This window comes from Onychomys torridus, chromosome 10, assembly GCF_903995425.1.
Source record: "Onychomys torridus chromosome 10, mOncTor1.1, whole genome shotgun sequence".
Taxonomy (NCBI): domain Eukaryota; kingdom Metazoa; phylum Chordata; class Mammalia; order Rodentia; family Cricetidae; genus Onychomys; species Onychomys torridus.
Window position 1 is genome coordinate 89,713,384 of NC_050452.1, and position 72,089 is coordinate 89,785,472.

The 72,089-nt window shown below is 38.3% G+C and overlaps 1 protein-coding gene across 1 annotated transcript; it reads left to right on the forward strand.

Annotated features, from left to right (window-relative positions):
- The first annotated feature begins 12,843 nt into the window (after positions 1-12,843).
- Positions 12,844-52,236, forward strand: Tmprss11a (transmembrane serine protease 11A). The gene is made up of 9 exons (XM_036200375.1): positions 12,844-12,922; positions 13,082-13,234; positions 14,972-15,048; positions 28,211-28,278; positions 31,488-31,645; positions 39,439-39,610; positions 41,923-42,182; positions 49,312-49,454; positions 52,075-52,236. The coding sequence occupies exons 1-9, from the start codon at positions 12,844-12,846 to the stop codon at positions 52,234-52,236; spliced, it is 1,272 nt and encodes a 423-aa protein (XP_036056268.1).
- The last annotated feature ends 19,853 nt before the right edge of the window (positions 52,237-72,089 follow it).

Consider the following 72,089-nt stretch of genomic DNA (forward strand, 5'->3'; position numbering starts at 1 on the left):
CTATGTTTCCAGCAGTCATGGTGCTTATAATGTGCATTCTACTCCTGTTAGCCCATGTAATCCTCACACAACTGTGACTTAGCTCCTGTTAGCAACTCTATAGGTGTTCTATAGGTGGAGGAAGCACCGGGCCCAACATGACAAATGAGTGAGAAGAAAAGCTAGGACTTGGATGTGGAGGCAAAGTCCAAGATTAATGGAAAGGGTGTTGTCCTGCTTTTCCTCTCTTTAACAGTTTTTTGGACTATAATATTTTGTGGTTCCTAACTCTCAGTTTTTGTGAAGTACCCACAGTCTCATTACTCTCCAGGTCTCTCTATGCTTAGTGGACTGAAGGGAATATTTGTGTCCTGAGATTTGTAAATCACTGTCTTCGTTGTGCTCTCATTTACTAATTATCAGGAATATAGGGAATAATATTTCTAATAAAAGAGGAAGACTGAAGATACATGTATATTATACTTAGGAGTCAAGATTGTAGGAATTTATTATCAGAGCAGTCCATAATTCCACATTGGGTAGTAATTTATTTGTACTTATTATAATAGGGGCTTTTCCTTATTGCCTGTTTGTTAAAGATGCACCAGTTTGAATCACAGTATTTGTTAGTTGATTTATTAATTACAATCCTGGTTTACAAAAGGGGGGGAACACTCCTCCACTTTTGGTGGGAAAGCAAACTTCTACAGCCACTTTGGAAATCAGTAGAGTGTTTTCTCAGACAATTGAGAATCAATCTACCTCAAGACCCAGCTATACCACTCTTGGCATATACTCAAGGAATGCTCAATCATACCACAAGGTCACTTGCTCAACTATGTTCATAAGAGCATTATTTGTAATAGCCAGAACCTGGAAACAACCTAGATGCCCCTCAATTGAAGAATGGATAAAGAAAATGTGGTACATATACACAATGGAGTACTACTCAGCAAAGAAAAACAATGACATAAAAGTGAGATAACCCAGATTCAGAAAGACAAACATGGTATGTACTCACTTATAAGTCAATACTAGATGCAAATCAAGGGATAGTCAGACTACAACCCACAGCTCCAGAGAAGTTAGCTAACAAGAAGGACCCTAAAAAGGATGGATGGATCACCCTTTGAAGGTGAAATAGATGAGACTTCCTGAGTAAACTAGGGTGAGGAGGGCAATAGAAGGTAGAGAACATAAGGGAATAGGATGGTCGAGATGGAACAGGGACAGAGTGGGAGAGCAGTGAAAGAGATATCTTGTTAGAGGGAGATATCATGAGACTAGAGAGAAACCTAGTACTAGGGAAGTTCCCAGGAATCTACAAGGATCACCCCAGCCTTGACTACTAGCAATAGTGGAGAGGGTACCTGGACTAGCCCACCCCAGTAATCATATTGGTAAATATCTAAACTGCTGTCCTAGTGCCTTCATCCAGTAATTGATGAAAGCAGATGCAGAGATCCACAGCCAGGCACCAGGCTAAGCTTCAAGAGTTCAGTCAAAGAGAAGTAAGAGGGATTATATGAGCAAGGGGCATCAAGATCACAATTGGGAAACCTACAGAAACAACCAACCAAACTAATGGGAACTCATGAACTGTGAACCAATAGCTATGGAGCCTACATGGGACTAGACTAGGCCCTCTACATAAGCAAGACAGTTATGTAGCTTGGTCTGTTTATGGGGTCCCTGGCAGTGGGATCAGGATCTACCCTGGTACATGAGCTGGCCTTTAGGAGCCCATTACCAATTGTGGGACAACTTGCACAGCCTTAATGCAGAGGGAGGGCCTTGGACCTGTCTCAACTGAATGTTCCAGGCTTTGCTGACTCTCCATGGGAGGACTTATTTACCTTTTCAGAGGAGGGGATGTGGGTGAATTGGGGGGCAAGGCTGGTACGGAGCAGGAGGAGGGATGAGAGGAGGATCTCTGGTTGGTATGTAAAATGAATAAAACATTTCTTAATAAAGTAAAAAATGAAGGAAGGAGGGAAGGAAGGAAAGAGAGAGAAAAAGAATGAAAAGAGAAAGAAAGGAAGGAAGGAAGAAAGGAAGGAAGGAAGGAAGGAAGGAAGGAAGGAAGGAAGGAAGGAAGAAAGAAAGAAAGAAAGAAAGAAAGGAAGAAAGAAAGAACAAATGAAAACTTAGCCAAGAAGGGTAAGGGTTAATAACTGTGCTGTCATTTAATACCTGCTGGGAGAAGGAAAATCAGTTTTCTCCAATGGAGTGACACTGAGTACATCAACCACTCCAGTGAAGGCCTCATGTTCAGGAGTACTTGAGTAACATAAAATAAATTCCACAATTTTTTTGTGTGTGCTTTAAAACAAAACAAAACAAAACAAACAAACAAACAAACAAAAACCCTCTGCAATCACAGTTTACATGAGAAGAAAATATTGCCCTAGATCACAATTACTCCATCTGACACACTCCTTAACATGTCTGAAAATCCTGGGCAGTGGCAGAAGTGGACCCACTAACAGTACATCCAGTAAGCAAACCTTGAATACTATTCTATCTTGGGCTTTCCCATTTGGTACCAAGGTGATATGGCTGCAAACAGGCAGCTTTGAAGCTGCGCAGACAAGGTCTTTCCTTCCCTTAATTCCAACTTTACTGGTGAAATGGTAGCACTAAGGCATCAAATATATGATACCAACTCTATCAGTGGTTTTCAACCTTCCTAATGCTGAGACCCTTGAATACAGTTCCTCATGTTGTGGTGACCCCCAACCATAAAATTACTTTCCTTGCTACCTCATAACTGTAATTTTCTTCAGTTATGAATCATAATGTAAATATCTGATATGCAGGATGTCTGATACATGACCCTTGTGAAAAGGTTGTTCCACCCCAAAAAGATTGAGACCCTAAATGAAAACTCCAGACCAGAATAGGACTCAGTATATGCTAGAGGCCTTCATTTGCTCACTCTGTGTCTTCCCACCTGTGGGTAAGGTTTATTATCGCCACTTAACCCAGGGTAAGGGAACTGAAGTTGACAAGGTTGTGGAAACCTCAAAATACAAGTCACACCACACATTGAAAGCAAGCATTTCTTTTTGTATAAATATTTTTATTTTATAATTAATTTAATTTTACATATCAGTCACGGATTCCCCTGTCCTCCCTCTTCCCACCCCCAGTCTTCCCCCAAACTCACCCCCCATTCCCACCTCCTCCAGGGCAAGATTTCCCCTGAGGAGTCAACCCAGTCTGGTAGATTCAGTTGAGGCATGTCCAGTTCCCTCCTCCCTACACCAAGGCTGAGCAAAGTGTCTCAGCATAGGTCGTAGGTTCCAAAAAGCTAGCTTAGGCACCAAGGACAGGTCCCGGTTCCACTGCCTGAGGGCCTCCTGAACAGTTCAAGCTCATCGACTGTCTCACTTATCCAGAGGGCCAGGGTTACCCTAAACAGTAAGTCAATATTTCCATATAAAATGTTTGGGCTATACCACACAGAGGGAGAACCAGAGAACATTTCTAAGAATTAGAGAACTTTCATATTTGTTAATGCAATGAAATTTTTTGCTAGTTTAATTATTTACAGAAAAAAGTTTGCAGTACTATATATTTTTAATCTCATAGGTCTTAAAAGTTGTACCATGAAGCTGTGTGCAGTGGCATATTCCTATAATGTCAGCACCTAGAAAACTGAGGCAGGAAGAATGTATATGTTTACAGTCAGCCTGGGCAACACAAGAGACTTTGTCTCAACAGTCACAGAAAGGGCTGTAACACTGATTCCTTGAACTTAGAACCTAGGTCATAGTCATCCTTACTCTCCCAAACTCAGCATGGTGTTTAAAATACAATGAAAGTCTCAAGAAAAACTTGCAGAAAATAGATACAAGTGGATAAGTGGATGTATAACTGAGTGAGAAAGGTAATAGATAAATAAAAACCCCAAAGTGAAGACTAGAATATATTGCTATGGCTGGTTAAATTCTTTTCTCTCTCTCTCTTTTTTTTTTTTTTTTTTTTTTTGAGCTGAGGTCCGAACCCAGGGCCTCGTGCTTGCTAGGCAAGCACTCTACCACTGAGCTAAATTCCCAACCTGGCTGGTTAAATTCTTAGAGGTAATTTTTAGGATAGATTTGTGTTGAAGGATGCCGTGACACAGGCACTCACATAAATAGAAATCATTCTTAGTAGATGGATGATCATTCCAGCCTGAATCTCAACCTCCAATCCAACAAACTCATTTCATACTTTAATGGAAAAAAACTGAAAGATTTGTCAAGACTAAATGCTCACATGCATACACATAAACACACACACACACACACACACACACACACACACACACACACATATACATAGGAACATTAAGTACTATCTATCTTCTTTTGGGGAACATAGAACATTGAATAATAAACTTTGTTTAGCCTGTTTATTTAATCCTTTATTGTCCTATTAATACTACACATTTTAAATAATACCAAGATTTTATTGTGTCAATTGAACCTCAGTAGAAAGTTTTCCTATCATTGATTAGTTCCTAGGTTCTTTCTGATGTCTACTTGTATAAACTGCTTTGGTGCAACTCCAGGATGATTAAAAACCCCAAATGCTTGTGGTACCAAAATTCCTTGCAATATCTTCATAATAAAATGTTCTTTTTCTCAGAATGGCTGATTTCTATCGTGTGTGATTATAATAACAACAAATTGGCTGATAATGGCCACATCTGTATGTTACTTACTGAATGGAGGACACTATTGGGGTGGAGAAAAGTTGTTCTCAGCAGCCTTCAGCTCACATCCTCCTCTGACAATGTCAAGCTTCTCACAGTTAATCCCCCTTAAAAGCTGGTTTTCTGGTCTGCATCCCTAGGACCAGTGCAAACAGCTAAGGTGCTGGGCTCTCCCGCATTTCCAATTTCCTTCTCAGTTCCCTGAACTCAGCTCAGCCTGAATTCCATTGTCCTTCCCCAAGGAAAATGTCCTTTGTTCTCATCACACACTGATGTTTTACCGAGTTTTCTCCTTCTTGCCTTGCCCTCCTGGCCACCGGCTCTGGGAGGGAGATAAGACAGAAATACAAGAAGATAGGTCTCTCGGTTTCTCTTGTCGTGGAAGATGCCTCACACTGGTTAGAACACATGCACAACCATGTCTTCTGCTCCCTCAGAGAAATGAGAGGATCCAAGAAAGCGGAACAGATGCTGATGAGAAGTAGGCACGGAAAATTTTCACTTCTAGTAAGTGGTGTGTGATGCACTGTGAGTGTGACAATAGCCAGGTCATGTAGAAAATTGTGGACATGCTTCTCATTTTTACTCTCTTCATTGAAACCACTAAAAGCTCAGAAAAAAAAAGATCCTGTTCAAAATTTTCTAAATTGTTTTTATTTTCATTACCAAATAGTATTTGATTATGAGAAGCATCCCCTCTTCTTCCTACTTGGGAACATGCTTAAGAAATGTCCCAGTGTTGTGCATGAGTTATTTACTGCCCTCGTGATCTTTCAATTTTGGAGAAGAAAAATGTCTACATAAGCTATGAGAAATTAAACTGTGAGCTGTGAACACTTGCATCACAAGCATGAGGATGTAAGTCAAAATCCTCAGAACTCATGAAAAAACAAAAACAAAAAAACTAGGTATAGTCATGCTTACCTGTTACCCAGCATGGGAGGATGCAGTGGAGACAGGAGGATTCCAGGGGCTTGCCACCAGCCTAGCTCAAGGTTCATTGCAAGGTTTGGACTCAAAGTTATAAGACATATAGTAGCAGAGAACACCCAATTCCTGGCTTCTGCACCTGGACATGAGCATGCACATGCGCATGCATGTGCACGCACACACTCATGCACAAGAATTAAAATCTGAAGGTATTACTTGGCTGCATAGAAAAGTGTGTGTTCATTGCATTTCCCTTTGCATCCTTCCTCTTAGCCTCCCGCCTCGCAAATCATCACTGCCATTATTACAAAATCTCTTTGAAGTGGGGGCTGAAGGGAATAATTACTTTTGGAAAGTACACACACACACACACACACACACACACACATGCGCACACACATACACACACACACACACACACACACACACACACACACACTTGAGGCCAATAGAAAGAGTGAAGGTGCAAAGTCAGATTCAAATTCGAGATGCCAGCACAGCAAAGACTGATAAAGATTTCTCCAGTAAAACAGTTCCTACCTCATTTCAGGAAAGCCTTTATTTCCACACTGCCCAAAGCTCATGAATCATCCATTTGTGCCATCCAGAAAACTTTCTTAACAAGTAAAAACCAGCCTCTTAAAGAACAATTTGCTTTCCCAAAAGAAGTGTTCTGGCTCATAGAAGCCAAAGGCGGGGAGAACACCTAATAGATATCATTACACAATTGCATAGAAGGAATCACTTCTAATATTCTATTGCTAGTAAAACAATTAAGGGTAATAATTAATTGAGTATTCCAAAAAATGCTTAATGGAGGAGATTTTGAAAATCCCTAGCAAAAAGAAATGATAAACACTTCGTGATAGATATGCAGCAACCTTGATTTGTTCATTGCCCATTGTATACATATATTGAAATATCACAACATAGGCCTTGCACAACACAACTGTGCACCATCCATTAGAAACTGGAATATATGTTTCTAAAATAAATGCGGTCCTAGCTGGAGACTCAAGGTATATGAACTGAGTAAATTGATTCTTTCCAGAGTACAGCACAAAAGTACTACAAGTAATTCTAGTGACAAGAGTGATTTTTAGGTCACACGTGGTAATATAGTAACCCTATAAAGTATAATTTCAAGTAATAGCTGGTAGATCTGTAATTTTTGGATTAAATGGTGATTCTAAAATATTTAAAGATTAATCAGTAGACAGTGCTATGTAAAAGTCACCACAAAATGTTCCTTACTCTTTCGCTGTAGTGAGTGGCTGAGGACTCCTTGTAGCAAATGCTCAAAGGGAAATATTTAGATTCTGTAAGAATTTTCCATCAATGAAGGTTCCCAGGCAAGGGAAAGGGGAGAGGGGCCTATAGAAGTCATGAGTGAGCTGGATTCCCTGGAACTGGGGTTATGGGTTGCTGTGAGTCACCATGTGGGTGCTGGGAGCTGAACCCAGCTCCTCTGAATGACCACTAAGCATTCCAAACCACCAAACTATCTCCTCGGTCCCTGGTGTTGTGTTGGCTCCTTAAAAATATATTTATTACCTTTGTTTTCTTACATTAGTAAGTAGACTTGTGGACTGAGAAACTGGGCAAAATCTCTTTTTACATCAGATGGTGTAAAATGAAGTTAAAAAAAAAAAGTGGTTTCATGAAAATCTGTAGGGACACAACCAAGGTGTAAATGAACAGTTGCATGGCAATCTTTTGTATACATATTTTGTGCTGGCTAGCTTTATGTCAGCTTGAGTCTTCTGAGAGGAGGGAGCCTCAGCTGAGAAAATGTCTCCGTCAGATTGGGCTATAGGCAAGCCTGAGGGGCATTTTCTCAGTTAGTGATTGATGGGGAGGGGGGCCCAGACCATTGTAGGTGGTGCCACCCATGGGCTGGTTGTCTTGATTTCTATAAGAAGCAGGGTCAGCAAGCCATGAGGAGCAAGCCAGTAAACTGTGACTCCTTCACGGCCTCTGCATCAGCTCCGGCCTCCAGGTTCCTGCCTTGTCTGGGTTCCTGTCCTGAATTCCTTCTGTGATGAACAGTGATACAGAAGTGAAAGCCAAATAAACTCTTTCCTCTCCAACTAGCTTTTGGTCATGGTGTTTCACCATAGCAATAGTAACCCTAAGACATTTGCATAGCAATAACATGCACCTTCTTAGGGAAAGCAGGAAAAATAATTCCAAAGGATGAAAACTCTTGGGCCTACAGACAAAACAATAAAGGACATAAAGTTGAAGGTGGAGCAACTGGACAGGCTGCCTGCCAGGGAAGGTCTTCCTAGGGGAAAGAAGATCCCTATGGGACATAAAGCTCAGCATGTCCTTTTACTTAAGTAATCTTTGAATTCACACATATGAAGATACCAAGGAACTGCATACTCTAGCTCTCTGTGCTTTTCAACCTGCAAGATTTAGAAGCAAAGTCACATTATTGAATTAGTACCATATTTCTTTGACAGCATTTTAAAAAGGAAAACAAGCCATGAACATACCCCTCTCAAAACTGACTAATGAAGGTAATAGATGTGACGAACTGGGTTTCATGGAGATTATAGGTTGTGCAGTTCAGAATAAGGATCATTTATACTTTTCTGGTCCTCAAAGGAATGCAAAGTGCCAATTATGGCATGACCGGGGATTAGTTCTCACTCTTTCCTCATTTTAATTTCTAAGAGTTCACTCTGTATGTCTAAAAGCATTACTGGAATTCCCCCTGTTCTTTTTTTTCTATACCCATCTTAGAATCCCCTTCTCACTGAGCAGTTCTCCAAGACCAATCTTACAGTTTAGTTCACACATGCTTCCCTCGGATGGCCAACATACTCATTCTCATTAAAGTCACAATATTTTTAGTTGTAGTGCAGCCAAATCCCAAAATGACTAGCAACATCCCCACCCTCTCTTGTACATGTTCCTTCTCCAGGAGAAGGAATATGAATCAAACACCTATCTAGATGCAGTGAGGAGATTTTACCAATGTAATGATGTCCCCAGGAAATTGGTTTTTTAAAATGGGATATTATTCTTGGAAGTCTAATGCAATAATACCTTAAGAAAAAACTGGGCTTTACTTTGACCTCAGTTTAGCAGCAAGAAATTGAGCGCTGCTACTCCAGTGAACTTGGAAATGGGTCAAAAACAACAGACAATGAAAGCAGCCCCAACCGGAACCTCCATCTCAGTCATAAGAGACCATAAGAGGGTTTTCCAGGGCCAAATGGTCAGCCCTGAAAACATATCTATAATATACAGACTAAACTTGTTATGTTTAGGAATACATGCATATAGCTCTATGTATAGGCATGCAATAATAATTAGTGAAAAAAGAGGCCAGAAATTTAAAGGAAAGAGGGGAGGGGCATACGGGAGGGTTTGGAGGGAGGAAAGGGGAGAAAAAATTTAATTAAAATATAATCTCAAAAATTACAACAAAAATAAACAACTGAAATACATTATATTTAAGTTGAGAGAGAAAGAGAGAGAGAATATGAGCAGAGAAACCAGTCATGCCACATAGAGCACTAGGTATTGCTTTGAGCTGCTAATTTGTGGTCATTAATTACTCCAGGATAGAAAATGAATACACCTGTTTGTTTTGACAGCACAAGGGAAACAATCTATAACAAAATGGTGCACCCGCTTACAGACAGGCTAGAGTCCAAACAGGTTTACTAAGTGTTTCTTTGCTAATCTGACGTGATCTTAAGTAGATGACTAATCGAGCCTGTACAGAATGGGAAGGTAATGGTGTGCTTTTGGCCTTCATGCGTTGCATGTTTATATCCATAATAGTTGGTCTTAAATGAAGTGTTTGTTTACGTAAGATTAAGTAGCAGTAGATATAACTTAGGGCTTGCTTTGTAGCTTGTGCTACTCAAAGCTGTACGGGGACTATGGTCCCCGAAGCATCTCTAAAACACATAACATTCCATTTTATTATGCTTGGGTGTGTTAATGTGAGTGTAAGTGCACATGGAGGCCAGATGTGTTGGATCCCTGTGGAGTTGGAGTTACAGGCAGCTGTGTTCTTCCAGGCGTGGGTGCTGGCCACTGAATTCAGGTCCTCTGCAAGAGCGGCACGCACTTTTAACCATCCAGTCACCTCCAGTATACCCCCAAATATAACACTTCCAACAAAAGTTCTCACTGTAGTTTGTTGTTACCTATTCTCCCCCAGATGCCCACAGGTCCTCGGTGGGATTTGACGATGCCACTCATATAGCACTTCAGTAGCTGAACCACTCCCCGTGTGTGAGCCCATGCTGTAAATACCTGAGCAGTAGGGTGGGGTTTTTCACCATTGCCTTCCTGTCTTTGTTCTATTCAGAGGAACTGTTGTAGGATAAGGAAATGGATAGATTTGAGAGCTTGTACATATTCTTTTTGTTGTTGTTGTTGTTTTTCGAGACAGGGTTTCTCTGTGTAGCTTTGGAGCCTGTCCTGGAACTCACTCTGTTGACCAGACTGGACTTGAACTCACAGAGATCCGCCTGACTCTGCATCCCAAGTGCTGGGATTAAAGGAGTGGGCCGCCACCACCACCACCTGGCATTTTGTACATATTCTTAAGTTAAACCTCTCTTTCTTTGGACAGCTTTTGTTTGGGCACATTAACAAGAGTCCGTGAAGAGCCCAAATGAGACAGAACACAGTCTTAGGAAGCTGACCCAAAGTCCCATTTTCTTGGCCAGTAAACTCTTCCAAGGCAGCCATAGAGAAGCTACCTCATATATAAGTAAATAGATAAACACATAAGCTATCAGCACATTTAAGAATTCAAAATGTTACTAACTGAAAGAGACTCTGCAACCAGGAAATTGTGTTCTAAAAGGCAAAAGACCTTAGTTTGAGAAGTCATCAACTTCTGTTTTGTGAGAGAAATCACTTGATATCTCTGAATACAGGTGTCTTCTTTTGGAGTGTGGCTAAATTACACTAAGATTTCATTCATTTTGAATTTAAGCATCAGGGCAGTTAGAAGGTGAAACAGATTTCATCTGGTGGAGCATCTGCTTACTATTAATTGAGTGTGTTAGATTAAATCCAGTCAGAGAACATACAGCATTTCTTCAGCCAACTCTGGGTTATTTTTAACCAACCATCGTCCACATAGTCTGTATTCTCTATACACAGAATTTATGCCTCTCGGGCTTCTAGGATAAATGTATTCTTTTAAACTTTGAGACTGTAGTGTAATTACAACTTTACTCCCTTCCATTTTCCCCTCCATACCCTTCCATGTACTCCTCCTCATCTCCTGCACATTCATAGCCTCTTCTTTCATTTATTCTTATTGCATGCATATATGCATGTGTATGCATTTATTCATGTATATTCCTAAATACAACCTGCTTGTTTCATGTAATGTTATGTATATGTATGCTTTCAGAGTTGACTCTTTGGCATTGGACAATCTGTTGGTATGCCCTGCCCTTCCCTAGGGAGTACACACTCTCCTACTTCTAGCTTTTCTCAGTTGCCTATAGTTCTTTGTGTAAGTTGAGACCTTGTGTGCTTTTCCCACCTACACTGGCAAATCCATCTGAAATCTGTCATTGTATTTATTATTTAGACCTCAACTATTATACTTTTCACCTTAACATTAACATACAAAAATTGTTTTATATTCCAAAAAATATAATCACTATATGCTGAAACTTCACTTTGAATAAAGCATTTCAGTCTATTCTGTGAAGAAAATATGAAGAATATATTTTGCTCCAGAGGGAATATTGTCATCATTATATAAACATGAAATGATAAACTAACAAAGCTGGCAAACATGACTAGTATAGTGGAGAACTGTTGATACAGATCACTAGAGTTAGAGGGCCTGATGACCTGTCACTAGGCTCTTGTAATTCATATGCAAGCTTGGTTTAACCTGCTTATGGCTTATAGATCTATAAAATTTTATTCTGTACCAGGCTCCTCGTCAGGTTTTAGTGGTAAAAAATGACCTAACCTGGTAGATTCAGTACAGGCAGGTCCAGTCCCCTCCTCTCAGGCTGAGCAAAGTGTCCCTGTGTAAGCCCAAGGTTTCATACAGCCAGGGAAGTTTTGACCCTGGAGGAGATGGGAATGGAGGGGAGGGGCTGGGAGGAAGGTGGGGATGGGGACGGGAGGGGGAGGACAGGGGAAACCATGGCTGATGTGTAAAATTAAAACACAAATATAATAAATAACAAAAAAAATGACCTAACCTAGTGCAGCCCATTGAGGAGTTCCACACTCAGTAATTGCTTGATAAAATATAATGAACATATTTGCTCATCAAAAGTTATTAGAAGAAAGGCAGCTTTTCATCCAAAACTGTGACAATTTTCTCTACTCTTATTTAATGAAATTTAAAGCACACATTATCATACGTAAAGTATTTGTGTAAAATTAATTTATCCCAAACCTAATTAAGGCTTTACAATGTAAATCATTTTTAAAAGGAAGTTAGAAAAGCAGGCTGACTGATACCTCAAGGAAGCATCAGACAAGAACAGAAGGCAGAACTTTTTAAAGACTTTTAGTTTGATCTCTTCGACAATGGCATCCAAACTGCAAAGGAAGCATGGTTGTTTTTGACAAAACGAAACTTAAAAGTCATAGTTACCATGAACTCTGCATGGACCTGTATAAAGCAGGATTATACCTGTCCTGTGTAAAACAACTGTAAATACTATGAAGATAAAAAGTTATTTGAGGGTCAACTGACTATTAGAAGATATTAGAGCAATATTAATGTTAGGAGGGCTAATGTGATATTGGAAATAGCCTGATTATAGCAGTGGTTTGGTGAAAGGTCATAATGTCTTAATTCACATTATTAATGCTGAGGTAAAATGAATGAGCGACAAGAATGTGAGAGATAAAATTATAAGATGAACAGATTTTTTACACTTTTCTAATTTTCCTTGTTTAAAATTTCACCCTAGTTAAAAAGGTGAATAAAAGAGTATATCTCAAGTTAGTTTGTGAAACGTAGGGGCTGGAGAGACGGCTCAGTGGTTAAGAGTACTCACTGCTCCTCCAGAGGACCCAGATTCAATTCCCAGTACCCACATGGCAGCTCACAACTGTCTGTAACTCCAGTTCCAGGGGATCTGACCCTCACACAGACGTACATGTAGGCCAAACACCCATGCACATACAAATAAATAAATTTTAAAAACTGTGAAACTTGGACTGGTAAGACACACAAGTGCACCGGAAGCGGGTAGGCTTTTGCCAGCATGTGGGACACTGGAACCTCTGCTGACAACAGTTTGCTCACACTGGTTCCACCAAATGGCATTGGAAGCAGAAACCAGGGCAAGGACAGGATTCCAAGGTCTAATCTTTTTAGTAGCTCCTCCCAGGATGAAGATAACTTTAACCAAAATTGAAAAAAAAAAGTTCTCTTGCTGTAAGGAAGCATGAAGCCATGTGAAATTATCCAAGCACAACCAGAAAACTTGTAACTACTCCCAGGTAAGAATAATGATGGCTTTCTTTTGTGCAGAGTGGCAGGATGTGGCACCCACAGCAGAGATCTGAAACCATGGATAACTGCCCTTCTCACGGTGCTCTCCCTGATGATGCTGGCAGTGACCATTGGACTTCTGGCTCACGTCTTAGTCTCTGGTAGGAAGAACTGGTAATTTCACTTTCTCACATAGGACAGCATGATTTGTATATCTGTAAAGGAGATTCATACTTTCACCTGGGACTGTCCCCACTCAGAATATTTTAAGGCTTATTCTGTCATTTCATCAATAAATTATTATTGTACCACTATTAACACAAATACTTTTCTTGGTGCTTATGACACAGTGTTCATCAAAGTATACAAGCTTCTCACTTGATGAGGTACAATATTTTTTTTTAGAATCTATATATATAATACCAAAAATAGTCACTTTCTGTGGGCTACTAACAGTCAGACTAAGTAAATCTTACTATTTGCTGCATATCAAGATGAAAGACTATAATAAATGTGCTACCAAAATTGGTTCTTTTACTTTTAGCCATTTCTCTCTGCCCAGTAGAATTTCTAGAAAAAAAAAAAAAAAACATGTCTAATGAAATAATGAATATTAAAACTGCAGATAAAGTATGACTCAATATTATCACTTACTCCTAAAAAAATTACTCTTTCCAAAACTGTTTTTAATATTTTGTGTTTATTGTCTAATATGTTTATATTAATGCAAGTAATACATTTTAAAATTCTCTCTGAGTTACATCTTTCTTGGCTAAGTATAAACCATTTACATTTTTGACAAGTCTCCACAATGGCACACTCAGATGATGAATGTGTGCAATAATCATAAATAGCTAAAGCTGCTTACTTGAATGGTTTTATCTGATGTCATCTTTAAACACTTGGTAAGGGGTGAAACCTCTTTTTGGAGATGAAAATGGCATCCTACTGTATTTTTGAGTCTCATACTGAAACCCCAATAGCAGTTTATACAAATGACAAAAGATCCACCCACGAGTCAGCCCATTTAACTGTAGAAAAGCATCTTTAACTATGGTATGGTAGTACTGTTTGATAACAGGCTCTGATCCTTTCTATTTTCATTCCTGATGACCAGATAATGAGCTGACTGACACCTCCGTTACAAACTGTTGCAATCTCTGACAGCTTTTCTTCTTGTGATTTCCTTCACTGTACTTGTATGTGAGAATGCCTATTAGACACCCACATCAGCATCATCTTGTGGCTTTCTAGCCCTCCACCTCAGACCTGTTTATCCTATATTTCATGGAATATATAGGTACAGTTGAGGTGACAAAATGTACCTGTCTAACAAATGGGGATTTTGACTCAACTATCTCCTTTAAGACAAAGGATTGTATACAAAGGTTACAATATCCTAATTGTTTTTCTAATACACTTAGCTGTACTCATGAATGGTTTACACCTAACAAAGCACAGGAAAACAACAATGAGTATCCAAGTTCTTGAGCCACATAGTTAGACTGAAACTTTCAGAAAGACTACCTAATAGCTGTACAGCAAACATCAAGGTATTTAATGCTACTGTGTCTTACCTTCCGCCTTTATGAAATGGAAGTGATGTCAATCTCAAGAAACTGGAATTATGATCAAATGTTACATGTAAACAGCATTCTGCACATAGTAAAATTTCAACAAATGTCAGCTACTATTATTAATATAAAACTCTATTAATTTATTATATTTTTGTTAAATTCAACTAGAAAGAAGCTAGGTGACATATTTAAGACTTCATTTCAGGCCCATTATAGTTAGATCTTGGATCCTGAACTCTTCATAAATCATGTATTTTCTACTTTTCGTTACCATCACAGGACAGAGAATGGAATATTATCAAGGGACCATTACAATTTCAGATATTCAAGCCATTAGCAATTCAGGACAAAAGAGCTCAAATCAACTGAAGGACTTACAGGATATGAATAAAAATTTGGTAAGTCAGATAAATTTGAATTTTGTAGGCCATTTATTTTATTTCCAAAAATCATAATTTTCAGACCACCCGCATCAGCATCATCTTGTGGCTTTCTAGCCCTCCACCTCAGACCTGTTTATCCTATATTTCATGGAATATATAGGTAGAGTTGAGGTGACAAAATGTACCTGTCTAACAAATGGGGATTTTGACTCAACTATCTCCTTTAAGACAAAGGATTGTATACAAAGGTTACAATACCCTAATTGTTTTTCTAACTTCTCTGGGTTTCCCTAATAGAAAAAAGTCTAACCATGCTGGAGCTAGTTTTTGCTGACAACATACTTTCTTGTAAGGCCATATTACACAGTTTTTAAAATAGATGCAAAAAGATAACAAAAATATCAATCTTACCTTGTAAGTATGTTATTAAAGCAAGAGCCCAGATTTACTATATAATATTTATAGTCAAAGCTAACAGTTTTGTTAAAGCTGAAGTCTAGGAAGCCCTCCAGAAGGGGAAATGATTATTTAGTTTTTTAAGGTTGTGTTATGAATGTCCATGAATCCTCACTCAAAAACAGCTCAGATTAACTTGTCTGAAGAAAGCATAATAGTTAAGTCACTTAAAGTGGAATAAATAATTATATTTCAAATATGTGAAATTAATAAATTTCATATATGTTGAAATATATATGAAATATGATTGTATTTCATAATTTAGCCAACACTTTTTTCCTTAAGACATTTACTTTCTCCAGTCCATTGTCATTTTTTTCATGTCACCATACTCCTGAATGCAACATGCTCAACTACATCATGATTGCAGTGATGTTATAGATCACGTTTCTTTCTTTTATTTTTTTTTATTTATTTTTTTTTGGGGGGGATTTCAAGACAGGGTTTCTCTGTGTAGCTTTGCACCTGTCCTGGATCTCGCTCTGTAGACCAGGCTGGCCTCGAACTCACAGAGATCCACCTGGCTCTGCCTCCTGAGTGCTGGGATTACAGGCGAGTGCCACCACTGCTCGGCTAGATCGTGTTTCTAATGTGTACTCTCCATTAACATCAAGTTATCTTTCATCCTCATGTATCAACATATAATTTGCATTTATAGATTGATGTATGCTCTCTCATTTTTTTATATTCAGAGTATTTTGGATAATGACATTTGCAATAAACTCTTGAGGAATCGCAGAATGAGAATGAGGCAAGTGTGAATGTGTGTGTGTGTGTGTGTGTGTGTGTGTGTTATGTGTGTATTTGTCCCAATATCTTCCACTTCCTCTTACATCAATTGATTCCATAAAACTTTCTGATATGTGTGTGTTACTTGAAAATTTAAATTCTTTGAATGATAAAATGTTGTTACTTGTTACTATTTTTCTCAATATTTGTATTGAGAAACTTAAAACTTGTCTTACTTAATCCATACCCAATATTGTTGTTATTGTTTAAATTCATGGCAACTAATAAAATCTACCTTTACTGAATTAAATAGATAGGATTGCAACAGATCTTAAAATAAATGAACAAGATATGAACTCACAGAGACTGAGCATCATACACATGGATCTGCTGCACCAGGTCTTCTGCATCTATATTTTGACTTCCAGCTTAGTGTTTTTATGGGATTTCAGAGTGAAAATGAGTGAGTCTCTGACTCTTGTGCCTTCTTTGGTTTCTTTTCCTTCTGTTTGTTTTGTCCAATTCTGATGTGTCACTTTTTGCTATATCTCATTTTACTACCTTTTATTTTTTTAAATATTAAACTAAAAATCGAAAAATTTGGACATATGAATGTAATAGAAACTGAATTTGAGAGTGCATTTCCAAGGGTCAGTTATGTGTGAGTTTCTAGGTATGTAAGTACACCAGGGACAGAAATCGAGTTGAATACTGACATATTATGCTCACAGGCATATTTAGAGCCTTCTATGATTGTCACTATGTATTTATGGGATAGGTACTTAACTAAGCTATGGAGCCACAAGGCCTGCTACATATTTAATGTCCATTATCCCTGTAAAATACACACATGTTTGTTCCTTTACATGTTACCATTCTGTTTCATGAGTGTTATTTGTTGTTGTTTGGAATCATTCTTGAAGAACCATATTTTTTTTCCTGTGAGCATACTTTAAACTTGCCTTTTGTGTTATAAATCATTTTTGTTCCACCCTCTTTTTATGCAGATCATTTTGAACAAACTACCTCCCCAAGCTGCTGACTGTATGTGAATTCATTGCTATTAACTTCCCAGTAATAATTTGGATCTGCCATATACTACCTTTGCCTTTGTAAGTCATTGTAGGAAACATCCTAAAATCATACTCTCCTTATCCTGTCATCAATATAGACGAGTACTTCTGGAAGCAGAATTCCTGGCTCATTAGGCATAATTTCACTCACTGCTAAGCATTGCTCTTCCAAGTGGCTGAGTCAGTGTGCAGTCTCATCTGCAGTACATATTGATTCATATGTCTGCACATCTTTCCCAACATCCATTGTCTTACTCTGTTCTTGTTTTAATAACAAAATCTCCATACACAGGGTAACTTCAACAACAAGCTTTTATTTAAAATAGATTTGGAAGTTCAAGGGTTTAATATCAAGATCCTAGTAGACTTAGCATCTGGTAAAAACCTACTTCTTGGTCATAGAAAATTTTCTTCAAAATATGAAGGGATAACTATTTATTACTTTTCCATGAATGAGAACCCAAACACCTGACAGACATAACTTAAGGGAAGAAATATTTATTTTACCTCAGTCCATAGTTGGTTGGTCCCATACACTTGAGCAGAACACCAGAGCTGGGCTAATGAGTGACACAGGTTACATTTTCACATCACAGTAGGCAAGAAGATAGAACTCACTATAACCAAGGCCTGGGTACAACCTTCAGATAGCCTGCTATTGGTGAAATTATTAAGGCCACTCCACGTAGTTAAAAGGGAGGTTTATTTTGTGGGGTAACTTACAAATGAAGGGATAGGTTGTAGGGTCTGGCAAAGGTAAGGGGCAGTCTGGCGGTGTTCTCTGGAGAACTCTGCTCTGTCTACCTCCAGCGTCCAGGGTCCCAGAACCAAGAGAGAGAGCTCCTCTTGATCCTGGGTCTTCTGCTACCTCCTCCACCCTGCGTTGTGGGCATGACCATTACTGAAGCCTCAATGGGGGTTGGAACTTCCAGGCCAATGCTGGGATGGCTATCCACTACAGCCTGCCTGCCCCATGTAGGCCCCATTTCCAGAGGGTTCCTCAGCCTCCTCAAACAGCACCACACTGGGGACAAGGAATGAATATATAGCTGTTATGGCACAGTAGACCAGAAAGGAGATAAAGAGTTTTCAAAGAAACTAGGGCTCCATATAGCTTTCAATTGCCTGCTCCTAGTAGCTTATTTTGGCTTCCTAAAGGGTCCATATCCTTCCAAATAGTGCTATCTACTAGGTAGAATGCTTTCAAAACATGAGTCTGTTTTGAAGACATTTAATATTTAAACTATTACAGGAGTACACAAATATTTAGTTTAGTTCATATAATTTGCAAATTTTTTTTGGCTTGGCTTTATTTGCTAACCTAATAGGCATAAAGTAGCAGTCTTACCTTATGCATGATTTAATGTGCACTTTTCAAATCACAAATAAATTTGTAACCTCATTTCTTTTGGGGTTTTTCTTTCTACAAACCCTCTGTACATATTTTTTGCCTATGTTTTTATTTGTGTTGTTTGCTTACATTTCTAAGAGTTATATATAATTTCTAGATACTAAGCATGAATCTTTTATATATTTTTATATACATCACATCCTTTTTCTTCCATTTGTATTGTTGGTGAAATGAAAATCTATACAATCATGAATTTTCTTAGCCTTGTGACTGTTTTGAAAGTTCTTTGATAGTTCTTTCCTCTTTGTCAATCATAAAAACATTTTACTGTATTTTCTTCTACCAATTTTATAATTTTGTATTTAATATTAGGTCTTTAATTCATCTAGTGAATACTTTCAAGTGTGACATTAGGTAGGGAATTGTTTTTTAGACATTGTCTAATGAACTAGTTTTCAAAAACAACCAACTAAGCAATCCAAGTTTTTCTTAATATATAATATGGTTATTGAGCTTATTGCTTTGGTTGGCACATCAGTCGTCTTTCAGAAAAGGAAATATGATCTGTCTTCTCAAATTGCTGCAATCTCTAGGGGGAGATGTGAGTAATACACATGGAGTTGTACAGCAGGACATGATATAATTAAGGATTAAATTGTATGTTAAAGGACAATGAGTACAGGAGAGTGTCAAAGGTAAAGGAGATCAAGGACGATCCCTATGGACAGGAAAAGCTTTGTACTATCTCACTCTTTTTTAAACGATGCAGGTGTTCTTCCTCCTCTCCTACCAAGTTTGCTTTAGAGGACTTCCTGGAAGAGTTCATGCCTCATCCTGAGCCACTCCTCTTAAAAGTTGCTAAATCCTAATGAGTAAAACCAGATTCTTCTCTCTCCTTTATGGACACTAATTAGATCACCAAGAAAGATAAGTTGCCAATCTTGTTCTGCCTCATAGTTTCAGCTTTAGTGATTTGAATGGAAATGGAAATGTAAAAGTAAATGGCGTTCATGACCCAATATTGCTAAAACTCATCCCAATTCGAAGAAATGATGTGACAGAGGTAGCCCCCCCCCCCCGCATCCTTTAGAGAGGACTGGTACCCTGACACCAGGTGTCCTTTAAGTTATTATTATTACCCCCAATGATCCCAAGATAAGCTGAAAATGTTTATAAGCCAAAAAGGCATATAGTACATTTAACTGACTAAACATCATAGCTTAGCCTGGGCTACCCTAAAGACACCCAGAACATATACACTAGCCTAGAGTTGGACAAAATTGTCTCTCACGAAGCCTAATTTATAATAAACTAATGGATGGCTCAGGTCATTTAGTGAGTAGTAATATGGAAAAATCACTAAAACACATCATATTGTAGAGTATTGTTGCCCAGCACTGTGACAGCATATCATACCCATATTGATAATCCAAGAAAATATTAAAATCCAACATTCAAACTTCAGTTTCTAGCAAATGTCCAGCTTTCACACCACTGTAAAGTCCAAAAATTACAACTGGAACCATTATAGGTATCACAATTGATGATATACTTAACTTCTATCCATGTCTTACAAGGTTAAGAAGAATCATTGACAGGGTGTTTTACCTGGAGAATATTTTCAGAAATATCAAAAACATTTAAAACCATAGGATCATTATGCATACAAAAGCTATGAACTTGTCATACCATGATAGTAACAATACATGATATGAAATAAGGCCTTGAGCATCGTATACATGATCGTGATGAGAATATGAAGATACAGAAAACTTAATTTGCTCAAGGCCACATGTTTTGATTATCTGGTTAAATGATACAGTGAGGATTTGAAAGCAGACATTATGATTTGAGATTCCATGTTCTTAGTGAACATCTGTCCCCAGGTCATCTGTAAGAATCACGATGTGAGTTTGCTTCCTGTATATCATCCCCCAAATTACCAGAGCCTCTCGGTTTCTTACACATTATTCTCTGTAAGTTATCCTGTTCACATGAGATTACAACCAATGGCAGCAACTGGAGTTTAGAGTTTTCCTCAGTTTCCCCATACCCAGGTAATAAGAATCTACTCCCACAACAAAGAAGTTCTCAATTTTGCCTTATTTATTCTTTTTATTTGTTTGTTTGTTTGTTTGGTTTCGTTTTGTTTTTTGAGACAGTGTTTCTCTGTGTAGCTTTGGCTGTCCTGGAACTCTCTCTGTAGACCAGGCTGACCTCGAACTCAGAGATCCTCCTGCCTTTGCCTTCCCAGTGCTGGAATTAAAGGCGTGCACCACCACTGACTAATTTGCCTTTTTTTTTTTTTTTTTTTTTTTTTCCGGAGCTGAGGACCAAACCCAGGGCCTTGTGCTTGCTAGGGCAGGTGCTCTACCACTGAGCTAAATCCCCAACCTGGTTTTAGGAATACTAGAAACTGTGCTCAGAATTACCCTCAAAATATCCTTGAGATTTTGTATCTAGAGTTATAGAGACAAAGAACTTAGAAATAGGTAGTAATTTGTTTAAAGCAATTTTAGAAACAATCCCCATTAGAAGGCAGAATGAAGTATTTGGCTATGATGTATACCACAGCACAAGTGCTACTGAGAAAAGGCAGCTGGAACAAGCTGATAGTGAGCTTAAACTCAGCAGCAGTGTTAAAGAAACTCTGATGTTTGAAATTACATCAGGGAGAGCCATGAGAGATACCCACTGCTTGGATTTGAGCTATGGCTGTATGCATTGAAAGAAGACATTGAATTTGGAAGATCAAAGAAACTTTAAGTAAAAGAAAAGAGCAAAGACAGTAATGGTGGTTCAACCTAGTCTCGGGCTAACCTGAGGTACACAGTGAGACTCATAATGATTAATTGATAATTAGCAGAAAAAGTAAACACTTCACACTCAGAGTTGAGGATATAGGAATGGAAAGTGGCTGAGCTCTTGCAGAGGACCCAGACTCCCATTCCTTCTGGAAATGAAGTACGCATGGCTGGATGGGGATGATGTGTACAACTACAGACCAGTTTCATATGAATCCTGTCAAGGAAGAAGATAAGTGTTGTATATTTCATGTCTAATGTTTATCATTATAGTAGGGGTGCTATTATCCTCCCCATGTCAGAGAACTAAGCCTCTGAGTTTAAATTCTCCAGCTACTAACTGATGGCGGGGGTGGGAGGGTGTAATTCAGAAACCATATAAGGAACACCAAATGCATCCTCTTCCTTATAACTTGTTCTCCCAGTATGGGGAGACTCAGCTAAAGTGGGAGATAAAACTGTTAAAACCAATTTCAATTCTTTCATTTATTTTTTTATATGAAAATATAACTAATTTTCTTAACCAATATATTAGAATTACTTATTATATAAAGGTGTTCTCACCTTCATTTCCCTGCTTCAGTCAGTATCTGGTGAGAAAAACAGTAATTGAAGCAGCTATAACAAAGAGAGAATGCTGATGGTCATAATGTTACACGTATGTAGAGTATAAGTAACCTACAGTTGGAGGAAACCTATGCATGAGTGTGCTTTCTGAGGAATGGTTTCTGTGAGGGACAGCTATATGAGAGATCTCTAAACATGTTAAATGTAGAAGTGTGGCATGGTCTTCACCCATCCAAATAATCTAGAGTTTATTCAGATTATTAATTCACTAGTTTGGAATACATTATTATGTTAGACACTGGGCATGAGAAACGAGATTGAATAAACTTTCTCTCTCTCTCTCTCTCTCTCTCTCTCTCTCTCTCTCTCTCTCTCTCTCTCTCTCCCCCTACAATTTAGAAATTTAAAAGATAACAAAAGATAACAAGCCCAGAGAGGACAGGAACCTCCTACATAGTGACTTTCTCTCTCTCTCTCTCTCTCTCTCTCTCTCTCTCTCTCTCTCTCTCTCTCGTTTTGAAATTCCTGATATTAAATTTATTTAGTATTATTTGAAATATATGAATATTTGATATTTCTTTTAAAAGATAATTTTTAGATTCTGATTTTTGAGGCATACTGGAAGTTAGCACTTTATCTTTTATCGTGTTTAATTGTAAGCTTTTAATTTTGGCATATTTACTTCGACTCTCCATCTCAGGAATATTAACAAAGTTGGAATAAGGTTACCTAGTATACTAAAGCCAGCAAAGTGTGATTAGTCACAGATGTGTGTTTCCTTCAGGCATCCTGCAAAGAGACATTGAAAAAGGGTAGTGCAATCAAAGAAACTGACAGCATCATGAAGCAACACTCCCTATTAAGTGATCTCTAGACCTATTGACTTAAGGTAATCAGAAAGTCACACTTCCTGTCGATCCACCCACATATCCAGACCTCAGATGACACTGGATCCAACTCCTTTCTCCAGTAGATAGAACACTGTGTTCAAAGCCAGGAGAAGATTTTAACCTCTGTCCAGTGACTCTGGAAATGCAATAGACATTACCTGATGCTCAGGCTGGCTATCCTCCACCCAGCCCTGAAGGAAGGATTTACAGCTGACTTTTTCAATTAAAAAAAAGTGTGGGAGGATTGGGAAATGGCTCAGTCAGTGAAGGCCTTGCTGTTTAAGTCAGGCACAGAAGCTTCTATATATAACCTGGCAGTACTAGGGAGGCACATACAGGTTCCCTGGATCTCACTGTCCAGGCAGTCTAGCTGAATCAGTGGACTCCAGGTTCAGTGAGGACCTGTCTCAAAAAGTAAGGAGAACAATGATTAAGGAAGCCACCTAACCCTGACCTCTGGGCTCCAGATGTGTGCACACATGCCTACACACACACACACACACACACACACACACACACACACACATACACACTATCCTGAATCTCAGTCAATAAAATGACATTATAAGTAGATTGCAGTAAAAGCTACCGGGATGGTGCTGTTTATTTTGGATGGACCTTTGCAGTTCCTGGCCCTCTTTGGCACACTGTACTGGCAATGGTGGTGAGGAGCTCTTGGTGAAAGTCTACTTGTGTCCTCATCCTTAGGTCAGTGCTGTGAGGGCATTAGGAGGCTGAGAAGCTGGCCAACGTTGGCCTACTCGTGATTCTGTGGCTCACTGCTATGTCCACTAGGGCAAGTCAATTCCTCATCTGAATACTGTGGATAATAAGAGTGTGCACCTCCAACTGTTGATGAGAGAAGTCTGGGTGCTCAAATGCAAGGGAGTTTGAACTTAGTGCCCAGTTAGCAGACAATGGTGATAATGACTCCTACGGTTACCACATGTAGCCTCATGGTGGAGCAACTTGCCACAAGGAAACAGACTGCTGGGAAAAGCCATGGGAAGAAAAAAAAACCTTCAAATAGTTCACAGGCAATTTTCTTTTTTTTTTTTTTTTTTTTTTTGTATAGAAGTATTGATCTCAGCCCGATGCAAGGGATACGTTTAAACCTATCATAGAACTTTCCTGGTAAATGCAAAGCTTTCTGATAGAAAGTTTCTCCCTTTTATTTGTTCATTCTATGAACATGCAATGTAGCTCTCACTGCGAAGTGCTGGGCTAGATATCACAGACCGTGAAAACAAAACCACCATGTCTGCTTATAACCCTTTACAGTTTGATAAAAAAAATAATATAATTATTTAAATAAATATAAAATATGTAGAAGGTGTAAACTGGATAAGAAAAGCCCAGACACTAGGCAGTGAGATTAGCCTAAGGATGAAGGATCAACTAAACCCCACAATTGATCCCCTGAGAGAGATCCCTCCAAGAGTACTGGGATTCAGAGAAGCAAGACTACTAGGAAGTAGGACTCAAGAGGTCAAAGGTAAAGTACTCCAGGGCTGCACCATACTGGTGTGTAGAGGGCTAAACAGGCAGGCTAGCAGCAGACTCTGGGAGGTCCCTGCATGTCTGCTGATGTGAACAAAGCTTCAAATTGCACTCTATTCCCTACTTTCACTGACTTTATCCCTATAGCAACAGTAACTTCTAGTAAGCTTTACTGAAACTAAAGGTATTTTTAAAAAAAAAAATCTGACTTGCTTCTACCAGATGTGCCTCCCCAGGGGAGGCCTTGCCTTCTTATGGGAGGGATGGGGCGTGGGTTGGGAGGGGGAGGCTGGGAGGGCGGGAGGAAGGAAAAGTGAATCTCTGATTGATGAATGAAAAATTTTCTTATTAAAAAAATAAAAAAGAAACAAACACCTAAACAAAAAAAAAAGATTTTTTGGAGAGAGATGGCTGAGAGGTTAAGAACATTTAACCTCTTCCAGAGGATGTGGGTTCAATTCTCAGCACCCACATCTGATGGCTCACAACTGAGATTCCACCTATGGGATATCTGATGCCCTCTTCTGGCCTTTGCAGGCATTTCACTCATACAGTGCATATGCTCAGGCACATGGACATAGCTCTACAACTAAAATGAACAAATAGGTTTTTTTAAAAAACATATATCCCATATGCTACCATTATGATAATTAGGATAAAATAACATCTATTTTTTTTCATGGCATGCTTTGGTTCCTTTGGTTCTTAGGGGGTCAACTAAGGTTAATTGGAAATATGAGCTTGTCTTAAATCTTCAGTGGAAGAGCTATCTGAATTTTGCAACCTCAACCTAGAAATACTCTCATGTGAAAGCGTAGATTACTGTAAAAAGAGAGGCCAATTAGTAGGGATCTAACAGCAAAAGGCCTTGACATGTGCAAACAGCTACTCCAGGAGTGATCAGGAATGAGCTCAGTGGCTGGGTGTATCTGTTTGAGTTGTCAGCCTCTCCCTAACTTGTTCATTAAACACTCAACTAACCTTCAGCTGCCCTCTTAGAATTTAATCTCAGTGCAATTTGCAGCATTCCAAAGTCACCAAGCAAAAACTAAGCACTGCACTAAAAGGGGTCTTTTGTCAATACCAGGACACCCAATGCCTACTTACAAAGTTACAAATGTCCTTAAGTGACAGGCAGGACTTTTAAGTCATTGACTCTAATAGGTTGTGTTAATAACAATAAATTTTTAGCAGACTCATACATATCTACATTGGAGAAAGAAGAAAGTATCCTAGAACTTGGGGTGTCAGTACCAACAGAGTGTGTATGACAAAAGAAGCTCTAATATTCCATGCAAATGTAACTTTGGGACATCTACAAGGCTAGGTTCCACTAAACCCTTTTAGTAATACAGTTGATGTTTATGTTTTGTTGGAACCCCTGCCACACTCCCTAGCATGTAATTCATTACATGAGCTCTCATTTTATCAGTTCATGTATCTCCTTCCTCAATGTGTTGTCCATAGAAATGTCACATAAAGATCCATGGGTCTTGGCTCACATCTAATTAGTGGGGCTTTCTGGAGACAAGGTTACCAACCAAAGCTTTTTAGTGTCCAATCAGCATTTACTTTTCTTCCTGTTAAAGTTTATTAATTTTCTCCTCCTTCATTTGGGTTTGCCTGTTTGTGGGGGACAAAGACTCCCCTCCCATGTGCTGAGTAAAAGTAATGGCAGAGATTACTACAACTTGGGGGAGGGGTCTTGCAAAATTGTTTCTTTCTGGCAACATAAAATTCAAACTACTACATTTAAGTTTCTCTTATTGAAGTACAGATGAGGACATGTTTTGGGTGCTGTTCTGACTAGATTTTTATGTCACTTTGACACAAGCTAGAGTCATCTGCGAGGAGGGAATCTGAGCTGAGAAAATGTTTCCAAAAGACTGTGCTGTAGGCAAGCCTGTAGAGCATTTTCTTATGAGTGATTGATGTGGGAGGGTCCAGCCCATCGTAGGTGTACCGTCCTTGCTGGTGGCTTCCCTGAGAAAGCAGGCTGAGTAAGAGATAAAGGGCAAGCCAGCAAGCAGCACTCCTCTGTGGCCTCTGCACCTGCTCTGACTCCAGGTTCCTGCCCTGTTTGAGTTCCTGCACTGACTTCCCCAGTGATCGATTGTTATCTGGAAGTGGAAGGAAAATAAACACTCCTCCCCACTTTACCTTGCTTGTTGTCATGGTGTTTCATCACAGTACTGGACACTTAGCTATGACAGATGCTAACAATTCATTCTCTGAATACTACCTTTGAGCTTGTGTTTAAATTCACTGCAAGTGTTATGCTCCATTGCATTCCTGTCAATCAGCTATGTATTTGCAGACTGATTACTATGTGCTTTAGGAAAGCAACTGAAATATAGGACACAGCACATTTAAGAAGAAAGCTCTACAACTGAGTGAAAATCCACCATGGCCCCACACATGGAAGCAGTGAGGCTCGGGCTTAAGTCTCAGCATGTCCTCCTCTGCACGGAACCATGGAACTTATTAACGCCTCAGAGTCAGTCTTCTCTTCTAGGGAGACAGGAACCAAATTACTCTTATTTCATGGAGTAATTGTGAGGGTTACAGAAAGTAAAGAAAATCCTGGCTCCTAATGAAGCATCTATAAATTACTAATAGTGATAAAGAAGCCGTAACTCCATTCACCATTCCTGAAACATCTTCCCTTCATTTTTATACCTTGTTCTTTTAAAAACAAAAGCTGCACCTCCCACTCTTGGCTTTAGGATTTAGGACCTTCCTTTTTTCAGTTGCTGCATCTGGTTTCTCTATAGCTGGAGCTACAATGGGGACATTCAGATGACACTGTCACCACCAAGTGGTTGTTAGAGAGATCAGGAAGTCAAGCACATCTGTGATAGAACACAGCATCATGATGTAGCAGGCTTGGAATTACATATCTATCTGCCAAAAAATGCTACTTTTCTTCCTTAGTAGTATAAAATGAGGACCACCACTTCTTGATGTTTCAACATTATCTTACTCTCTTCCTTTCTGGTTAGCCTTAGAGTCCACAGTGAGTTTAAAAATCTGTTTCTCCATAATCCCCAATACCTCCTATACTTCACAACCAAAAATCTACAGAGCAAGTGACTACCTACTAAATACACCATAAATGAATGGCAATATCCTTTTATATTCTTATTATGTGCTTCTGTATGAAAAAGTCTGTATGATATTTCTCTTAAACATGAATTATTTTACTTGTGAGTTTTTTACAGAATTAATCTGAAATGTACAACCCCTAGATTTACTACAAACTAAGAAGTTATTTTGTTTTTAATTTCTGAAATTCTGCATGGATAAAAACTCTTACTATAGTTTCAAGGGATACAAGCGTTGGTAGCAGGGTGAGATCATTCAGCATGCCTCTATGTATATTTCAGGATCTCCACCTCCCCTCTTTTAAATATAAAAGCTGTACATTTGGGGGGCATTCTGAACTTCTTTAGCCCCCTTTCCTTAAAGCATTTTGCAGTGAGATTCTTTTATGTAAAACAAATAATTGGTAATAATACAAAACTATGTAATGTTAACTTAAAAGTTACAATACAGTGCTGGTACAATACACTGAAAGACGTTGATAAAAGGTCTTTACAGTAAGTGTCGTTCTCATTCACCTTGTGAGTAAGAGCTATATCCATTTACATAATTTTTAGAGGAATAAATTATTGAATTACTGAAAAAAATCACTAACTTAAATAATCATATTGTTATTGTGAAAATTATATTTAACATTTAATCTTGGATATAGTCTCATTATAAACTATTCTACTAACATATTGTCTTTCTTTGTTGTGATGACAGGTAGATGAAATATTTATAGATTCAGCCTTGAACAAGCACCACGTCAAAAACCACATAGCCAGACTAACGTATGTATCTTTGGGTAAGGGTGTAATTGCTAGCCCAGGGGGACAAAGGGCAAAGGACACAGGGTCCTACACATAACTTGTGTCTCTAGACCCTTTGCTGGGGCTCTTCAAAAACATCATCGCTACAGTAGTCTCAAGGTACAGGGCTAAACCCATTCGGAAATTTGAGACACTGAGGTGTGGGGAGAAGGATGGTGATGTACTGAATGTCCCCCAAGAGATGGTTACAGCTGATAGCATTGGCCCTCAAACCCTACTCACTGACTGTGAGACCTGGAATCCACCTTAATCCACAGCCGCCGGCAACCCCAGGCCATGTCTTTGCATGCACCAAATCCCATACTTCTGGCAGATATGGCGCTTCAAAAACATCAAGAAGGCAACGTTTAACTACAAAATGGGATCAGAGGTTTTACCTGTAACAAAGGCCTAGTGACAGGCGACATGCCCGAACCGAAAGATGATCGTGTTGTAATAGATGCTCCCCTTTGTTTGGGTGGGGAGGGAGGGCTCATACCAGTTGCTGGAATTACTCAGTGGTTTAAACTTGGTTATTTTAAAAATCACACAGCAGGACAGGTACAAAGCCAGGAGTTTGTGTGACTCATCTCAAAGAGAATAAAGAAGATCCTCAAACAAAACTGTAATTATCAAACCCCCTAGTTTGTACAATAAATGTATACTGAAAAAGCTTGATAAAAGCGACTAAAATATTTAGCTGAATTTATTCAAAGAGATGGGTGGTGATCAGTTTTCTTACCAGTAGGCCAAGACATGATTGACCACATTCTAAAGATCTTTATTTCTAATAACTCATGACTTCCACAAGGAGTTTTTAAAGATTTAGTTTTACTTTCTCTGTCTGTACATATGTTTATCACACCTGACCTGTGCTCTTGGAGTCCAGAAGAGAAAAATGGGTTGTGGTGAGCCACCATGTGGGTGCTGGAAACTGAACTCAGGTCTTCTGCAAGAGAAGCAAGTGCTCTTAACCACTGGGTCGTCTCTCCAGCCCCTACATGAGGTTATCATGATATGTTTGGGTAATTTAGGAGACAAAAAGCATATAAGTGCTGGAATGTTCTACGTTTTATACCCTCTCTCTTCACTTCTAATTTTTGTAGCATTTTAGTAGCATCACCATAGTTTGAGAAGCTCCTTTGGGTTTGTTGCCAGTGTTGAATGTGGTATTTTTTGTGGAAATCTACTCAGTAAACTGTTTTATTTCCTCTTATTTAAAATGGAAAAATATTTGGGTCCCCATTTGCCAATAATAACATAAATTCTAATTACTTATACTTTTCTATACTAGAGCAAAGGTGAAATGTGAAACATACTGTGTCTCAGAATTCACAGTTTTCTCATTTTCTTGTTAGCCAGAAGATTCAAGTAGATTAGATTCATGGTTTTTGTTTGATTGTTTGTTTGTTTGTTTGTTTGTTTTAAGAGCTTATGGCTTTGTGGTATAAAAATAGGGAAAATGAAAGACCAGGAGGCATCATTTTCAACTCTTTAAAACACCTTTAATAAATTACACAGCTATATTTTGCCATATATAAATACAAAGATGAGACAGTATTGAAAGAGATTTCTAGCCTTGTGTTTGAACATTTACGTCAAATTAATGACACATAGAGTTATACACACTGAGAGTTTCAAACAAAACTTCAATTCTTACTCTCCTCCGCCACTCCAAAAAAGAACATCTTTAATTGTTTGCTATCCCTATTGTAAGTGCATATGAAAATTTAGTTGCACAGTTGTTGGGTCTTAACTCTGTTTCTATGAAACAGTTCAAGAAAGTGGGTGTGATCAGCTGGAAGAGACCCAGAGATCACATGCCATTGTCTTCAAATGTTTTATGTGGAAGGGGAAATGGATGTTTTAAATATTGAAACTGGTGACTTTAAGCTTTGTATAATGGAAAAACTGAAGGGGACATTGAAGTTCGATATAAATAACTCTCAAAATAGAGCTGAACAAGGAAGACTCTCTTTAGTAAAGCTAATTTTCCACAATTTAATGACTACCCTGAGGTTGGTGAGCCACTTCTCACTGATGATGCTGTAGAGGTGATTCAGATATCAGATACATGATTCATTCCCCAGGAGTATATGAGGTTTATTTCAGCCCTCAGAGGTTTGCATGTTTTTATTTTATTTTTAAGAAGCTGCAGGTTTATTTCAGCCCTCAGAGGTTTGCATGTTTTTATTTTATTTTTAAGAAGCTGCAGGTTTATTTCAGCCCTCAGAGGTTTGCATGTTTTTATTTTACTTTTAAGAAGTTGTTACAAGTACAGTGCATTTTGAGCTCATCAATTTATCCTCCCCACCCTACAATTCCTCCTGTGTGCCCTTGACATTTCCCTTCCAAGTTCAAGTCTTCTTTTTCTATTGTTATTACATGTGTGTATGTGGATATGGTACACACACACACACACACACACACACACACACACATACACACACACAGAGTTCAGTTATTACCCCCCATATGCACACAGGAGTAGGGTTGCACATGGGCAACCTATAAAGAAACTCATCCCTGAAAAACTCTAACTCTCTCCTTAGCAGCTGTCATCTGCCTGTAGCTCCTCACTCTAACTCAGTCTTGTGAGCCCTTCACCCACAGATACTGGAAATCTGACTGGTATGGTCTTGTGCAGGACTTCCTGATGGGAGAGAGTACACACCTGCCGTGACCAGAAGACAGTGTTTTATAGCTGACCCCCTGAGCCCTGGTTCTTATGACCTTCCATCACCCCTTCCATGATATTCCCTGAGCTTTGGGGATTAGGGTTGGTTCCCATTTGGGAACAGGCACCTCAAAGTTGGCCACTTATTCTCTACATTTTGACCAACTGTAGTTCTGAACTACACTGAGCACAAAAGCCTGAGAATACTAAAACCTTTTATTTTTCTGATGACTTTTTGATCCTTTGTGTCTGAGTCTTACCTCAGTACAGTAAGCTGTCTTCAAGTTAATGGGAGGGGTGTGCAATCAAAACAAAATGTAAAACAAACAAACAAACAAACAAACAAAAAACTAGAAGAGGGAACATGAGAAACACATCTTGCGTGTAAGGAGTGTGAATGTGAGTGGATTTCCTGGACCTTGACATTCTCCGCAACTGAAGCACAGATCAGGAAGTCAAGGAAAGATGGTGAGATGGACCCTTGGAGTGTAAACCTTACACTGGTGTTTCCTAGTCCAGAAGAAGATGATGCCAGAGCAAAGATTTTTATGGTGCTTCAGTCCCCCTCTGCTGGGCAAAGGACCGTGGGAGAAAAGAACCACAGCATCTTAAATCAGAGGATAAGGAAACGGAGAGCCTTGCCAGCTGGTGTCTCATTAGTTCAAGTAAATGGTAAGTAGGTTGAGTCCCACATGATAAAAATGCTTCCTATAGCCATAAACTCACTTGGCATTCCCATTCAAAATAATCCTAAGAAATCATATGGGAAAAATTCAACCTAAAGATGAGACATTTCAAATTTTTATTATTCTCTAATGAAAGCATGTCTGATGTTAGTCATCAAGTAGTTTTCCTGGAAGTAATTGATTGGTGCTCATCTCTTGGTAAGACATCTTTACCACAAACAGGGTTAATCCAAGGCAGGAACTGCCTCCATGATTAAGCAAATTAAAAGATTAAGCAATAAATGGTTTCTGTTTAGGGCCTTCTAAAAACACAAACTCATCTGTATCCTTTAAAAATATAGTTAGTTTCTGTATTTGAAGATATTGTGAAGTTTTTATTGTTTGTCTTCTTATGAGTACTTAGGAAAAAGGTAAACTGCTTTTAGAGCCACTGGAACCACTTGATAAATAATACCTTAAAAATCATCAGGAATAAGAAGTCACTGTAACCATTTATATATTGCTCTATTTTTCTCTTTCCTCTTCACTGTTAACTCATTACACCATCCTCACCTCTCTGAATTGAAGAGAGTCTTTCTTTATCAAGGTCCAACTCTACACCTTATATGCAATATCTAATTTAATTTGTATGTACTAGTAAAGTAGGGAAATTCTCCTACAATGGTGTAAAAATTTTTAAGCAATATAATAATTAAAAGGAGCCAAGAGTTAAATCTAGATGCCTAATTTATTTGGGGGCATTACAAAAAAAGCGATTCTGTGCTTAAACAAAAGTTGAAACTCTATGATCTTTGTCTCCTGGAAATTAAACCTTGTATTAGCATATTTGAGACTCTGAGGAGTCCAGGAGTCCAGGAATATGCTTACCCTTGCACTCCATGTGCTAATACAATATCTACTTCCAGCAGACAGGTACAGATTTATCCCATAAACTCCACAGGAACCAGATTTAAGAGAGTAAGAACTAACGATTGGTATTAGAAACAAAACGGGGTGCCCTGCCCTTGCAAGGGTCAAGCTGACTCTTTAAGAGGAAACTTCCTTAGGAAATGAGAACCCAAAATAATGGATCAACAGATGCTTGCTCATATGACATGCAGTCAGTTACTAAGACAGTAAAGCTACAGACCCCTCCCAGCTGGGAGGAAAGAACCTGCCAAATGTGCAATCCACTTCCCCTCGATGTTGCAGTTGTGAAATAATGGCTATTCTGAGAAGCTACATGACAGGCAGTATGCAATTCCAATAGTTAGTTAATATTTCAGGAACTCAAAAGCCTGCCTGCACTGTAGGAGACAAGAGATGAAGCATAGAGTGGTCCCTGACCACCAGCCCTTTCTATTTCATATGGGCTCAGCTTGTGCTTCATGTACTTTAATGCTTGTGCTATATTTAAGAAGAGGATGCTCTTTTGGAGAACAATATTTGAGGGTCACCTAATTCTTTTGAGCTGAGGATCGAACCCAGGGCCCTGCGCTTGCTAGGCAAGCACTTTACCACTGAGCTAAATCCCCAACCCAGTGGTCACCTATTTCTAAAGTCTTTTTGTTACTGTAGTGCACAAGTAATAGCCCATATCTGTGCATGCATTTTTTAACCCATAAAAGTGAAGTGATAATGATTCTTCTTCTTGACAACACAAAAATACAAGAAAATATATAGAAAAATAGGAAACATAATATGGCATCTGGAAACCATTGCTTCAGACACTGTTGAAATTAATTGTGATGAGAAAGAGCTAGAACTGTAAAGGCTTGAAAATTTCCAAATAAACAGTGCTTATGAGCAGCTAGGAAAGGTCCATAGAGACAGCAGAGCTCAGATGCATGGTCCTTAGGGCAGGTGTGTGTGTGTGTGTGTGTGTGTGTGTGTGTGTGTGTGTATGTGTGTGTGTGACACATGCGTGTCTATGTGTGAGCATGAGAAAGCTGGAGTTCAATGTCAGTGTCTTTCTGTCTCTTTCCACCTTGCTTTTGGAGACAAAATCTCTTATTAAATTTGAAGTACAGTGATTTGCCAAGATTGACTTGCCAGTGAGTTGCAGGGATCCTCCTGTGTCCACTCCCCAGGCCTAAGATTACAGGAACCCACTACTACCACATCCAGGTTTTTACCTGACTGCTAGTGCTCTGAACTTCGAACTTGAGTTTTCATATGTGAGTGACTTCCTGATTCCTGATTTCTTCTCCTCCCTTGCTATGGAGGCATTTTCACCCTATTAACGGTAAAAACAAGCTGATTACTGCTGGGGGAAAGGTCAGTTTTCTATAGGAGTATTGCTTCTGGCAAATTGGTCTCATTCTTGTAGAAGGCCATACATCCAAGAATCTATGGGCAACAAAAATGGAAGACAAGCGAAGGAAGGAAATTAAAGGCTACAAGGTTGGGTGGGGAGGGAAAGGGTCATAGATAAGGGAAAGAGGTGGGAGGGGTCATGGGCGAAGGGAGGAGGGGACTGGACCTGCCTGGACTGAATCTACCAGGCTGAGCTGAATCCCCAGGGGAGTCCTTGCCCTGGAGGAGATGGGAATGGGGGGAGGAAGGACAGGGGAATCCGTGGCTGATATATAAAATTAAATTAAATTGTAAAATAAATAAATGAAAAAAATATTTTTTCAGAAAACATTTCATTTGGGAGCTATCAAAAAATGACGGTCTTAGTTAAATCTAGAAATAACCTTTTAGCTCAAGATTCTTCCATATTTTATCAAGAGTCTATGTTTCATTTTGCTAAAGGACTGTGCCATTTGGGTCCTTCAGTAGATACAGTGTTGTGGAGTCAACGCTGAAATCAACTTCTTTCTATTCCTAAGGCTATCACTGTTGTAAACCAGGTCTCTGCCTTGGTCAGGGGAAGTAGGCCCCACTTCCCATCACAGTGGTTGTGGTCTGCAAAACACAAGTACTGCTAGATTTTTCTTACCTCCAAAATGTGTTGGGAATGGTCACTTTGAATTAAATAATGCCCATTTTTATGCCTATTCTTGGAATGAAATCTATTTTATAAAATTTAGAATTTTTCAAGTAGAAATTGACAGACACAACCTTTGACTGTGACAGCCTCCTTAAAAATATATAGAATTCTTAGAATTCCAATTACCATGGCAGTGCCTGCTTGTGATTCCACATTCAAGAGGCCGAAGCAGGAGAATTGCTATAGTTTTAAAACCAGACCAGTTTATATAGTGAGTTTCAGCCAAGTCAGGGTCATGGGGCAATAGTCTCTCAAAATCAAAAGCCAAAGCCAAAGAAGAAAAATTCTATTCCCAACTATGATACTTTAGTGCTCACCCTGGAGTCATTCTGGAGATGGATAATTTGCATTTTTGTAATACTGCATTGATGAAGGTCTAATAGAAGAATTCTACTGTGTGACTGTGAGCCTAGGTACCTTGCTTGCTACTCAAAAATACCAATGACTCAATGATAAGTTGTTAGAGTAAAGAAAAAAAAATTCAGAAATTTAACCAAACCAAAGAAGACAGAGGCTCCATCATAGTTACTTGTCATATTCCTTTGCCTGTGACAAAGCACAGAAGCAGACAGGCAGGCATGACCTGAAGCGGTAGCTGAGAGTCTTGAGACTACAACCATGAGGCAGGGAGAGAGATCACTGGGAATGGTACATGCCTTTAAGAAGCTCAAAGCCTGCCCCCAATGACACACCTCTTCTACAAAGGCCACACCTCCCCACCCTTCCCAGACAGTTCCATTAACTGGGGACCTAGCACTCAAATACATAAGCCTATGGGGTGATCATTCTTTTTGTTTGTTTGTTTTGTTTTGTTTTGTTTTGGTTTTTGAGACAGGGTTTCTCTGTGTAGCTTTGCACCTTTCCTGGAACTCACTTGGTAGCCCAGGCTGGCCTGGAACTCACAGAGGTCCACCTGGTGGGGTGGTCATTCTTATTCAAACTACTACACAACATCATCATATTTTTTTTTGAGGTGCAAGTACCCAATTTATCAAGGGAGTTGTACAGAAGGTGGACCACAGAGGGCTCACAAACTCAGGATAATCTCTGCTCTTCTGGTGCACAGACTGCCTCTATACTGCATCACAAGGTAGTCCAAGTTTTGTCAACTTAAAAGTTACTGAGGAGGATTTTTGAAATTGTTGTCTTTTTTGTGCCTTTTCCAGAGAATAACTGCTTCTCCAGTTATCATCAGTACAAGAAGAGCATCTTTTCACTGGAGAAAAGGGTAGACAGCAAATGGCCACCTTTTCCCAGAATTCCAAGGGAGATCAAGACAAGCAACTTTCTTCCAGAGGACAGGGGAGGAAGCATTGCGCACTGAAGTCTTTAACTCTTGAGTGACAACAGTCAGATAAGTCCTGTAGGGTAGCAGAGCTAGGAAGGATCAGCTGAGAGAAAAAGGAACATGAAGGTTCACTTAGGCCTTGCACCATGACACCATTTCAATGTATCACTACAGGCCAATTAAATTCCTTCTTCCTTATGTTTTGTTTTGGTTTTAGCTGAATAAGAAACTTATAAACTACATGAGATAGAAAATTGAGTTGCCTCTGTAGCCTAAGCACTTAAGCAACTGCTTCCTCACTGCATCTGGCAGATGGCTTCAAGGATGATTCTCGACTCTCCTTTCTTCCTTTCTTCCTTCCTTCCTTTCTTCCTTCCCTCCTTCCCTCCCTCCCTCCCTTCCTCCCTCCCTCCCTTCCTTCCTTCTTTCCTTCCCTCCCTCCCACCTTCCCTCTGTCCCTCCTTTCCTTTCCTTCCTTTCTTTCCTTCTTTCTTTTTCTCGAAACAGGGTTTCTCTGTGTAGCTTTGCACCTTTCCTGGAACTCACTCTGTAGACCAGACTGGCCTCAAACTCACAAAGATCCCCCTGCCTCACCTCCCAAGAGAGATGGCTCAGCGGTTAAAGGCTAGGCTCACAACCAAAAATATAAGAGTTCATTCTTTCTTAAGCTCCTGCTTCGCAGAGGTCGTTGTCACCAGCTACTCGCATAGAACTTAAAAGGGGTTGGCAAAATGACACATTCTTATATTCCTCCAAGAGAAACAGGATGCAGATACTAATTCTGAGAAACATGTCCTTGTAATTTATTACTATACTTTTTAGTGAGCCACTCTAACTAAAAAAAAAAAAAAAAAAAACCACAGTTTAATGCAACTTTCTACCATCATATTTCCCATCTTACTGAACTACAGTGTATAAGCAAAAATTGTACATATTTATTATATACAACATGCTATTTCATATATGCATAAGAATTTGTTTCCTTTTTCAGAGGTCTAACTGTTAGATATTGGCAGAATTTAACCTTAAAGTTAAACTTTCATAATATTCAGCTTATACTATATAATGGTGCACTATAGTCTTATTTTTCATTTTTACTTGTCTTTTGAGAAAGAGTCAATCTAGGGATTTTCCTGTCTTTGCCTCCAGAGTGTTGGGATTAGAGGCATGCACTTCTGTGTCCAGCTTATAATTATTTTAAGACACAGCATGTATTTAGGAACATGTCTGAGAAGTACTTTAAACACAATTTATTTTGGAGTTTTTCAAAGTCTTTTCATTGTAAACTCTTTGAAACTCTTTGATTTCTTATCTTAAATCCTAAGTAAACAAAAGAAACAAAAGTAGGCATGTTTTGGTTGAGACAGAGTGTTATGCCTAGGGGGCCTATCTACTTATTCTCTGTTCTCATCCTAAAGTGAAATCCAAGAGGATTTACCGGGCACACTTGGAAAACCACAATTCTGCATTAGTGGAAACAATTTGTGGAATTTATTTATCCACTATTTTTGTCTGACACAATGAGTAAGAAATTATCCAACTTTAAATGTTGCCTTTTATATCAAATGAGAGAGCCAGTGTCCTGTGTGATCAATTATCTAGAATCCATCCATGGTCAGTGGCCTCTGGTAGCTCCTGATTACTGCAATAAATCTAGAGAACATCAAGTCATCACACTTCTTCTATTTGGCTTTGAACAATGTGTTCATCATCAGGGAAAATAACTTTCCCAATATATAAGTCTAGTTAGATTATATAAACAAGTTCAAGTTCCACACCAGCAATCATATCTTCAAATATTAGCTCATAATTTCTCATCTACATTCACATTTTCATCTGAAAGAATAACAATTGGGCAATAGACAGATATGTGTTTTTCTAATTCTAAGACTAAGAAAGTTTTAAAAAAGCATATTTCTGTTTTTTAATGAGTGGGCTTACTTTTCTAATTATTTAAAGAAGTTTTGAGACCTTCTTCCTGCTGAAATTAAAATGATATAAGGATATACAAGGGGAAGAAATGAATTCATTATCTGAAACTGACTACTGAAAATATGCTAGAATTATCTTCATAGCTGGCAGTGACTTTATCAATTCATTTCAACTCAATGTCACATGAATTTTGAAAGATTGTATAGATGTGAAGGATTTGAGCAGCAATCCATGCTTTTGCTTCTGTGTGTTCCAAACACCTGCACTATTTTCACTTATTTATTCATTTATCTCTTTTCATTATTTTAGTTTTATTAGTTACCATTATTTATTTACACATCTATTAATACAGTGCCAAAAAGTGTGCCAAGAGCTGGTCATACCACTATGACTAAGACATGATCTTCTTCAAAACAATAATTCCAAAGTAAAAGAAATTAATTGAAAATTATTAATATAGTGGGACAAATGATTTAAGAAAATGTCCAATGCTTTAAGATTCTATCAGAGTTAGCTCATCTGGTGTTGTTGCATCAGAAAATAATCCCTGAAATGGAAGAGAAGAGAGGCCATGAATCAAGAGACTGATAGTCTTCTGGAAAGAAGACCAGGAAAGTGAAGGCATCATCATTTCCTACAAATGAAAAATGGCTTCTTGGCTGTCATGTAGACTTGGGACCTGAGTGGGGGGAAAAGAGATGTGATTAATAGTCACCAGTGGCCAGAATCACTGGAAAGATATTTACTCTATTTAGAGGGCAAACATGGGCTCACACATTTCTGAAAGGCTGTTCCATGTCCAGTGAAGAAAACAGATTGTAGAAGGACAAGACTGGAACAAGGAATTGATGTGGGAGCTGCTCTAGACCTTCAGCTGGGGAAATGCCAGTGCAAGTGTGAGCAATGGTAGCATGACAGAGATTCTGAAACAGCCATGTTTGGAGGATAATCAACATAACTAAAATGAATTTTCTTTTCTTATAATTATTTGTTGGAACAAGACTAAACCTACTACATTTCCTTTGTCTTCACAGCAACTCCAAGTACCAAAGCAGCCTCTGATGTGATGGAGTGCATGTTTATTCTTGTCAATGGTGGATGTGATGTTTATATGGAAACATGGAAACCTCCATCCTAAAGAATGAATGACTAGTTGTGATGCATTAATCCTTGCACATCTTAGTATGTAGTCACTCTAGAAAGGTAGACAACAAACATGTTTCCACAAAACAGGCCACTCTTTATCTGGCTAAAGGGAGTTGTCTTTCTGATGAGCACTCCATGGTAACAACACAACACTGTTGGATTACCTACAACTGCCAAAACAATAACCTTAGCAGGGGCTCCTAGAATAACTAGATAACTGGCAATTGTGAGTCCATGGGGCTGATGCTGTCAACCTTTTTTAGTTTAGTAAACAACATATATTCACATATACAGTTGTTGAACTAAGCAAAAACAAAAAAATGAATAGTGGTCAGGTTTAAAAAGTGACAAATCAGATGTGTGCATTGCAGTATTCTGTAGGATCCTCTGCATCAAAAACCAGACAGGTGTTTCTTATAAATGGTTTCTTCTTTTTCAGATTGTGGCAAACGAGCTATCCCATTAATTGCCAACAGAATAGTATCTGGAAACCCTGCGGCTAGGGGTGCCTGGCCTTGGCAAGTTTCTCTTCAGCGCAGCAATATCCATCAGTGTGGGGGCACCTTGATTGGTAACATGTGGGTCGTCACTGCAGCACACTGTTTTAGGACGTAAGTTACTGAACCTAAGTCAGTCCCCATTTTTGCTGAAAACCATGAGTATTTCCATATGCTAAGTACTAGTTGAGGTCTCAAATATGACTGAAGTAGAAAAAGAAAATCTTTCTGATCCTTTTCTACAATAATGTTCTACTTGCATACTTAGAGTTTGGTTGGAATAAAGGAGTGTTGAACAATATTCCAGTATCCATTACTTAAGTCTTCAGAGTTTTAACTAAAGAAATTACAACAAATCAGAATTCACCGTAACACAATACATTTACTAATAAATCCAGCTCTTGGTTAAATAATGCTCTCCATTTAACATGAGCACCTGTTTCCATCAAGCCCTTGGTCAGTCTCATGATGATGTTGATAAACTGAAGCTGAAATCTTCAAGGAGACAGGAAGTGGGTAACTGTTGCTGAGAACGTCTCAGGTCAAATTTATAGCACTGTCATCGATCAACCACCAAAGTCTGACTGTGATTTACATTACATCTTTTTAGATTTATTTATTTTTGTATACAGCATGTATGACTACAGGTCAGAAGAGGGCACCAGATCTCATTACAGTTGGTTGTGAGCCACCATGTGGTTGCTGGGAATTGAACTCAGGACCTCTGGAAGAGCAATCAGTGCTCTTAACCTCTGAGCCATCTCTCCAGCCCCACATTACATCTTTAAAAATCAGGATATATAACATGTGAGACCTAAGCTGGTCAGATCTTACCTGGGAGAGTAAATTCTGAGCTAGCTAACACCATTAAACTGGACTTGACAAAATGGAATATTCTTAGAGAGTCTCAGATGTCATGGAGCAGCCAGTAAACTGTTCGCCTTGCCACTTGACATGGAGGCCACTGAGCAGCAGCACCCACATCGCCAGGGAATTTGTCAAAAATGAAAATGGTTCAACTCTATTCCAGAGCTTCAGATGCAGGAGCTGTTTGAATGAAAGCCCCTAATCATTTGTGTGCACATTCATATTTGAGAAACAGTGGCCTACATGATGAAATCTTATTCTGAGAATCTCTAATGCAGATAATAGGGTTGTATTAACTGATCTAAAGTCCTGTCATGTCTTTGGGAAAGACGTAGGGAGTCAAGAAAGAACTTGTCAGCAGGAAAAGCTGCTGAAAGATGAAGGGGATGCCAAGATGAACAAAGGGATTCTAAAGTGGAGCATGCCTCCTTCTGCGGGAGGGATCAGGCAGAGGCAATGAAGAGTTGACAGTGCATTTGTGTCAACTAGCATAATTATTAAGCTCTGTGGTGCTACAGGCACTTGATTAGATGCTTGAGATTTCTTTCTATAATTCTCAAAACCCTCTCTCCATATGAACCCTGATGGGGAAGCCCTTTCATTGAAAGATGAATATAGAAGTGCTCAAAAGTACAGATTTATAAAAGCAAACAAAAAGCCAAACCAAACAAACAAACAAAAATCCCAAATAGCATGTTTCATATTATTTCAATCTAATATTGAGTTAACACAGAATTCATTATGTGGAAGACTGGTGTCTGAAAGGGATGTTCTAGCATCAAAAGATATACATATATAAATAAGGCTACATAACTCCCAATTTTAAAACTTCAAAAGAATCCCAGTATCCCTTAAATAAAGCCTAAGCACTTTCTCTCTCCCAGTGAGACCCTGTACCCACCTAACTCTTAAGCGTCAGCTTCACTATTCCTCCTCTGGTGCCTTAAACTGACTCCCACCTTGCCCAAGGCCCTCAGATGCTTCCCTGGAAACCTCTCTTTCTTACCATCTAGTAGCTGACAACCCTCCATCAACCTAAACGTATTATACTGAAATAACAATAATAAAAAAGAGCCTTCCATAACCCCACACCACTAGTACATTATGCATTATCCTATTTTATTTTATTAATAATCTTCAGAATTCGTGTTATTTATCAACATTGAGTTTATTTTTATACTTTTCTGTCCTCAAACATAAAACTTGTGTGAACTAAAAATTTATGTCGTGTGTGTTTCTTTATTCCTAGCACTTTAATAACATTAGACATACACATGATTAATAAGTATTTCCTGAGGGAATAAGTGAATAATATTGTTTATACCTTACATTTCTGAAACTCAATAATTAAATATTAAATTCACCTCCAGTATACTGTTTGTACATATTTTATACAAAAATCATGGTCAACGGGCTTTTAAATGAAACTATAATTGCAACCAAGTATTATCAAGAGTGATATTTTCTCTTGAATTAACCTAAATGCATGTAGTTAATTAATCTAAATAATGTAGTTAATGTATACTGTGCAGCTCATGTATGCTGCTAATCTTTTCCAGTAATGCAAACCCACGTCAATGGACTGTTAGCTTTGGAACAACAATAAACCCTCCCTTAATGAAAAGAGATGTCCGAAGAATTATTATGCATGAGAGGTATCGGCCCCCAGCAAGAGACAATGACATTGCTCTTGTGCAGTTTTCCCCCAAAGTCACCTATTCAGATGAAGTACGCCGCATTTGTTTGCCAGAAGCCTCTGCATCATTTCCCCCAGATTCAACTGTCTTCATCACAGGATTTGGAGCACTTTACTATACTGGTGAGTACTATTGGTGAGAACACCCCAAACAGCCAACAGACAGCTTAGCTCTTTAGCAAAGTAATTTCATCACCTGTAGTATGTGGCCATTCCTTTCCCCAAAGCTTGTTTTGGTTAGTTAGGACTCTTGTTTTACAAGTGACAGAAATCCAACACAAAACAAAAACAAAACAAATTTGGCCCTTGAAATTGAGGTGTCCTGTGTGAGAAATCTTGTAGTCAGTGTTTTTCATTGCTCCGTGGGCTCCCCATTAATGACATGGAGACATACTAATTATACAGCTTGGCTAATAGCTTAGGCTTGTTTCTATCTGGCTCTTGTAACTTAACCTGTATTTTTTAATATAGTTTCTAGCTAGCTCTTGCAACTTAACTTGTAAATTAACCTATATTTTTCAATATACATTCTTCCATGTGCTCATTACTTCATCTCCATTTTGGGTATCCTCCTTCCTCTATATATGCATGATAACTCCACCTTTCTTTTTCTCCCAAGACCTGGCTGTCCCCAGAAGTCCTACCTAACCTCTTTTTCTGCCTAGCTGTTGGTCATTCAGCTTATCATTAAACCAACTAGAAGGAGTTTTAGCAAAGATACATCTTCACAGTGCACAAAAAGATTATTCCACATTTCCCCTTTTTTATCTGAATAAAAAAGAAAGGCTTTAACTCTAACACAGTAAAACTATATATAGTAAGAACAATTATCAAGTAAGAAATACATTTACAATGTTTAGTCCATTTTCATATGGCAAATTTAGAGAAACTATTCTATTATCTATCCTGTCTTAGTGAGTTCAAAGTTTTATACAAAAGGCAGTTTCTATCATAACTTGTATTACCGTCCTAAAAGTATCTTTTTAGACCTTAAAACATCTTTTTGGATAAACAAGCTAAAGCTTTTTTTGTTTCTCAACCTTATAAACTTTGCATCTCAATGGAAACTTCTTTTCTGAATTTGGTAACAAGGAAAACTGTAAAACTGTGACTTCCTCGTCTTCAATTCCCATCAGTGACCCAAAAAGGATGAAATATTACTTGAGTAAAGAGGAAGTGCAGAGAAAACAACTTCCAAAACTATAGAAATGACAGAGGCATCTGGCTGCCTGAACGGTCACTCCAAGGTTCATTGTCAATATTGGGGCATTCCTCTTTGTTCTACAGCCTACAATATCTGACAGACTTTTCTATGAAGCAGGAATTTTGAAGGACTGTCTGTCATACCTTCTCTTGGAAAAGTTTGGAAGTTGCCTTCTTTTGTGTCCTGCTTGTCCAGTTTGGACAGAATATTGTTAGCACTGAGGCAAGAGCAGTCTCTTGCCCAAATGGCTAGTTTCTGCCACATTGGAAGCAAACTCCATATGGAGGTTCTTCAATGCCTATCATCCTTTTTTGAAGTAAGTTGGTATTGTCAGGGGCTGATGTGTCTCACTGTCATGAAAAGCCTTGTTATTTAAACAATTTAAATGTCATATTCTGTAGGTCTTTGAAGTGTTTGAAGATCACCTATCTATTTAAAAATATATCTTCATATGACTTTGAAAACATTCCTAACACAACAATAAGTTTGATTGCTATAGTTGACTAACTATTAACCTGTATTTCTTTATTATCCTAAATAGCTTCTAAGGACTAAAACTTTACATTACATTTTAAAATGAGCTACATAGGTACACCTTATATAAGAAATAGAAATATACAATATAATATAACAAAAATATCCTGAAATTTGTATCAATATACAAAAATCCATATCAGTGTAAAATATTTGAGACTAGTGCTTTTCAAAAGTAGACTCAACAATTCAATCTTTTATCTCATTATTTCTATACTATACACCCCCCCCCTTCTCTTCAGAAAGAGATCCCTGAATCTAATCTCCTTTGTTCAGTTTTTTTTTTTTTTTTCTGGCCAGGACCAATAACAATTTGTAACTAACCCCCATAAACAATAACAAACATACATAACCCACCAAATGACCCAAAATCACCCACCACCTCTCTTGGGAATGTGGGCGTTGTGTTCTTTAGACTGCTTCCTGTTGTCTGGGGGTTCTGGCATCTTTGGGGAACCTTGAGAAAATTAAGATAATGGTCAAGTCCTGACTAGAATAGTCTGTGAGGCTAGACCATCTCAGTCAGCAGATTTGAAGCTGTTCTTGGTGCAGAACCCCAAGGAACCTGCAACAGAGGCACTCTGAGAGGCTAGATCACCTGGGTCACCCATTTTCATTCGTATCTGGTCCCTTTGCTCTGAAAACACATAAACTTTCAAAGGTTATGTACATATCTGTGTTAACACAACTATGGATTGTGAATTGTACATAAGCCAGCCAAATATTTTTTTTTGTATTATGTTTGAGCAACTAAAATATATGTCACCTGTTTTATAGTTTTTCTAGGTTTATTTCTTTATGTCTGTAGCCAAGATACTCAGGAGTTCTCCCTGGTCAAATCTGATCCCTATTAACCTGGAAGAAATCCACAGCTTTTCATTTCCTGTGGAAACAAAAGCACAACCTCTCAACCACGGCAACACATTTTCCATTCTGAACTTGCATTCTGAAGCCAAGAAATCTCTAAAGTATAGAGGCTGGTTTAATCCAGCAGTCCTGTCCACAGCCCCGTGTCTCTAAAGTATAGAGGCTGGTTTAATCCAGCAGTCCAGTCCACAGCCTGTGTCTCTAAAGTATAGAGGCTGGTTTAATCCAGCAGTCCTGTCCACAGCCCCGTGTCTCTAAAGTATAGAGGCTGGTTTAATCCAGCAGTCCAGTCCACAGCCCCGTGTCTCTAAAGTATAGAGGCTGGTTTAATCCAGCAGTCCTGTCCACAGCCCCGTGTCTCTAAAGTATAGAGGCTGGTTTAATCCAGCAGTCCAGTCCACAGCCTGTGTCTCTCAGCAGCAGCTGCTGTTCTCTTTTGAGCATTCAAAAAATTTTAAATTAACAAAGTAGCATATCAGTTCCAAAGTCCCTGTGTTATAATATTTCCCATCCTTACGTGCCTTATTTTTTTTAATTACTTTACTTTTCTTTTTAAGGACTTTATTATTTTTAAGCTTTTTAAAAAAATGACTATGTATATCCTTCTTTTTTCCTTAAATCTACACACATTGTTAAACACACTTTTACCTGCTTAGAGGTTAAAGGTTTTTTTTTTGTTTGTTTGTTTTTTTGCATCTGAACCTGCTTTACTGCTTAGCTGTAACATTTTTTTGTCTGTATGAGCAAAACTTTAAAGCACCATACAGCTTTGCTCATGGCACACGGGCAGCTCAAGCCCACAGGCAGTGTGTCTCTGTTCCATGGCCTGCATGAGAGACTGCAGGACTGGGAAGCCGTGTTTGGCTCTGTTTTCATGTGTTTGGAATCTCATTTTAAGCTTTCTCAGGTCTTATGTGGGAATCCATGCCCACACTGGGCATCATTTGTAGTAAGTGTTTTTCGTTGGGACTGCTGGCTCCCCAATAATGATATGGAGACTTATTATTAACTATGAAAGCTTGGCCAATAGTTTCGACTTGTTTCTAATGAGGTCTTATAATTTTAACCCATATTTTTTAATCTACATTATTACACATGCTCATTACCCCATCTTCATTTTGCCATCCTCCTTTTCTCCTCATCTATCTGGAGACTCCACATTTCTTTTTCTCCTGAGACCTCTCTGTCCTCAGAAGTCCTGCCTGACCTCTTTACCTGCCTAGCTATTATTATTATTATTATTATTATTATTATTATTATTATCATTATCATTATTAAGCCAATCAGAAGGTGATTTGGCAAAGACACATCTTCACAGTATACAAAAAGATTATTCCACAACAAAATCTCCCGTAGACATAGACAGTGTGCAGAGTTTAAATGATGTTGCTGGATCCTCATTAGCATCACCAGTGGAAACTTTAGCTCCACCTAGTGGCAGAAGTAGTTGACAGACGGTCCTAGAGTACTGGATTGACCAATTTAAATAATTTTTATGCCTGTGGAGCTAATTTTACTTTATTATTAAAGAAGCTAATTTAATGGTGGTTAAGAACAAAACCAGTATGGAGATAAATTGTCAAAACATGCTTACCCTCTCTAAGCTGATTCAACTTTATTATTAACTTTTAATGACTGCTGCTGAATGCTTTCAGTCTTTCTCAGGTATATATAACAATCTCTGGAAGGTTTGACTATCGACTTGAGGAAATGCAAAATGGGCTTTTGAAAATAGCAAAATCTATTTGAAGCGTCCTGTACTCTAGATACAAAAAAAATTGTCAATGAATAAGCCTCTAATCTCATGTTCCACCAAGGAACTGAGAAAGCACACAAACATCACTAGGAACAGGCTTTGTAGACCCTAGATTAACCTCAGATGTTCACTCTGCCCAATTCCATCTTAGACATGCTGAAGACATTGCTTTCTCCATGGTCATATAACTGACTGCAGAATATATTACCTATTGTTTCTTAGTTCCAGCGGAGTAGCAACCACAATATCACACTATGGTTACACTATATCTGATGGGCTCTCTCTGCAATATAATTATGGAAAGCACATCATGAATTCCTATTGATGTGAGAAAAATCCAGTTCTGGCAACAGTTTGAGCTTGTAACAGATACATACCTGACAGAATACATTGTGACTAGGAATAAGATTAGACATTTATAAAACACTGTCTTTAACGCAGTAGGCCACACATTAACCACAAGAGTCTGTGGCTTATTGTAGTTGGAGATTTCCTGCCTGGCCCACAGTCAGGACAAATCTCTCTTACCGGCCAGCCCCACAGTCACTCAGACCCAACCAAGTAAGCACACAGAGACTTATATTGTTTACAAACTGTATGGCCGTGGCAGGCTTCTTGTTATCTGTTTCTTCTATCTTAAATTAACCCATTTCTATTAATCTATAAGTTGCCACGTGGCTCGTGCTTTACCAGTACCTTACATCTTTCTTGTCATGTCAGTGGCTGGCCGTGTCTCTCTCTCTGCCTTCCACTTCCCAGAATTCTCTTCTCTATTTGTCCTACCTATACTTCCTGCCTGGCTACTGGCCAATCAACATTTTATTTATACAGAGTGATATCCACAGCAGCTTATTCTCCAAGAAAGTCCATATCCATTTATGTAAAGGAAGCATTAGTGAATATGAAATAACTGAGATCATACACTGTATGTTCTATGGCCATATGAACTCAAACTGGAAAACAACAGCAACAAGATAACAGGAAAATGTCTATGTGCTCAGGAAATTCAGGAACACACTCTTAGATACATGAATCTTGGGGCAAATCTCTTAAAAGTATCTGGAACTGAATTAAACCTGAATACTGTACAGAGTGTATCTGTGCTTAAGTCAGAAAAGAAGATCTCTATAAATTAAGTGCCAAACTAAGATGAGGAAAAGAAATCTTAAACGAGCAGAAGGAAGGAAATAATGAAGATGAAAAGTAGATAAATGGATAAATACAAATGAAGGTTATTGATATAAATCAAGAGTCTTCAAAAAGTCAGTAGGTGTTCCTAAAGTAGTTTGGATAGAGTTAGGGATTTGGGAGTATAAATTTTGGAGCTATGCTTTTCATAATTTTATTACATTTTACCAAGCAGTTTTCTAAAAAAACAATGAACTTATCTACCACCTAGAAATTATCAGTTTTCATATTCACTAGCCTTTGCCAGAACTAGAGACCATTTTCTAAAATTGATAATTCAGTAAGAATACATATGTATACAGAGACACATACATATATTATTAATTCAATTTTTGTTGGGTCAGAAGTTCTGATGGGTATTCTTCTCTGAGTCTTTCAAAACTGCAGTCTGGGTGTGGCCTCATCTGTGGCTCAGGATTCTCTTCCCAGCTGTCTGGTTGTTGGTAGAATTCTATTTCTTGCAGCTATAGAGGCTGCCTCCTAAGCATCCTCAAGAAAATGTGTCCAAGCACAAGGAAATCCTAAACCTTACCTTATTTGGCCAGGTCTGCTTTGGATAATCTCCCCCTTTGAATATGCCAAAGTCAATTAGATGGTTTTTATATAAAAAATTTCCCAGCACTTTGCCATATAACTTAAACCTAATCATGGAAATTATTCCCATCACGTTCACACAGAGTCCAACCCACACTTAGGGAAAGAGAAATAACACAAGAATGTTGGGCACCATGCTGGAATTCTGCCAACCAGAGTGCCATGATTCCCATCTACTCCATGATTGAGAAAAACAGTTCCAGAATGATTGTGATACTTGGTTTTCTTCTGTTTGTGCCTGTCATACAGGCCTAGCATAGGATCTGGATGCTTAACTTTCTCTAAAACAAATGTGTTTATAAGACATTAAATTGTCATGCAATCCAATTAAAGATATATTGTTTAAGCAGTGCTTTATCAAGCCAAGAAACAATACCATATTTATCATACCATGAAACAAGGCCAAAGTAAACATGTAACATTTGTGGGAAAATCTGGAATCCATAAACACAAAGTTTATTTTTTTTAAAAAAAATAAAAGCATTTTTAATAAAAAAAAAAAAAAAAGTTTGGAGCACTGACAGCTTTTCCAAAGGACCCAGGTTTGGTTCCCAACACCCACGTGATGGTTCACAATCATATATAACTCCAGTTCCAGGGGATCCAACTTTTCTGAACTCCACAAACATTGCAAGGAGTGTGTGGTGCACAAACAGAGATGAATGCTACACATAAAATAAAAATTAATAAAAATAAATGTACGATGTTGAAAGTAAAAATTTAAGAATTTTCTGGAAAGGAAACCAAATGGTCATCATGCTTATAGAAGTATTTATTCAAATTAGTAATGCAACAACCATCATTAAATGCACCAGGTTTTGAGTTTTGTTTTTGTTTTGAGACAGGGTCTCACTGTGTAGCACTGTATATCTATGCAGACCAAACTAGGCTCAAACTTGAGGAGACACATGTGCCTCTGCCTCTCAAATATGGGGGTTAAAGGCATGTGCCAGATTTTAGTTAGACTGTTTTTCTCTAGGACTGTTCACACTAACCATAGTCCGCATAAACAACTTTAGAATGGAGAAGATTAGAAAAGAACTCACTCGCTTCGGTCTGTCTAAGAATACTTGTTGAAAATCCTGAGACGGCTTTGTTTTTGTCTTAAGGGGAATCCCAAAATGAGCTCCGAGAAGCCCGAGTAGAGCTCATAAGCAATGACGTGTGCAAACAACAACAGGTGTATGGCAACGACATAAAGCGTGGGATGTTCTGTGCTGGATATCTGGAAGGAAAGTACGATGCCTGCAGGGTAGGTTGGAGAGAGAGAAAAACCAAAGCCACTCCAAAATCATTTCAGCCAGCCCAGGAATGCTCTCTATTCTTTATTCTAGCACAGGATACAGACATACTGAAATCTCCAAACATGTAAACATCATAGTACATACTTTTAAATGTTTTTTTTTTTATTAAACAACTTGAAACAAGCAAAGGATTTCTTTGATGCTATCAAATACAAAATTTAAATGTCTTAATAACCAGGAACTTATAGAACAACAGGATAGTCACGTCTTCTTACACAACAGGCTTGAGTATTCATAGGCAGCAACCGTGTACAGTGAACTGTGATGCTCTTCGAATGTAATGGAAAAGAAGCAGCTTTCCCTTCAAGGAAACATTTTTGGGCCGAGCATTGGAGAGATGATGTTTCAAAGAGAACTAAAGAATAAGTAGCACTTACTCAATTACAGAATTAGCAGAGGGGATAGTTAAAACTGTGAAGGTATATATATTTGTATTTATTACCAACTACTGAAGTTCATAGTTGGTACCACCTACCAAAGCACAGACGGGATGACAGGCGGCAGGTCTATTCAGTGGTGCAAAGTTTGACTGAGTTATACTGTCAGTATCTGCAGTTCTTACGGTGTCCCCTCAGTCTTCCAGAACCCATATGGAATGTACATTTTCTCATAGAGATCTGAGTATGTTTCTTTCCATACACAATCTTTTTTTTTTGACATGAGACTCTCAAAAATTTCAAGGATGTGAATCTACACAGTGAAACCATGAGACTATTAGTGGCATGGGACACCTCAAAGCCCTGCCCACAGGCCAACAAATTACAGAATGAGCAATATCTGTGGAAAGAGCACAGAATTTTATAACACATAGGTTGAGTTGGAGCAGGATCTAACACAACCAATCTCAGTTGCCAAGGATGTGAAAGGAGACAGGCAGAATTTAAGGTTCCAAGCAAGCAATGGGTAGAAGTGGGTGGAAGCTCACATCAGAAGGTGTGGAGCACATAGGGAATGATAATACTGATATCAATGGACAGATTTGTGGTCCAGAGGATTCACTGGGATGGGAAGGAAAGAAATATAAGGAAAACCTACTCATAGAAAAAGTCGCTGGGACAGTGGTTGAAGTGATGGTGACTTGGGTACATGATGAGGGCTTCAGAGAAACTGATAAAACTGAATTAAAAGAATTAAAAGTACCAACATCAATCTGGATTCCTTACACTATCACGTTTGTCTAGAATTCAATAAATCTCCCTAATGAAGATAGAGGAGAGAGAAAGGGAGAAGGAGCAAGGGGGGGCGAAGATAAAGACAGAGAGAGATGGAGAGAGGAGAGAGGGAGGGAAGGAGGGGGAGGGAGACAGAGAGAAAACAAGAGCGAGCAAGAGTGAGAGAGAATCCCTCCACCAAACATCTAGGTGGGCAAGATTCAAGTACAAATAAAAAAATAAATGTGCTGGTGAGAAACTCAGAAGAAAAAAAAAGTTTTTACAATGTCATGCAGATTTGTAATTTTGTTTCTGGTTATCACTCAGTCAAGAATTTGATAAAAACAGATTGGGGTTGCTAACCGCCATCGGACACTGAGGAAGCCACCTCCATTTCACAACCACTTGCAGAGGAAAAATTTGTTTTCTCCAGAAGAGTCTCACTGGGCACACACCACGCTTAAGAATAGGCCTCATGCCCAGCAGTAGATGGCCAACACAAAATGAACTAAATTGTGATTCTGGAGAGTTTTTTTTTTTTTCTGTCCCATATTGCTTTGCTTAGACTTTTGTTTAAAACCATACTGGTCTTTTGCTTGCATACTATGGTTTTTGCTTATATGTTATGTATATTTTATGTTTCTATGGGTTTTGTTCATGCAGATGTGTGGGTCACTGTGTGTGTGTTTCTAGTGTTTTTTCCTTTGTTTTTATGTTTGTTCATTTTGTTTTATTTTTGTTTATCTGTTTTATTTGCCTGTTTGTTTCCTGAAGACAGAGAGAAAGAAAGCTCAGAGTTAGAAGGGTAGAGGTGTGGGGAGGATCTGGGAGGAGATGAAAGAGGAGAAAAAACCATGTTCAGAATGTATTTATTGTATGAAAACATAATTTGTTTTCAATTAAAACAAAAAGAAATCAGTGGGTGGGTTCAGGCATCACATTTCTGGAGAATTTGACGCATTCAAAAGTAGTATTTACAAAACAAGCATCACTGTTAATTGACACAATGTAGAGCTCATTAAGCTCTGGTGAGGAAAAGTTGCAAAGGAGATAAATGGTTAAATATCCACTACCATGACAGAAAAGCAGTATGTGCAGTCTAATTAAAAGAAAAAATTTCAGTACTTGACAAAGAGTTAGATACAATAAGAAACGTTTCAGCCATGAAGTGCTATCCCAAGGAAACAGACTAGATGAGATGTGCACTTCAGATTTTTTCTTTTTAATGCTATGCTGTTTACTCAAAATTAAAATTTAGTAGAAAATATGTAGCTTTACCTTGTTTTTCAACTCTGTTTTATTTATTCATTCGGTAATGGTAATCTATACACACACTAATAATAAAATAAGTGGTTCATAAAACTTCTGTAAACGATGAACTGCTTAGCTAATTGTTTTTTCTCTTGTTTATTTTCAGGGTGATTCTGGGGGACCATTAGTTGTAAAAGACAATAAAGACACATGGTATCTCCTTGGAATTGTGAGCTGGGGAGATAATTGTGGTCAAAAGAACAAACCTGGAGTCTACACACAAGTGACTTATTACCGACGCTGGATTGCTTCAAGAACGGGTCTCTAAGTTGCTACAGAAGCTAAACAAAACAGCAGCATGCCAGTCATATGTACATAAGAGTTCAGACATTCATTTGGTGGCATTGGTACAATGAAACAAGATTAAGTAGCTGGACCTAGCAATGAAACGTGTGATTTATTTCAGAATCACTTACTTGTGAAGTGGAGGGTTATTTTATCATTGAGAAAATGCAGCAAAGATATTCATAGCTTTAAACCAAGTAAATTGGATTGTACATGAGATGCACTGTGTAGTTTTAAAGATAGCCTGGGAGACCTTTAGAGTGTGTTTTTTCCTGGATGCTCCCTGAAGTGAAAACCTTTTTGAATTCTCAGAAGTCTCAAGGTGCTTGTACAATTACCTGTGATATCCAGAGCTCACAAACATCTTTTAGTCCTCTTTACTTTCCTTCTATATTTTCATAAGTTTTCCATTACAGGAAATAAGTTTGCTACTTCTAAGTGCATATAAGAGGATTGTATGAAAGGAGATTATATGGAGCCATCAAAGTTTGGTGGAAAACTAAAGCAAAGGCGATCTAACTTCTGCAGGGAAACTTCTCTGATTTTACTATGATTTAAACACACACACACACACACACACACACACACACACACACACACACAGACAAAACCATGTGAACAGCAGTCACATCACCACCGCTATGGCATATGTAAGAGAAATACTGATTCATGTTTTATATAAAGTAATTGTTTAATCCATGTGTAACTTGTCATGAAAAAGTGAGAGGGCTTGATAACTTCGTGAGCTTTCTGTCCCAGAATAGGTTTACAAGAATTTGCCATTTCGAATGTGCATTTACATATTTTGGTCACCAGGGGGAGATTTTGCCCAGTATTGTCTTAGGTCAAATGCCTGAACACAACTGAGAATTTATTAACATGGAGAAAAACAAAAAACTTTTTGTTTCTTCAGAAAATGAAAATTTTTGTTGTCTTTATTTCTAGCACCAAGTTCTTCCTAAGGCTCATGCTTGAATTATTTCAATCATGAATATCCTCCCTAAAACAAACAAACAAAAACTCAAGCAGGCATCCGAAGAGTGAGGCCTCAGTGCCCATAATAAAATTAAATAAGGCTTTGTTGGGATATTTCTTGGCCTGTGAGATGTCTGGGTTTGCAAGCCAAGATATATAAACAGCTTGACAAAGCTACTTGCAATTTGCATCCTTAGCTGTCAAATTTACATGTTCCCTTTCCTTACAAAGTTTGTTTAGGGCTGTTGTATCCAATGAGATCCATTACATTTTCACCAAGTGTTACTGTTTTGAACTAGGAAACTTACTGTAATCATTTTCAATAATTCTCTCAGGCAGCTGGCTGTCAATGATCTCAGTTCAAAGTAAAGTCGCTCCTTCATATATATAAATACCCATTTCCACATAAATTTTCTGTATTATAGTGGTGAGTTATGATTTTGCTTCTAATGCTAAGATTCAGAAGATGGTCTTAGAGCTGTAAATGATGTGCTCTAAACTGTCTTCTGCAGTATTTCATTTGGGGCTGTATGGGAAAAAAAAACTGTTTTATCATTTTAAATCTAATAAAGTTGGTGATCAGAGCATTCCATAGACAATATCATGGAGTCTGTGTTCCTGCAGTAGTGTGAGTCTTTTCAAGTGTTGTTAAGTTATATTCGTTAAAATAAAAGTACAGGGACAAACAGCCAAACTAGTGGAAACACATGAACTGTGAACCAATAGCTGAGGAGCCCCCAGCTGGATCAGGCCCTTTGGATAAGTGAGACAGTTGATTATCCTGAACTGTTTGGGAGGCATCCAGGCTGTGGTACTGGGACCTGTCCTTAGTGCATGAGCTGGCTGTTTGAAGCCTGGGGCCTATGCAGGGACATTTTGCTCAGTCTGGGTAAAGGGAGGAGGGGACTGGACCTGCCTGTACTGAATCTACCAGGCTGGGTTGACTCCCCAGGGAAGTCCTTGCCCTGGAGGAGATGGGAATAGGGGGTGGGCTGGGGGGAGGGGAGGTGGGAGGAGGAAGACAGGGGAATCCGTGGCTGATATGTAAAAATTAAATTAAATTATAAAATTTTAAAAAAATAAAAAATCTAAGGTCATTCTTAGCTACTCAGGAAGCTTTGTCTCAAACAACAACAAAATCTAACAAAAGAATTGTACTCTTGATGATGGATTGAGCGGGACAAGGAGACTCTCATGCAGGCCAGTGGTGAACCAACCCAGGTTCTGAGGAGGAGGCATGGTCCTGCCCAGCACCATGACTAGACTTAGCAGGAAGAGGAGACCCATAAGCAAGCCTGGGGCAGTCTGCCTGCAACCCCTAGGGAAGGGGGGAAGAGAGGGAGGGAGGGAGGGAGAGAGAGGAGAGGGGGGTCATTTCCTGTGGACACAAGCATATCTGAAGAGCTGAAAGTGGTGAGGAGCTAGCTGAAGTGGTGGCTTCATTGTCATCCAGGGCCATGGTGATGTTTGGGCCTGGGCTGCTGCCTGGGCCCATGTCTAGGTTCATGGCCCTGATGCAGTCCTTGTCTGTGTTGATGGCTGAGGCTCCTGAACCACCAAAGGCCCAGAGGATAGGGCTGTATAGAGTTGGCCCCACCCCCTCACTAGGTGCAACACTAGGGAGAACTGGTCCTGCCCATCATGGGCTGAAGCACTCAGGAGAGAGGGTCCTCCACTTCACTTGGGCAGCACAAAAGAGTTGTTCTCAGGGGCATGGGCGAGCTGGCCCTGAGGGCGTGAGAATGGGAGAGCAAGTCATGGCCCTCTCACTTGCCATTTGGAGGCATGAGTGAGAGAAAGATGCCCTCCTCTCCTCACCCCTCCAACCCTGCAGCAGGTGGGGGACATGACCCAACCCCTTATCAGAGGGCATAAGGTTGGGAAAGGAATTGAATAGGGGGAGTTAAAAAGAGATAGCAGTGGATGGGTATAATCAATATGCATTATAGAAACATACAAAACTTTTAAAGAATAAAAATATCATTAAAAACTGTTTTCTAGTGTTCTTGCCTAAACTATAGTGTGTCATACAGCACCAGTTTGCACTTCAAGCAGAGTGAAGTTCTCTGAGCTCACTATGTGTGGGGTGATCATGAAGGTGGAGTTTCTCTTAGTTTCTCTAGCTTCCAAAATACACAGTAAGAAACAGTATGTTTTCATGTCATAGACCCATACATACACAATAAAATATATAAGTAATAGCTTAGACTGAAGTTTCATGAAGTAATACTTACCCTTACTAAGTGTAATGGGACATTTTTTATTTTTATAAAGTATACCTACAACTAAATTGACTGTATTCTCTACCAAGCCATCACCTGCAGAAGATGACTGGAGTAATCATTGCTATTATCTATCTCCACTTACTATCGCATTCCGATTCTCCTCGTCGTTATTCTGTCGTTATGGTCTTCATTTAGTGAATTGTTACCAAATTATAAGGTGATTCCATAATTTGGATCTGTTCTGTCCAACTATCATTGGTATCTTTTCTGCCTGAAAATCAACCTAAACCAATGACATGTGGCAATCAATAGACTTTTCTTTTGCTTGTGCTCTATGTGCTCTGTGACTCCCCTTCAGTACACAGCTTCCTCTTTGGACACACCGTTCTTCCTTCATGAACACAACTTCCTCCTTTGTCACACTGTTCTGCCTTTGTGAAGCAACTTCCTCTTTGACCATACTGCTTTCCTTACTGTATACAACCAAGATTAAGTCTGTCTTGGCCGGGAATGTTTCTCTTACTGTGCCAGGCAAAATTGTTCACTACACAGACTTCTTTTAGCAATTTTCTTCCTCCTCCAAATCAGTTCTGATTCTTCACTCTGCATTGTAGTTTTTACACATGTGTGTTAGTGCTTAAGTACTTCACATTCCATAAAGCTTAGGAGCTGATTTATTTATTTATTTATTTACTTACTTACTTATTAATTATCTCACACAGTACATGTTTTAGATAAATGTTTAGTCATAGAATAATTTAAGAAAGGCTAATTAGTTGAGAAATCTGTCTCTGGTGTTACCTAGCCCCAGTTCCCATTATTTCCTTTGCTAAATTATCCAACCTATATGGTCCTATTTTGCATATTCTTGAATGTTCTTGAATACCCTCTGCTCTTAATCTATGCCAAGAGCAACAAATGCAAGCATCCCTTCCTGCATGACAACACCCTTTCCTAAAGTCTCTTATTTCAAAATCTTCCTCCATATCTCCTTACATGAACACATCCAAAATTCTCATATTTAGCAATTAGGACAACAAGCCAATATTCATTCTGTAGAACTTCCCAACTCCTTTTTTCTCTTTACTTAATCTATCAGTATCATCTGTTCTTCCTCTTTTCTTAAATGACTCACAATTCTGTCACTTCCAGATGGCCATTTTCAATATGCATGATACCCTCCAACTGAAGCTTATCCTTGTTGACATTTCCTAATAGCAACAATGGAAATAAAACTGAAATTCATGTGCATTATCTATATTTTTAGAGCTCATAGAAGCAAGGGGATATAAATTTCACAAATAGTGATATTTTTTTTTATAAATTTTTGTTATCCATATGTCTCTTTTTATTTATGTTAGTAATTAAAACTTACTAGTAAGCTCAGTTTTAATGTGAGTGTGCTATGCATGAGTATGTATATGTATATGGATGTTCTCATGTGTGTGTGCATATATGTGTGTGCACATGCACATGTGTGCATGTACCTATTGAGGTTCAAGGTTGATATAGGGAATCTTCCTTGATCACTCTCCACTTCATTTATTAAGGTTGTATCTGAACTGGACCCACAGATCACCAATACAGACTACCCCAGGTAGTCAGAATCCTGCAGAGAACTCCTGTTTCTGCTCTCTGAGTGCTGGGATTATAGGTGGGACACCAACACTGCCTGGCATTCAGGTAGGCTCTGGAAAGCATACTATCCACAAAGCAGGAAGACTGTAAACTAACCTTTAAAAAAACAGTTCTGTATTGTCTTCTAAGCCCAGAAGCCCATCCCATAAGAGAAATTACCAAATTAAATACAGGCGAAAATCTCAAATGTTACATGAATTCAAAATATAGAAATGATCTGGGACCTATGGACTAATAAAGGACTGGAAAACTGAGTCAGTGTTAGCACTCTCAACTTAAACCGGTGCTAGGAATATCCACTTCAGGTCTTCAGCATGTTATCATTTAGATTTAGTAGTTAAAATATCATTTGTATATAAATTGGGGTATTTTGAAGTATAAAATTAGGACTGCCGAATTGTAGTTTTATGAAAAGCACATTTCAAAAGCCATTTTATAGATTTTTTAATCTGAATATTTTAACTAATGAGGAAGAAACTCTATACACAAACATACTTTGAAATAAAGAAAATCTGAAAGACAACGGATTCAAGGAAGAGTATGGAAATTAGAAACCGAGTCATCAGTCAAAGTTATGGCAAATCAGGAAGATTTTAATGGAGTAACTGACCAACATTAAAATAGCTAAAGATACTATTTCAGGTTTATTAATTTAAAAACTCAAATATGTCTGATTCATTTCTGCAGTAGAGGGCCATTACGACGATTACATCTTCCCTCAGCCTATACAGTACTAAGTAGACAAAAATAGTAGCTGGGAAATTCTTCATATTTAAGATTTCTGTATCTACAAAACACTGTTTAGATCTGTAGATAGAAGTAAGACTCTTAATGAGTTACACAAAACACCAGCTTTGAAAGAAACAATTGATGTTGATGATGAGTAATGAGAAACACATTAATAATTGTTAATACCTAAAAGGAACTCATCCAACAGACCACGGGTATCTGGCATTGGCCAATGATTGTCAGACATACACAGTAGACTATCCTAAGGTTGGCATACCATTGCACCTAAACTTGTTAACTCTATGTAGTCTATACATTCCTCAAATGTTGCATACATTTGTAATTACATGTGGCATACACATGAAATCCCAGCCTGTGGGGATCTAAGGCAGAATGATGGTGAGTTTAAGACCAGCCTGCAATACATAGCAAGATGATGTCTTACAAAATACAAGACAAAAATAATTCCCAAGAGCTACAAAGCTACCAGGAGAATGCAAAATAGTATTGCTGTTTTAGAAAGCTTGCTAATTTTACTAAACACACAATTCATCAATCACTGTCTTTATTATTCACCCACATTACCCAAAACAATTACGTTCATACAAAAATATTCACACAGACACTGACAGCAACTATTAATTCAAAACACAGAAGCAACTAAGACATCCTTCAGAAAGTGGAAAAACTGGCACATCAAGACAAGCTACTGACCTATGAGAACAGAGAAGCATTGCTAAGTGAGAGAGACCAATGAAAAAGCTATGTACTATATGAGTCTAACTACATCACTTCAGGAAGAAGTAAATTAGGAATGCATTAGAAGAATTAATGGTTCAAAGAGGTTAGTGGTAGAGGGTGAGTAAATGAAGAGATGGACCAAGGAAATTTTAAGGAAGTGAATTATTCTCTGCAGAAGTATAATAGTGGTAACATGTAATTGTACATGTGTTTAAGCCCTTAAAAATAACCACATAAAGAATGAACCATGGTGTATTTCAAGCAATAGAAGTATATTAATGTTTGCTCACAGACTGCAACAAATGGACCACTAATTTGGGGCTGTTACTTGTGGAGGAGGCTCTGGAGGAATGGAGCTATATGGGTATTTGATGTTTTCTACTCTGTTACTCTAAGAACCTAAATTGGACTTGGTAATTTTTTTCTTCTTTTTTCAAGGGAAGGTCACATGGGAGCGTGAACCTGGGAGGACTGGGAAGTGAATGAGATCGGGATGCATTATGTGAAACTCCCAAATAGTCAATAAAAATATTATGTTGGGGAAAAAAGAAAAAATGTTGGAAGTAAGTATAACAAAAGTAAGTCACCTATCTATCACTTAAAGAATTTTTTACTGTAGCTATTTTTAGTAGAAAATGAAAAGTCAGAAAAAAATTTTAATTAGCATGCAGAAAATTTTACAGATAGATTTTAGCAAAAAGCAGAAACCAAAGCATTTTTCACAAATAATTGAATAAATGTATCAAGCAGTTTAAATTCTGTGGTGGGTATGTAGAGTGGATCTATACAGAGATCCAGAATTTCATGAAAGCAGACTAGTGTTATATCAATTAATGCAATCAGAGAAACAACTAGACTACAGGAGCTGGGGAGAAAAGAACAATCCCCCACATCACCCTAATTTGCTTTTGTCTTAAAGAATTAGAATAGATGGCATAATATGCCATGCAAAGTCACTAGGTATGACTCCATAATCTGTCAAATTCTTTGCATTGGCTATAGGAACTGATAAAATTAGCATCATATAGGACAAGAAAACTAAAATTGAGCCCTGTCCTTCACTGAATTATATAGTCACTCTCTTCATAAAGTGACCTTAGAAGCATCCTCAGAACCTCCAAGTTCTCAGCACAAAGGAGATTTATTTGCCCTAGAGGGACAGAGGACAGGGTTAATGGACAAAGACAGGAGATAGAGGAAGAGAGGGAAAGGGAAGGAAACCAGGGAAAGGTGCCAGAGGGACAAAGGACTGCGTCTGGATACAGAGGAGACAGATGTGACACATAGGAAAATGGCAGTTTATAAAGGCAAAGGGAGACAAAGTTTTTAATTTGAATTGGGCATATTTATTAGGCTTTTGATTGCTGTATGTCTTAGTTAGGGTTTCTATTGTTGTGAAAAGACTGCATGACCATAGCAACTCTTATAAAGAAAACATTTAATTGGGGGTGGCTTGCCCACTGTTTCCGAGGTTCCGTCCATTATCATCATGATGGGGAGCACAGTGGCAGGTAGGTGGGGTGCTAGAACTAAGAGGGCTACATCCTGCAGGCAACAGGAAGTCAAGTGAATGGCACTGGGTGGTATACAGAGCATAGAAAACCTAAAAGTTTGCCCCACATTGACACAGTTCCTCCGACAAGACAATACTCAAACCAACAAAGGCACACCTCCTAATAGTGCCACTCCCTATGAGATTATGGGGGTCATTTGCATTCAAACTACCACACTGGACTTTAATACTTTAATAGCTGGACCTTGATAGCCTCAGAAAGAGAGATTGGCCAAACAAGGGAATGGACCTTGGGGGTTAGCTTCAGGAATATAATCTAATGGTTTTTAGCAAGGCAAAGGGCATAGGGGAGAAGGGGAAGGCCTGCCAGAGCCACATGCTCAAGTGGGCTGGAGTCCCTTCATTCCTACCTTTTTGTTTTGTTTTATTCTTGGGTGTCTGGGTGTTGGGTAGACAGCTTCTGAATTTTGGGCCTTCCACGGCCATGTCTAGAGACTCTGTCAGCCCCTGATTCCTGTAGGAATTCTGTATCTGTCTGTAAGGAGAATCTTATGTATTAATTGGAGCCTGGGGGCTAGATAACTTCAAATTTTTCTCAAGAGAAGCTCTATGGAATTTCTAACTAGTCTCCACTACCTTGGTTTCTAGGATTAAAAGAGTTCTCTGGCCATTTTGGACCATCAGCTCTGAGTAAAAGCAGCAAAAGAACAAAAAGGTGGCCAGGGCAGTGGTGGTGCATGCCTTTAGTCCATCACTCAGGAGGCAGAGGCAGGCAGATCTCTGTGAGTTCAAAGCCCACCTGGTCTACAGAGTGGGTTCCAGGGCAGCCAAGATTACACAGAAAATCCCTGTTGAAACAAATGAACAAAAAGAACAGAAAGGAGTCCCTGGTGGAAGTGTAGGCCATGACTCATGATATGGTATCCACACAGTAAAACTCACAAACTTGAAAGGTATGTTTCACTATGGGTAAGCAAAGTATTTTATCTTTTAGTCACCCTTCCCAAGAGAACAGACTGGTCCTGCATTGCCTTCCATTGGTTATTTTAGAGCTTTAATATTGTACTTTTGTGGACCAACTTCTGACATTCTTTATTCATGCCTCCTTTAAATGCCTCTGAAAGAACAGATTTTAAAAGTTCTATTCAAAACAATACAAAAAATGCAGACTAGATTTCAAAGTAAAGTAAAAGTTTTTTTCTGTTCTAAGACTATAAACGATTCCTTAATCAATCCCAAACAGCTATCAATTAAAACCTCTTGGAAAAAAATAAAGATGTGTCCATTACTAAAGAATGACTCAAGTGCATGTTCTTCCAACAGCAATTAGAGATTCTTAATTTTACATGAGAGGATGTTGTCATTTTATGGTTTCACTTGGTCTCAATTGCTGCCTCTACAGACAGACATTTCTCAGTTTGGTAAAACTGCAAAACACTATCTCAGATGTTCATATGAACCAAATTGATTATTCAATATGGCTCACATAATATTTTTAAATGTATATAAAAGATAGACTATCCAAGCATGCATTTTCTGAATGGGGGTGATATCATGTAAAGGTAAACAATATGAAGGTAGATAGAACGGCTTGCAGCCTAGCTCTGCAACATGCTAGGTTACTGGTATAGATCTGTTGTTTGAACTTTATGATATTAATTTTTTTCTTCCTTCCTTCCTTCTTTCCTTTCTTCCTTTTCTTTCTTCTTCCTTCCTTCCTTCCTTCCTTCCTTCCTCCCTCTCTTTCTTTCTTTCTTTCTTTCTTTCTTTCTTTCTTTCTTTCTTTCTTTCTTTTCTTTGTTTCCTTCTGTCCAAGAGCTGACTCTGTAGTCCAGGTGAATCTCCAATTTGGCAATGGAATTGCAGGAATGATATACCTGCAATTAGTTTGTGATAGTTAACTTGAAATGTCAGTTTCTCTGGCCCAAGATGCCTACATACTAGGTTCAAACATTATCCTATGTCTTTCTGTGGGGTCATTTTTGAATATTTTTCTTATCTGTCTTTAACTGTTTGGATTGCTAAAACAGAGTACATTATACCAGGACATTTATTAAGGATAGCTTTTTATTTACTCACAATGTGGAGGTGTAGAAATTCATCCATGGCACCTATATCTACTGAAGACCTTCATGATCGGCAGAGAGCATCACATGGAAAGACAAGCCTGCTAGTTTAGTTCTTCCTCTGTTTATGACATCATGGGGCCCCTCCCTCATGACATCATCTAATCTTAATTATCTCTTATAGATACTCTCTCTAGTACCATTAACCTATGAGTTTTATAATTAAGTAGCCAACATGTAAATTCTGGGGGCACACCTAAACCATAGCCACATTTAAATCTTTGAACTTTGAGTAAACAAATTTTCTTTCATAATATGATTGAACCCTCATCCGGCCAGTTGAAGGGCCAGACAAAACCAAAGACAGATGTGCCCCTACCTTGAGAAATAGGAATTCTGCCATCAGATATCCTTTAGATAAATGTAATATTGACTCTCCCTTTATCTCCAGTCTGTCATCTCACAGATTTTGTGTTTGTCATCCTCCATAATTACAATAATAAATTCCTAAAAATAAATTAATAAATATATATATGCGTGCGTGTGTGTGTGTGTGTGTGTGTGTGTGTGTGCACGTGCATATGTATACACATCTAATTACTTCTGTTACTCTGGAGAGTCCATATTTATACAGACTTTATTAATTTTAATTTTTAATTAAAATCTATAATACAAATCTTCATATCTCAGATAGAGATAAATATATAAAATGAATGACTGATACCATGTGTTGTGATATAATGCAAACTTGTCAGAAAATCTAGGAAAATAGGAGAGTTAGTTAAAACTAATAGATACATTTTAAATTTCTACTGAAAATTTGTAACTTTATTCATTATTTGCTGTTCTATTATATGAAGTACTGCTCCATGGCTTGGGCCAGAAGAGTGGCCATGAGGTTTATGTCTGTGAGACTATGTTTTTTCCATAAATACAGCTAAAAGGATCTGCTCATGAGCTGGGTGAGAACTGTGAAAGGAAGGGATTCTTCTTTCACATTGTAAAGAACCTTTGATTGCATGAGTGCTGGGGCAATAATTACCAACTGAGTGTGCTTCTTTCATGAATTTTCTGACATGCTCTAAGTTTTGAGTTGCTTGCAAAGATTTCTTTTTTAATTCTGTACATTTGTTAAGTTCCTTTCCAATAGTAACAGTCTGTTAAGCTTCAATATCTGAGGACTTCGTTACACATGTAAAGAATGTGGCAAGTCATTTTACAAAGCATCAAATTTTCAAGTTCATCAGTGTATCCACACTTGAGATAAACCTTACAAATGTGGTCTATGTGGAAAGTCCTTTATTGTAGGCCCAACACTAAAAGTTCATCAAAGAATACATTCTGGAGAAAAACCTTACAAATGTAAAGAATGTGGAAATTACTTTATGATGAACTCACATATACAAAAACATCACAAAATCCACACTGGAGAGAAAATTTAAAGACAAAAAGAATGTGACAAATCCTTTACCAGGGTCTCAACACTTCAAGTTCATCAAAGAATCAGTAATGGAGAAGAAAGTTAAAAATATACTGAATGTGATAAACACCTTTTCCCATGATTCATGTGTTCAAGGCCACTAAAGAACCATTGAATGCAGAACCCTTAACATTGTAAGGAAGAGATTATTATTCTCCCTGTTCTTGTTTCTGCCCTTGCCTTCTTTGGAACAGCCAGAACCACTGTGCTTGATGTAATACTAGTGTGTCATTACTCTTCCCAAATGCCCTGGTGACTTCTTGTCCATAGTAAATCCAAGTCGTCTGGTTTCTGTTCTCTCTCTTCCTCATGATTTCTCCTTGCCCTTATGGACACTGTGTTCTAGCATTCTGACTGCTTGCTGCTCTCTGAATGCAGTGGTGTTTCTGTGACGACTGAGCTTCCTTCCAACTAGAACAATCTTTCTAGATGTCCACTGCTTTTCTTTCATATTCTTCAGATGTTTAGTCAACAGTCGCTGTATCAAAAACTTTCTTGACCACCAAAGCTGAAATTATACATCTGTTTGGCTCTTGGAATGCTTTATTTTCCTTAAAAAATTTAGTCCGTGTGGTAGGCAGAAGTCTGTCTTCCGTCCTCACCATCATCCTGCCACTGGTTTCTTGCTTATAAGCATGTTGTATTTGGGGAGATGTGTTTTGAAGATATAATTGAGGTCATTAAGTATTTATACATAATTAAGATAATCCTGAATTATCTGAATAGGTCCAAGGCAACAACATGAATACTTAAAAACAGAGAGAGCCAAATTATTTTTTCACCAGATTTAAAATACGTTGTTGAGTTGGTTTGTTTTAGTATGTCAGATATCTGGAATATATGAAATTCACTTTGAGGATTCCCCAGGGTCAAAACAGAGGAACTCCAACTCAGTAAAAAGATTCATACAATTAAAGATCAAGCAGGACATATCATGTATATCACAAGCCCAATAGAAATGAAAATGGCATTTGCAAATAAAACCCTAAGTTGAAAATTTTTCATAACAAAAATTATGCATATACTCTCTTATTTTTTAATATTATATAATATATATAATATATAATATATATATATATATATATATACATAAACATATATATATATATATATAAGGTTTTGCCTGTATGTATCAACAGGTGTATGCCTAGTGCCCATGGAGACCAGAAGGGGGCATCAGATCCCTTGGAAGTTGAGTTAGAGACTGTTGTGAACTATATTGTTATTGATGTGGGAATTGAACACCAGTCCTTTGAAAGAGCAGTTAGTGGTCTTAAGTACTAAGCCATCTATATAGTCCTCTATTATTTTTAAACACATATATTTATGCACTGTGCGGATGGTTATATAAGTGTAGCACAGCAGACATATGGCAGTCAGAGAACAACTTGTGGAAGTTGGTTCTCTCATTCCAGCGTGTGGGTCCTAAGGATCTAACTCAAGTCATAGCGATTGGTGGCAAGCGCCTTTATCCAATAATCTTGCCAACTCTAAAACATAGTCTATGTCATAATTTCTATCACCTTGTAATCATTTTTTAGGCTTTGGCAATTTCTGGAAGTTAAAAGTTTAAACAAAGAAAGGAATACTGGAGACAAAAGAAAGGATAGGATGTTGGTTAGGTAAAACTAAGGATGTATTAAGACTTATGGACATCCACCAGTTTGTAAGCTAATTTAAAAATATAACTTAATGTTTTTCTTGATTGTCTATATTATATAATCTTTAAATACATATCCAACCCCGGAGCAAATGAGACCTCAACAAGTATTTCTAGAGGGGTCACTCCTTGGGCAGGAAGTCTACTATATTCTATTTACAATGATCTAATTACTTTCCTTTAAAAATCCGTAGTTTGCTTCCTCTAAAGAATCTAAAAGCAAAAATAACATTTTGTACTAATATGTAATTAATTTCTAACACTACTAATACTTTCTCTTCAGTGTACTTCTCTTTCTTGGACAGAGATCAGGCTGATGGTCTTCTAAAATTGCTATAGCAGTCCTTAGTATAGTGTTAAGAATCGTACTCACCTTGGGAATTAATTACATGCATTCTCTGGCCTTTAACATACAATGCGGAACACTGAGGAGATGGCTCACTGGTAAAGCATTTTCAAGGCAAGCGTTAGGACATGAGTCAGATCTCCAGAACCCACATTAAGCCAGACACCACAGCACACTTCTAGAATGCTAGCATCCCTGCCATGCAATTGGAGTCAAAGATAGGAGAACTCCTGGAAGCTCACAGGCCAGCTGCCTGACACATGCAGTGGTAAATAAGAGCCTTTATGCCAAACAAGTTGGACAGCAAGGACTGACATGCAGTTTTTCTCTGACATGCACATGTGCACCTGCACATACATGCACACACATACATTAAAGATATATAGTACATGTATAATGATAGATGTTTTTCAAAACAAATTAAATTAAAAATATTAAGTTAAATTTAGGCTCTGTGTTTGCCTCTGTTGATGGTACATTGGACACTTGAAAGAAGCAGTAATATATTAGTGTTGGTAAGTAAGCCTCCATCACTTTCACTGTGGTCTTGTCATTCATATGTCTAGGTATCATGGCTGCATTTAGTGATACTGGTCTAAGGTAACAGATTATGACAGTATGCCTGGGCTTGAATGAGTTCTTAGATGCTAGATTTTCTATTCTATAATGTGGCTGGTCCCAAGCAAGGTAGTGTAAGTTGGTCCCACAATAATGCTCTCTTCTTCTTCTTCTTCTTCTTCTTCTTCTTCTTCTTCTTCTTCTTCTTCTTCTTCTTCTTCTGCTTCTGCTTCTGCTTCTGCTTCTGCTTCTGCTTCTGCTTCTGCTTCTGCTTCTGCTGCTGCTGCTGCTTCTTCTTCTTCTTCTTCTTCTTCTTCTTCTTCTTCTTCTTCTTCTTCTTCTTCTTCTTCTAATGCTCCTTTCTTAAGCATATTCCTAATGGTCTTGCTGTGTTACTTATCTGTAACTTCTCATGAAACATAATTTTCTAATGAGCCTTATGGCTTCAAATAAAATACCCACTCCTTCATGTTCACTATTTTGAGCCTTTTAATCTCATGCATCTAATATGTCCAATAATAATGCTGACATTCCAATGTTGTTCAGTGTAGACCATCATTATTTCTAGGCTCCTGAGTGGTGTTCCCACAACACAAGTATACACTACCTCCTTATGCTGTGACTTAACTTTGATAATAGGCCTGACAACCAGAGAGGATATACATAGCTCCTAGAAGAGTTACCTGTTGTCATTTATGGGAAAATAACTCTGAGGACAGGTTTCTAAGCTACACGGAGAAATCTTGTCTAAAAAAAAGAAAAAACAGAAGAAAAATGACTCTGCAATGTCTGTTCAGAGTGCTCACTCTCAGTGGAAAGAGTGCGGACATATGTTCAAGGTCAAAAGACTCAAAATAAGTCTGGAGGCTGCAGACCTCTGAAGACACCTACTCAAATGTCCACATTCCAAATGTTGTGTTCTCCGGCTTCTAATCAGAGCCCTGACTTTGGGAGACAGAGCTATCTCAGTTGGGCATTAAAGTTACTGCATTTAGCCATTCTGTCCATTCTTGTGCTGGGTATTCAGATTTTCCTGATCACCTAACACAAGCAGTGAATGCTTCTCAGCAATCTAACCAAAAGAATCTGTTTCCCACACTCCATTTTTGAATTGTGTTGTCTTCAAGTTATTATTTTCATAGCTCTTGCCAACTTGACTTCCAAATATTTCACTTTGAAATCATAATCCCATTCAAGGTCCCTAACTTTTCATGTGTGTGTAATAAGGCAAAATGTATTTAGTCAGTCCCTAAAAGTCTGCCAAGCACTAATTTAAAAAAGTAATTAACATCATTATTTGACAATTTCGTACATGATATAACGTATCCTGGTCACTCTCTTCGCTCACCTTCTTTTATCCTCCTCCAATCCCTACCATACATACCACATAAATCACTTTCCAAGATTCATGTTTTTGGTTTATTTTTTTTTTGCCTGTTTGTTTGTTTTGGGACCTATTGAATTCAACCAGGGCCATCTGTGTGACCTTTACATGGAGTTAGTCATTGGAGTCTGGTGGGATCATCAACAGGTAGATAACTAGAGACAAGAATACCCCAAATTCCAGAAGACATCTGTAGCTAATCATGGAGTTTATCACCATGGTGTGTGATTTCAGTGTCCTTTTCCCATCAATTCCTGACTATTGTCAGCTCCATTCTTGTGTAGACCCTGTACAGGCAGCCACAGCTGGTAATATTGTCACTGTAGTTGTTTTATCTAGCTCAGAAAATAATGTTTTGCAGCTCTTTTCCTCACTTTCTGAGTTTTGCATTCTTCCTAGTCCCTCCTCTGAATGTCTCCTGAGCTTTAGAGGATGTGGTATAACTGTGCAGTTTCGGGCTGAGCAATCAACTCTCACTTGTTGTCAATACCATAAGCTGTCTAAAGTCTCTACATTCACCACAATTCACTGGAAAGGGAAGCTTCATTTGCTCATGAGTATAAACATACGTTTTCAGGCTATTTATGCTATGTCTGTTTAGTTAAAAACAGTATTACAGTATTAAGTTCCCCCTTCCATTGACCTCCTCTGCTGTGTGTGTGTGTGTGTGCATGTGTGTGTGTGTGTGTGTGTGTGTGTGTGTGTGTCTGGTGTGTGTGTGTGTGTGTGTGTGTGTGTGTGTGTGTGTGTGTGTGTGTGTGTGTGTGCATGTGTGTGTGTGTCTGGTGTGAGCTTCAGCAACCGAGTCTTCAGTTCTCAGCAGCAACAATGCTGACTTGAAGGAAAATGCCCCTCCACGGCTGGTAGAGCTTTTGTGGGGAGGACTTGTTGGGAGAAGTGTGTCAGCCTTTGAGAGTTTAAAGACTCCAATCAATCCCAGTTACTCTCTCTGCTTCATGCTCGTGGTTCAAGACATGAATTCTCAGCAGACTACTCCAGCTGTCATGGCTGCCTGCTGCTATGACTCCCTTACTGTGAGGGTGATAGACCCATCCCCTTGGAACTATATGCCAAGATAAATCATTCTATAAGTTACTTTGGTCAATGATTTTATCAAAGCAATAGAAAAAGAACTACTACATCAACCAAGAGGCATGGCAGAAGCCTGTATTATTTCTTTAGCCAACAACTCATAAGGAAGTTTTCCATCCCTGGTATTAGGGTGCTTGTTCTAATCATTCCTAGGAATGTAATTATAGAGATTTTCAGTCAGAGCATCTTTTGTATTTTTACTGAACTATATAGTAGTTGCATTATAAGTAATTAGGTTTCCCTGTGACTTTCTTCAACATCTTTTGATTTGGTTGACCCTCCCATACCACCGTTCATCTCCCAGTCTCCCATTCCAACCCTACTTGAACTTATTCACTCCTAGTATTCTCTCTACAAATATTTTCATAGCCCCTACATTCTACTCTTTTCCCCTACCTAGGGCATCCTCCTGATGACTTAAACAAGTACTCTGGTTGAGCATACAGAACTAGAGAATCAAAACTAGGATCCACATATAAAGGAAAATGTGTGGTACTTTTCTTTCAATGCCTGGTTTACTTCAATCACTATTTTTCCCCAATCCCATCCTTTCGTCAGCAAAATTCATAATTTCAGTTTACTTTACAGCTGAGGAAGATTACATTGTGTACGTGTATCACATTTTCATCATCCGTTCATTAGTCGATGGACAGCTAGGCTGATTCTCATTTTTACCAATGGTGACAGGGTAAGCAATAAACATGGTGTCTCTATAGCAGGATATAGAGTCCTTTGGATATATGCCCAACTTGATATTGGTGTGGCTATGCCCTACCATTATTCTTTTTGTTCAGCATTGCCTTGGCTATCGAGGGTCATTATACTTCCTTATAATTTTTAAAGATTATTTTTTATTTCTGTGAATAATTTCATAGGAATTTTAATTTGGATTGCATTGAATCTATACATTGCTTTTTATAGGAGAGTCATTTTTCACAGTATTAACTCTACCAGTCCAAGAGCATAGGATTTCTAAAGTACGTTGCTCTTTTTAAAATTAGGGTGAATGGAATTATTTCCCTTATTTCTTTTTCAATGTAATTGTCATTACTATATAGAAAGGCTGTTGAATTCTGTATCTTAATTTTGTATACTGCCACATTACTGAAATTATTGATCAGTTCTAAGAGTTTTCTGGGGTAGTCTTTTGGGTCTCTTATACATAGCATCATATCATCTATAAAGAGGAATACCTTCACGTTTCTTTTCCTACTACAAATCTTTTATTTCCTTGAATATTTTTAGTGCTCTAGCTAAGATTTCAAGCACTATATTGAATAGGTGTGGAAACAGTGGACAGCCATGTCTTGTTGCTGATTTTTACACAATTGCTTCAAGTTTTTCTCCATTTAAGATACTGTAGGCTGTCTTTGTTATGTATTTTCTCTATTGTGTTAAAACACATTCCCTCAAACCCTGTTGTCTTTAGGGCTTTATCATGAAAGAATATTGGATTTTGTCAAAGGTATTTTCTGTATCTATTGAGATGATCAAATGGTTTCTAACTTTAAGTTCATTGTTAATTTCATTCTTCAATTGCATTGATGGATTTGAATATATTGAATGAACCATGTCATGATATAAAGTCAATTTGATCATAGTGAATGATATTTTTGATATTTCCATGTTTGCAAGACTTTTTAAATATTTTTATTTATGCTTTGAAAATGACATACATTGTACAATATATTTTTATCATATCTACTCCTATTGTCTCCCAACTGTTTTTAAGCCTGCAACACATGTGTTTCCAAACTTGATGTCACCTTATTTTTAATAATCCACTGAGTATACAGTGCTGTCTACTTGGGCACAGATGTGGGGTCATCTCCTGAAGCTATCTGCTAATGTTCATGCTCCCAAAGATAAAAATGTCTCTCCCTTTCCTCACAACATCATTGACTAACAGCTAATAGCTCCTAGGACAGATGTGGAAACTCAGGAGCCCCACCCTCACCCATGCTGGAATTTTGATCAGTTTGAACTTGTGTGGGTCTTATAGGCAATTACATCTACTGTCAGTTCATGAGTCCACTGATCACACCATATCCAGAAGATAACATTTCCCAGCACTATTCCCTGTCTTCTGGTTCTAATATTCTTTCCACCCCTTCTTCTGTAATGAACTTTTGGTAAAGGAAGATGATAAAGATGCAGTGCTTATGGCTCTGAAAACTGAAAAATACAGTTTCTCTGACCATGACTGAGAGAAGCACAGATAACTATAACTATTACTATGGTTATAAACATAAACATATTTAGAAGATTGTTTAGCTGAATGACCATCAGGAAAAAACCATAGACTCCCTACTAGGATCAATCAATGACATCAATCAATGACAGCTATAAGCTTTGGACCAGGATTACCTTGCCAAGCATTGAATTTCCTTCTGTGGAACAGGCCTCAAATCCAACCAGGAATCAGTTAGTTACCCCCCATAACATTCCTACCACTGTCAAACCATTGGGAAATTTTCCTAGTAGTTTGATATTGTACTATGCTGGGTTCAGGACTGAGGTTTTGCAGGCATTTTGTAGAGATTTTTTCATCTACATTCATCAATGATATTGGTGTATAGTTTTTTGTTGTTATGTCTTTATAAGTTTTTAGTGCTAGATTAATATTGATTTCACAGGAGTTTTTATGACTTTGATTAGGAACTCCTTTACCTTTTTTATGACTATAGTTTGTAGACATGGTCTTATCATGGTTTCCCAAAGATTCTATATATTCCATTCATATGGGCTTTTTAAAATTTGAATGATCCAATTTTTCTACTTTGTCTCCAAGTCTTAATATTCTGTTTTCTATGTATTCCATTCTGTTGGAAAGGCTATATCCAAGAATTTTAAATGGTTTGTTAAAATCTTCATTTCCAACTCCATTTTGAAATGTTGGGGTTTTCTTCAGTATTTCTATCCCATTATTGAATTACACTTTCATGGTCTGAATTTCCCTCGAGTTTCATTCAACTGCTTGTGTTTTCTTGAGCTTCTGTCAGCTTACTTCTGTTTCATTCAGGAGTCTATGGTTGCTGTCAACTCTTGGAGCAAGTTTAAAAAGGTTCTTTTGAATTGGACTTTTTAAAGTTTCATCCAGGTTGTTCTTAACGGGGATCATGACTATGGATTAGTTGTGTGTGGGAAAACAACATGTATTATACTGGTATTTTGTGTTGCTAGTGTTTTGTAATTGGACCTGGGCATATAGGATTAGATTGTTAGTTGTGCGTTTGATATGTAGCTTTGATATGGAGAAGGCTGTCAGTGGAGTAGAGTTGGTTTGAGATTTCCAGGGATGAGGGGCTGAAAGGGAGCTCTTGCTAGGGCCTCATAGGCCAACTGGAGATTTCATGACATCAGTGTGGTAGACTTAGAGAATTCCTTAGGGTGGCAGGAAGGAACTCTTACCAGGCCTTCATGGGCTAG

Coding starts and splice junctions, on each gene's coding strand:
- Tmprss11a (XM_036200375.1), top strand. CDS start 12,844: ATGTGGGACACTGGAACCTCTGCTGACAACAGTTTGCTCACACTGGTT. Junction 31,646..39,438: donor CTCATTAGTTCAAGTAAATG/GTAAGTAGGTTG, acceptor CTTCTTTTTCAG/ATTGTGGCAAACGAGCTATC. Junction 42,183..49,311: donor TGGAGCACTTTACTATACTG/GTGAGTACTATT, acceptor TTTTGTCTTAAG/GGGAATCCCAAAATGAGCTC.